This window comes from Capsicum annuum, chromosome 9 (genome assembly GCF_002878395.1).
Source record: "Capsicum annuum cultivar UCD-10X-F1 chromosome 9, UCD10Xv1.1, whole genome shotgun sequence".
In the NCBI taxonomy this organism is placed as follows: Eukaryota; Viridiplantae; Streptophyta; class Magnoliopsida; order Solanales; family Solanaceae; genus Capsicum; species Capsicum annuum.
The window spans coordinates 195,405,147-195,477,235 of record NC_061119.1 but is presented as its reverse complement, the minus strand read 5'-3'; the positions used below and the strand labels follow the sequence as shown (position 1 = coordinate 195,477,235).

The 72,089-nt window shown below is 33.8% G+C and overlaps 1 long non-coding RNA gene across 2 annotated transcripts; it reads right to left on the bottom strand.

The window, feature by feature from the left end:
• Nucleotides 1-18,336: 18,336 nt before the first annotated feature.
• Nucleotides 18,337-28,526, bottom strand: LOC107842280. 2 transcript variants are annotated; one of them, XR_001665684.2, is made up of 4 exons: nt 28,338-28,526; nt 28,101-28,216; nt 27,939-28,006; nt 18,337-18,937 (listed from the first exon to the last, which is right to left on the bottom strand). It is a non-coding gene; the product is annotated as an uncharacterized LOC107842280 (long non-coding RNA). The 2 variants fall into 2 exon arrangements; XR_001665683.2 differs by lacking the exon at nt 18,337-18,937 and having other exon boundaries at nt 27,760-28,006; nt 28,338-28,521.
• Nucleotides 28,527-72,089: the final 43,563 nt, after the last annotated feature.

Below are 72,089 nucleotides of genomic sequence, written 5' to 3'. Positions count from 1 at the left end.
GAGGACCCAAAATCAGTATGATTCTATTTAGGTAATTGTTGATCGGCTGACCAAGTCAGCTCATTTTTTGTCTGTGAGGACCAACTATTTGGAGATGATTATGCCAAGACATACATTGAGGAGATAGTCCGTTTTCATGGAGCACCCGTATCCATCATATCTGACTAAGGTACACAACTCTCTTCATAGTTTTAGAGCTTTTTAGAGGGATTTAGGCAACCAAGTGAACCTAAGTACTGCATTTCACCCTTAGACTGATGGACAAGATAAGCGCACCATTCAGACCCTTGAGGATATGTTGAGGGCTTATGTAATTGACTTCAAAGGTAGCTGGGAAGATCACTTGCCATTGATAGAGTTTTCTTACAATAATAGCTACCATGCCAGTATTAAGATGGCTCCTTTTGAAGCATTGTATGGGAGAAGATGTAGGTCACCAATAGGATGGTATGAAGTGGGTAAGACATAGTTTTTTGGGCCTAATCTTGTTCATCAGGCAATAGAGGATGTGAAAATCATTAGAGAACAGCTTAAGATAGCTCAGAGTCAATAGAAGTCCTATGCCGATGTTAGAAGGAGGGATTTGGAATTTGAGGTTGGTGATTGGGTATTTCTAAAAGTCTCCCCTATGAAGGGAGTCATGCAATTCGGGTAGAAAGGTAAGCTCAGTCCTCACTATATAGGGCTACATATTATTTCAAAAAGGATTGGTGGGGTTACGTACGAGTTAGAGTTGCCTGCAAATCTGGGTTCTGTTCATCCGATATTTCACATATCCATATTGAAGAAATACATTGGAGACCATTTATTAGTGTTTCCTGTAGAAGAGATCAAAGTGATAAACTCCTTGTCTTATGAAGAAGAACCTATAGCAATCTTGGTTGCCAAATTAGAAAATTGAGTAGCAAGGAGATAACTTAGGTTAAAGTGTAGTGGAAAAATCAAAAAGTTGAAGAAGCAACTTGGGAATCAGAAAATGACATGGGAGATATATACCCATACTTATTTGATCCGGTAAATGACGAAATAGAAGGTACAATCTTTGTCTTATTCATTATGGCCTTAGTGTGCTTGAAATCGTGCTTATCTGTATTTCGTGAAATCATTCGGGGATGAATGATCCCAAGGGGTGATAATGTAACACCCCGCAAAAAAATCGTACATGTATTATCTTTTAGTAGCATGCTTATAGAGTAAAACTCGAAAATTTCTCTAACTGTCAAAAGGACTTAGTCTCATTTTTAGCTCTCAATCTTTGATGAATTATTTTGTGACCTTCCCGACTTCTATTTCTTGATTTTATTGTTGATACGTGATGGGGAAATTCAATAGTATGTCTTGGGTGTATTTTAGGAGCATAACACGCTGGTTTGAAATGCCTTTGAAATGCTCTAGCATTCCGGGCGTATTTCAGACCATAATTTTAGAATAAACTTCAAACGATCATAACTTTCTGTATATAATGAACTGGGAGGTCTTCTATATATCAAATGAAATCTCTTTGAGTCTTATTTCCAATGAAACTAATTTCATCCAAATCCAACATCGGAGTAAAAAGGTATACCCAATTTACTTCAGCATATCAGCTTGTCAACTGAAGGACTGCTGGGACTTTCTCTGTTTCCTTAGGGGTATTTTAGTCCTTTCCCCAACCCTTATTCAGCCATAAACACGTGATTAAGCCCCAAATTGACCAAAATATGGTCATTCTGTCTAACTCCCTCAAGAACTAAACACTTAGGTCTCAGCCTAAGAATCAAGATCCCTCAAGATTCAACCATGGGTTTTAGAAATTGATTGAAGATTCGGAATCCCCAAATCGTAGGCTTCAAGAAGCATCTATCAAATTCCTAATTTGAAGTGCGTGGGGTTTATCCTAAAAACTATATGGGCTTGTAAACACTAGATCATGATTTAAAGATTATCAAGCATGAATTTTAAAGGGGGTTTTGGAATCTATGTTTTATTATGCATTACAAATGTTTTTATGATATGGTTGATTTGGCCTTTAGGTCTTTCCCCCTTTAATTGATTTACAAGTATATGTATAGGTATGAAAACTGAGATTGAATATTTTTTGAGAGCACATATTATGAAACCCGTCTCGTATGTTGAATTAAAGACTATAGTTTTGTCAGGAAAAAAAATTGAAATGCAAGCCTTGTGATTTGAAAGTAGTTTTCTCAATTTTATAGTAATTGAAACATGATTTAGAAATAATGAGAGGGTGTGTCTTGATGTTACTATGATGTTCTTGTGTTAAATAGAAATAAATGCTTGTAATTGAGAACTTTGACATGACCACCTTGAATTCTTGAAATATTGACAAAGAGAGTTTCCTTGCATGTGTTTACATGAGTTTTAAAGAATGAGTTTCTTGAAAATAATTGTTGATATGGTAGTCCTAAATTCCATGTTTTGAGAACAGAGATATAATCTGCTACATGGCTTAGAGAATGTGACTTGTAAGTCAATGGTATGACGATACCATATATATGTATGCCATGACAGAGTTAGAGTTTGATTTTAGAGAATCTATGTTTTAAAGAGTTAAAAACTGGGTTGATGTAAGTTAGGTGGTTACCCGAAGAAAGCTTCAGTCAAATGACTCTATGCTAGAAACCGTGATTTGTCGACACAGAAATTTGGTACCCTGCTATGTGATCTTGTGTACCTAGTACGTTGTCATCCTAAATTGGGACTTATGGTTTGGAGCTCTGCTTCATGATCTTGAGCCCAAAAATGATATAATGACTTGATTGGGGTTGTGGCAACCTGCTGTGTGATCTTGTGTGCTCTTCCCTCACTAGTACTCTTATCTTGGCGACAACTGAGATAAGGTACTCAGTGAAAGTTATAAAATTATAAGGTATACCACCTATCTCAGAAGTAAAACAAAGAGTGTTACAGAGTTCAGATAATTTTATAGAGTCTTTTAAAAATACCCATATGATTTTTACCATATGAAATATTTATGAACTGTTTTAAATTGCTCTCATATATGTTGAATATAAATTATTATTTTGGATTTTCTCTGTTTACCAGTTTATCTGTATTGACCCCCTGTCTCTCAAGTTTGGAGGCTTAATCTAAGGGTCCGACTAAGTAGTAAAGTATCCAGAGAGAAGTAATCAGTGCAGTGGTGAGCCTTCTTTATTCCAGAAGGCCTATTATATCAGATTATGTTATTCCTTTTGTTTTGGTATACTGGGGCCTTGTCCCAGTTTTCAGACAGTTGTGATTTGATCATGTAGTAGAGATATCGCAGATTGTTCTAGATATTGTTTAGTTGATTTTGGATTTCATTCCTTATTGTTAAAATGAATTCAAAGTATGACCATATTTTTGTATCTTCTCTTAATATATGATTGTTGTGCATGACTACTAGATAGAGTAGGACGTCCGTGCCTTCATGGTTTGGGATATCCATCACAGCCAGGCCCTAGTTAGGGTCCTGAAACTACGCTGGCTATGTAGTTTTAGAATGCAAAGATTGCTTCTAAGGATCACACTCTCTACTAGCTAACAGGTGAATCCCCATCCTTAGGTTCACTCAGTGCTGAATCCTACTCCCAACTGAAGAAACACCAAACTGATTTAAACTGAACTAAACTGTTACTAATAGTATCTTTTAGCTGATTTGAATGGAGTTTATTAAATTTTGTTGACTGACGGAATACTACTGAGATCGGATAACTAACTGAGATTTCTGAGATTACTGAGTTTTTCTGAGTCATGTAACTGACTGAATTCTAATGATCATGGCTTGAATGGGAATATCATAAAAACTGACACTATCTCTAGGCATACAGCTAAATTGTTGGGCACAAGTACCCCCAGGACTCAATAACATGAAACTGACAAAACTTGACACTTCGTGAACACATAACCAATATCAAAAATTCATAATACAATAAGTTGGGGATTTCATGAAACACATGGTTTTCATAATGTTGTACATGGATGTAATTGCATGTAGACATGTCATACTTTCATCAACCTAATCTCATGAATATTCCATCAAATACTCATAATGCACACAATATCATAGAAGTCAGTCTTGGTCATAAGGGTAAAGCATGCATTTATTATTTGAGTCAAAATTGAGCTATAATACCCAGTTTCTATCCTCCTAGCTATTTTGTCAAACACCCTACATGCACAACTTAGGGCATAGGTGAAGTTATCAAATTACACATCATAAACAACTCAATTCATGGAGTCATCTTGCATGCTAATGTAGTTTCATGAAAACACATAAAGATTCCAACTTGGGAATTATACAACAAGATAAAAATGGTTACAAACAACCCACAATATAAATATCATGTTTTATGATTTGAAAGAGAGTTCTTGGACTTCATTGATAAAAGGAGTCCATAAATCAACATGGAGAGATTCTTGAATTTGAGTATTGAATTTGAATCCTTAATTGAAAATCCTAACCTGTTCTTGAGAGAAACTCTATATCTTGAGTGAAATATGGCTGAATCATGTGTTATTGGGTTTATCTAAGGATGGAAAATTGACCCTTTTGCCCTTAAAAATGCGAACATTTAATGACTAAAAACTGGGTGCCGATGCTACAAGCGACGCGGCGCATTGATGGCTTTGGTTGCGATCCAATACTCGATCCGTCACACCATGATCACGTTAAGCCTTAGAAGTTTTGGCTCTAGCAGCCTGCACAAATATTGACCAACACGATTGGCGACGCGGCGCACCATGATTGCATTGGTCCACTGTTTTGGGACTCCGAACATGATCTAAATATGTTCCAAAAAAACTAAAACTTGTTTGGAAATACCTATTGACCTTCCTAATCATGAACTAATAAAAATACGAACCATTAAAGGACGTTAAGGTGGCGAAATGAGATTGCCAACTTTTGAAGGCCAATAATAGGCTAAGTCTGGGAACCTAGCTAGAATTTTCTAAGTCTGGGACCCCTTGACAAGCTTAAAGAACTAAATTAAGGTTTAGAATTTTACGGAGTCTTACAATGTCTTCTCCTTGAGAACATTCATCCTCGAATAAGACTGACTGAGAGGGAAGAAAAGATAAAATGACGTATATACTGTTCATGAATAGCTGGAACATGATTCCATGACTGACATGACTGGTAAACTAAATGTATCATACTGAATATGCATATCTGATGCATGGTTAACTAATTCATGAATGCATGATTGAATATGCAATGGTAATTGATACCAAGTTTATCATGGAAATTTGAGAATGAAACTGGATAAGTTCAAGGGAGACTATTTTCTTAAATTGAAAATGCTAATGAGCCTGAAATTAATTACTAGATATGCACGATCGGAAACACGTGAATGTAATAGTGTCTGTAACATGATACATGAGTTGGATATCATGATCTAAACTAAGTACCTTGAATATGCGGCTTACGACTGAGGTCAGAGTTTGAGGGTCAACTTATAAGTACCCCCTTACTCTAAACTGGATTCATTACGAGAAGATATAATGGCATGTTTTATGTCATAAGAGTTCAGGGAATTATCATGTATCTCACCCTTGGGACACTAGGTCCCTCGAAGAATACTGATTTTACTGAGATACTGAGGAAAACTAGGGCGATGCACAAGGCACCTATGAACTGAATCATGGCTGGATATCCGGGATCTGAAACTAAGACAAAGTGATTAGACCTTATGCACTACAACTGAAACTACTAAAAAGATTTACGTGGGTGCTGAGCACGAATTCATAAATATATACTAAATTTATCTGATTAATTGAATAACTTATATCTAAATACTGGGCGTGTAAGACTAAACTGTACTTAGTCTGGATAGCTGGACTGAGACTATAGGGTATTATACATAGGAGGTAATGACTGACTGGGTAACATAAGGTAACTGAGCATGAGTGAGGGAAAACTGTATTACCTTAGGAACGCAAGACCAGGCGTCTAATCATGATTGGAAATATTCTGTAAACTAAGGTACTGTAATATTAATAACTGAGTAACTGATGGCCATATGCTATGGTTGGGTAATCTTGAAACTGGACTGAGTTTTTGATCTGACTACTGGACTAGGACTGGAACTGACATTGTAGCTAAGATGGTAATTAAGACTATAACCGTAACTAAGACTATAACTGAGACTGAACGTTGGTTTTCTATAACTGAGGTTAGACTGGTACGGGAGTACTGAATTCTGATGGCTAAGTAACTGATAGCTAAAAGCCATTGTTTTGTAGGACTATCTGAGTCCTTTACTGAATATTAATTACTGAACTAACACTGTAACTGAGTCTTACAGGATGGAACATTAACACTACAGATTCATCGAGGGATCTAAACTGAGGGTATACATGGCGTAATCTGATTTTGACTGAACACTAGGAGTAAAGTCATGAATCGTATGGGCTAAGCATACTGTAAAGCATGACATGAGTGCATGATTCATGAGCTGCACGAACTGGGTTTCGAATTTCTGAATTCATAGAATATGATCCGCAACATTGGATGAACTTGGACTCCTTATATGAGGAACTTAAAACATATACTATTCTATAAAAAGTTCATGGATATAAGCTGTATTCGTGGGACTGAAATGGAAAGCATGCATAAGTATCGTGATGGTTGAAGTACAAAAATCTGCACTGAGATAGGAATGGGTCGGGAATCATCTTCCTTTATGGATTTCCTACACATACTAGTATTACTACTGGAACCTGAAGGCCTGACTTTTAGAGATTTCATAACTGGATAGTTCTTGTGTACCTGTCGAGCTCTGTTAGACTGACTCACTGGGGTGGGGACTGGAAAAAGGTTCTGTTTACATTTGGTCTGACCTTAAAGTTGACTGTTATGCAAAGAGTTACAAAAGAAAAAGGAAGCTCCTGAATTTGAAGAAACATGAACATGTAAATGAGGGATTTCTAACATACCAGTGGCTGCATTAGGAGGACTTTCCTAATCCTGTCAGGACTAAAGTGCATAGAGTCTGTTTGGGCGTTGCCCACTGATAGCGCTGAAATTGGCACCCTACTAATTCGGAGGATCAGACTGAGTTGAAGGACGATCGTGCTTGCTTCTAGGGCCAGGCCTAGGAAAATCTTGGACCTTGCAACCTGTCTCGCTATATTCAAAACACACATCACTACCAGCTCTACATATACCCTTATGATTCTTACCACACTCTTCACAAAGTGGATGAGTAAAAACCCTGCTCTCACTACCCTGGGCCTTAGAGCCTGGTGCCCCATCTCTACGGTCATTTCTAAACTTTGGTACTGGTGCACTAGTTGAAGATGGAACTGGGGCTAAAAACTTCTATATATGCTAAGAACGATTACCACCCTACGACCCGAGCTGACAAAAACTATAACTACCAATTCTGGCCCTCTTATTTTCCCTCTTCTTCTTCTTAAGTTTCTGCTCCTCAATCTATTGAGCATGGACTATAAGCCTAGATATGTCAATATCCTTAATCAACATCGCAGTCCTGCACTCCTTAACCACTCTACCTGATATCCCAGACACAAACTTATTCATTCTAGATCTACTGTCTGCTACTACATAAGGAACGTACCTGGCTAACTGAGTGAACTTGAAGGAGTATTCTTTTACGCTTATGCTACCTTGTCTGAGGTTGATGAAATCTAACACTTTGGCTTCTTTATACTCTAGAGGAAAGAATCTACCTAAGAAAGTTGTAGCAAACTCTTCTCATTCTATGGGCTCCGCATCTGCACCCCTATCTACCTTTTACTACTTAAACCACATATGGGCTACATCTTGTAGATGATAGGTGGATAACTCTGCACTCTTACTAAAAGTCACTCCCATGATATTTGTGACTTTTTGAACCTGGTCGAGGAACTCATGTGGATCCTCTTCAAACTTAGAACCGGGGAATAGGGGAGGATTTAGAACCGGAGAATAGGGGAGGATTCATTTGGGTGAAGTCCCGAATCCTGGTGCAGTAGAATTGGCCATTGGGTTGGCCAGAAAAACTGTTGGCCAGTCATTCTAAGTTGTGACTTAATTAGCTAGAGTAGTGAATGCAGTTCTGAATTCTGCATGAGAGACGTGCTCATCCAAAGGATCTGCCTGGACGGGATGAGGTGCTAACTGATTCCCTGTTCCTCTTTTGTTAGCCCTTTTGGGAGGCATGTTCTTTAAATGGAAGAGAAAAAGGGATTAAACTGAGAGTTTGATTAGAGCTCATGCTCACTTGCACGACATGAATACTAAAAGAAGGGAAATTTTTCCTAAAATATCTCATAGCCTCTTGCAAATAAGTGTGGTACACAACAAACCCATGTATAAGACTCTACTAGATATGGCTTTTTAGACTTTCTAGGACGCATTTGAACCTTAGGATTTGATACCAAGTTTGTAACACCCCAAATATGGTACTCAAAAAGCTACATGGTGCTCATAATCCTGAAAGACCACGAGCTAACCCATGATTGATATTTGTAACTGAGCCCTGAATAATAAAGGTAATATCGTAAATGCAGAAACATGAAATGAAAGGCCTTAAGGTTCAATACTGATACATAACTAAAATATGGTATAACAATACCAAAACAACTGAAATAACTATCTGAATATGCTGTAGTCTGAAAGCCTCTAAAACTAAACTATCTGAATAAAGAGTTGATAGGACAATCCCCCAACTAACCCCATCTGCAGAAATAAACTAAGTACTGAAAGAATGAAATAATCAAATAATAACATCCTCGAATGATGAGGACTCACTACTGACTCTAACTACTGAAACTAGAATACTACTGATACTCCGAAGCGCGTTTTTTGAACCTATGGTATAAAACACCATAGCGCAAATGCGTTAATATGATTGAATGTACTGGTATGCAAGTGAGGTAGGCTGAATGTAGTGGTTCATATGCATGAACAATACTAACTGACTTAATAACATGAACGTGAGAATACATGCATGAATACGTAACTGTATCTGAGATCGTGATAACACTGACTCATGAATTCTGATAACGTGAATTTACTGATATTTAGGTACTACTACTGGGATACTGAAAGACTAAGTCTATTGAGTACTGAGGAACTGATGTCATATTACTGATAAAGGAATGACTATTTCTGACAGTTTTGATTATGAAGAACTGGTCTGATTGACTGTATCTGACAGTCCCAAAATCTGAATACTGGTAATATGAATTTCGTATAATTAATATACTATTAACAGGGTGATTATGTCTAACAGTCCTGATTCTGATGGAACTAGATGAGTTTCGTACTGAGCTTAGCGACTGTATCTGACAGTCCTGAAACTGTAGAACTAAATTGAGTTCTATTACTGAGACTGGTTCCAAAATTGAGATATGGGAGGTAATCATCAAACCGATATGACCCAAAACTAAATTGGTGGGGTCCAACCTGTAACCCAAGCTGGAAGGGTGTCAATACCATGCCACGGGTAAAGACAAGTTATGAGTAAACCCTCTCTGATAGGGAGCTCTTCAGCCGACCTCTTCTAGTAGGAAAAACTCAAATGAGGAGTATAATCCCTAAACTCATAGGGTACATCTCAACCTACGCTGGCTACGTAGTTTTGGAATGTAAGAATTGCTTTTAAGGATCACAGCCTCTACTGGCTAATAGGTGAGTCCCCATCCGTGGGTTTACTCGGTGCTGAATTCTACTCCCAACTAAAGAAACACTGAATTGATTTAAAATGAACTGATTTATTATTGATAGTATCTTTTAGAAGATTTGAACAGAGTTCACTAAATTCCGTTGACAGACGGAATACTACTGAGATTAGATAACTGACTGAGATTTCTGAGATTACTGAGTTTTCCTAAGTCATGTAACTGACTGAATTCTAATGATCATGGCTTGAATGGGAGTATCGTGAAAACTGATACTGGCTCTAGGCACACAGCTAAATTGTCGGGTACAAGTACCCTCAGGACTCGATAGCATGAAACTGACAAGACTTGACACTTCGTGAACAGATAACCAATATCAACAATTCATAATACAATAAGTTGGGGATTTCATGAAACACATGGTTGTCATAATGTTGTACATGGATGGAATTGCATGTAGACATGTCATACTTTCATCAAACTAATCTCATGAACATTCCATCAAATACTCATAATGCACAAAATATCATAGAAGTCAGTCTTGGTCATAAGGGTAAAGCATACATTTATTATTTGAGTCACAATTGAGGTATAAAACCCAATTTCTATCCTCCTAGCCATTTTGTCAAACACCCTACATGCACAACTTAGGGCATAGATGAAATCATCAAATTACACATCATAAACACCTCAATTCATGTATTTCATCTTGCATGTTAATGTAGTTTCATGAAAACACATAAAGATTCCAACTTGGGAATCATACAACAAGATAAAAATGGTTACAAACAATCCACAATATAAATATCATGTTTTATGATTTGAAAGAGGGTTCTTGGACTTCATGGATGAAAGGAGTCCATAAATCAACACTTGACATACCTTAGTTCCTGATTTTACAAAGATTGACGGAGAGATTCTTGAATGTGAGTATTGAATTTGAATCCTTAATTGAAAATCCTAACTTGTTCTTGAGAGAAACTCTATATTTTGAGTGAAATATGGCTGAATCACGTGTTATTGGGTTTATCTAAGGATGGAAAATTGACCCTTTTTCCCTTAAAAATGTGAATATTTAATGACTAAAAACTGGGTGCCGATGCTACAAGCGACGCGGCGCGTTGATGGCTTTGGTTGCGATCCAATACTCGATGCGTCACGCCATGATCGCGTTGAGCCTTAGAAGTTTTGGCTCTGGCAGCCTGCACAAATATTGACCAACACGATTAGCGACGCGGCGCGCCATGATCGCATTGGTCCACTGTTTTGGGACTCCGAACATGATCTAAATATGTTCCAAAAAATCTAAAACTTGTTCAGAAACACCTATTGACCTTCCTGATCATGAATTAATAAAAATACGGACCATTAAAGGACGTTAAGGTGGCGAAATGAGATTACCCACTTTCGAAGGCCAATAATAGGCTAAGTCTGGGAACCTAGCTAGAATTTTCTAAGTCTAGGACCCCTTGACAAGCTTAAAGGACTGAATTAAACTTTAGAATTTTAAGGGGTCTTACAAGTACCTTGTTTGGTTTTCTTACATTTAGAAAAACGAGAAATATAGAGCAAACATAAATTTTATTGTTGTAGTAGTAGTATTGAGACAAAACCTGCAAACCAGATGCCGTTATTTTTTAAATTTGTAAAGTTTTCAGTTTATCCAAACACTGCCTTTTCTGGCATTGCTGTCGTTTTGAGTTTAGACAACTTGTCTCCAATGATGTATAATTTCTTAGTTAATGTCAACCCATAAAGAAATTATTATGGTTGTTCAATTCAAATATTGGGTTGTTCAATTTTACGCAAGGTAACAATTAACTAAATTGGTTCTGGTTTGAGTTCTAGGGTTTGGATATTTATTTTATTTAGCTAGATTTTAGCTAATTTTTGATATTTGAGATTGAATTAGCTAATTTTAGGTATGTAACTTTTACAGTTTTAATTATTTGTTTCTATTTACATTTTTAATTATTTGAACATTGATAATTTTTTTATATGCAGGGTAGGAGCATACCACAGGATAAGCTATTCGAGGAGACTCATCTGAAAAAGAAAAAGAACCCAACTAATGAAGATGTCTGGGTTGAACCTCGTGCAAAAGCTGCCCATGTAAGAATCAAATTTTGAATGTATGAATCTTTTTCTGAAAGTTGATATTATTCAAGTATAAGTACTTTAATATTTTTTTACTTTTAATTTTAACTTTACTTTGAATATAAGAAAAATATACGTAGCTCGTTAGTGAGTATCGTAGTACTCAGCCTCCTGAAAGTCAGGGTGACCCACTACCCCAACATGTAGAGGAGGAGTTATCGGATAAATTTGTGGGTTCTGCAGTTAAAGGCCATTACTACGGATACCACAAAAAATTTTGGCAAGAATATTAGGTGTTCGTCCGGCCCTACATACTCTAACTCTTCAGTTGATTATAGAGAAATCATTGAAAGACTATAAAATATGGTTTCTAAACTCATTGAGGAGCTTGCTGAATGGAGAGAGGGGGCACAGAAAAAGGAGGAGGAAACATCATCACAAATCAGGATGCTGCAGGAGCAGTTCAGCTCTTTCATTCAAACTACAGGGATTATTCCTCTGTGTACTGGTGATGTAATTTAGGCTGCAAAAGGTCTACGCCCCCTGGATGATATCAGCACAGATGAGGATGCGGAAGACGAGGACAAATTCGATGAAGATGAGTTTTAGTTTTTTTACTTTTGTATGTGTTGTACTTTGGATTTATACATTTTGTTGTAGTTTGTACACTTTTGTATGTATTGTTGTAGTTTTTACACTTTTACACTTTTGTTGTACATTTTGAATTTAAAAAAAAATATATTTTTTTCAATTTTAATAAAATAATAATGAATTTTAATAAAATAACAATCGACCACAAGTGGTTGGTTTTTAAAAAGCTATCACTACGTTACTGACCACGCTATTTGATCGGTATTGTCGTTGGAAATTGAGGAAAACCGACTACTTGTGGTCGATTTATGTGGTCGATTTTCCTTTTTTTTTTAGTAGTGATCTTTTGAGCATCCGTCAGTATCTAATTTCTATTTACTTTCAAGAGAAAATTTCCATGTGACCATAGTAGTTTTTAGCGAAGGCATCGCGCACTTCTCAATAATCTGGATCAGCTATAGCCATGGAATAGCAAAACTAATCTGGTTGAATTGTTTGTTGATGACCATATTGGCCTCCTGACAAATATGGAGTAGCAAAACCAAATGATCTCAATTTGGTTTCCTTAACTAGATTCATCTTCATGCAATCAAACCTAGCTAAATACAAACTTCATCACGTAAAGATCTTGATATCTTCACTCGCCATAAGTTCTTGACGTGCTATATTTGTAATCCTGCCTGTCTGTATGCATCTTCATATAGAATGTACTATCATCAAGTAATTCCATAACACTTCGTAACACTATCCATTAACATATGTCTAGTGGATAAGACAATTACCTTCTATATACTCAACAATTTATTGTATCCACCAAAGTGTTTGTAAGGAAAAGGAATGAGAGAGGAAAAAGATTACAAGAGGATAAAGGGAGGCGCTGTGTTAAAGCTTACAATATTGAATGTCCCAGATTTTGGTACTCCGATGAATGTCTGGATTCAGATGGGACATTTGCTATTTTACAATATACTATTTAAAATTAAATGATTTTGTCCATTGCGATAATTTTTAATAAAGTGTAAAAGTTTAAATCACTTTTCAAAAATCTTTCACGTTTTAATAAAATAATATAAACATAAATATATAAACATATATATTTTACCACTTGAAGTTTCAAGTGCTTGATGAATCATCACTTTTGCGTTTATCATATAGTACTTCTTTCCCTTATTGCCACAGGTTAAGAGAAACGCATCAATTTGAACCGTATTTGTGTTACTATTATTATTATTATTATTTATATTTAAAATCTTTTTTATTTTTAAATTTTTATCTTTACAAAATCATTGATTACATACTTATTACGTACTTAAAACTTGTAAAAATCTGGTACTTTTTAAATTTTTCTTATTCTAACGGTTTTGCATTTATTTTTAGATTTTTTAAATCTTCTTAAAATCAAATTTAGTTAATTTAGAATTTTTAAACTAATGAAAAAAAGTATTAATGTTCATTAATTTTGATGATTTCTAATAAGAAAAGGTTTTATCATAAATATATTTAATTAATTTTTAACTCTTAAATTAGAAAAAAAAATAGTGAAATTCTAATGACTTCTAATAAGGAAAGGTCTTACCATAAATATATTTAATTAATTTTTAACTCTTAAATATTAAGAAAAATAGTGAAAAGACGATTTTGTCTAAAGCAAAGACTTTTAATGAGGGCAAAAAGTTCAAATAACATTTCTAAGGTCCTTCACACTTTTAATATATATTATAGATTATAGATATAGATATGTGTGAGGATGGTTTCAAATTCGAACTTCATCCCCACTTTTATTTAGGATACAGGCTCAAGCTGTGGAAATAGCCAGTCGAAGGGACAGCTCAAGTATATCAGGGGACTAAGACAAAAATTAAACGAGACCTTAAATTTTTAAGAAAATTATTTTTGTTAATAAAGTATATATTTAAAATTTTGAGATGCAAAGTTATAACTATTATAGATGATTCTTTTAATAAATTTTTTCGTTAATATAACTGTTGCATTTAATTTTTATGGAGACATACTTTAAATACATTAAAATTATTCTAATAATTATTTTCTTTTATATAAGAAGATTTTTTTTCTAAAAATAATATTTAATAATCTATATCTATAATCTATAATTTATAATCTATCTATATCTATATCTATAATTTATATATAATATATTAAAAGTGTGAAGACCCTTCAAAAAGTGATTTGAACTTTTTACCCTTCATTAAAAGATTCTTCTTTAGACAAAACTGTCTTTGCACTATTTTTTTAAATTTATTATTTAATTATTTTTTATTATATTAACTAGACTTCTTAAAATATATGGGACTCCTAAAATATATGGCAAGAGAATTCATTAATATTCTCCTTTCTACTAGACTGCCTAAAATATATGATAGGAGAATTAATTAATATTTTTCTTTCTGTTCGATTAGAAAAATACTCCCAAAATAGGACTCTATTAACGAAATACTTATATAAATATTGAGATGTACGCTAAACTAGAGAACAAACCGATTTGCCTATTGGCAGAATATGATTGACACTCTTCTAACTTGATTCGATTGCATGTCTAGATTGGTGGATGCATGATTTTCTAATCCTCAACTTCTTCACTATTTTTGTCAGCATAATAAAATTCAACACGTGTGTGTATAAATATATCTTCTTTGTTTTCATTCAAAATCATTCTTTAGGGTCAAAATTTTCACTCAGACAAGAATTAGTTGGATCAAAATCGAAGTTTTGTGATCACTATTATATTTTTTATATATATAATTTACAGGTTGTAGATGAATATCGGGGGCTTTGAAGAATTTCTTGTGTAAAGGTTAGATTTAATTGCATTGTTTTGATATCTTTATTATTTTATTGTTTTATTTTAATTTACATATGCTAAATGAATGTGGGTCGGCTTTGAAATTTTTTTAAGGTAAATGTTAGGTTTAATTGTATTATCGTAATATCTCTATTAATTTGTTAATCTCGATTGGTTTTGAAAAAAATTTTGTGTAAAATTTAAGTTTAATTGTATTATTTTTATATCACTTTTATCGTATTATTTTGTTGTATTTTACAGGTAATAGATAAATGTTGGTCGGCTTTGAGAAATTTTTTATGTAAAGGTTAAGTTTAGTTGTATTATTTTGATATTTCTATTATCGTATTATTTTGTGATTATTAACAGGTGGTAGATGAGTGTCGGACGACTTTGAAAAAAAAATTGTATAAATATTAGATTTAATTGTATTATTTTGATGTCTATATCATTGTATTATTTTGTTGCAATTTACAGGTGGTAGATAAATATTGATCGATTTTTAAACATATTTTTGGTAAATATTAGGTTTAATAATTAAATTCTCCATCTTTACATACTCAAAAGATATTAAATTTAGTTATTATATTGTAATGTTTGAATTAATTAAAGTGAGGTACACACGCAAGGCACGTACATCTAAACTAGTTTTTAATAAAAGGCTATAGTCTATTATTGCTAAAAAAGGAAAAATGAGGCCCCACAAATTTGGGGGTCTTGAGTGGTTGCCTTTTTTTTTTACTAGGTAGAGTCGGCACTGGCCACTCGCAGGCATACAGGGTAAAGCGGCATATAATAGACTCTTGTAGTTTGATCCTTCCTTGAATTAACACATACTGAAAGCTTTAATGCACTGAGCTTTTTTTTTTTTTTCCAAGATGTCGTTCTGTACGTAATGAACTTATACTAATCCATATGCTGACCAATGTACGGTCGGTTGTAAGCAACTCAACATTGTATTGGTTCACCAGTGGCCCAATATTTGGTTCTCTGGCACCTACAATTCATCAGTTTTATAGCTATGCTTTTTCTCGAGAAAAAATGGTTCCAGTACTTGCTACCTATCACTTTTTCCTTCAAGAGTATCAAAACATCCCATGTCCGGTTAGAATTTGAACCATCATTTATATGTGTATATATTTGAATTTAATGATTTCTATTTAGATAATAGTGTGAAGATCAATTTTTTAGTGTGGGAAAATCTCTGTAGATGAATTGAGGTCATAGAAATCTCCTAACTCAATATTGGGTTAAAAACTTTCCTACCGATTGAATTTTTGTATACAATTTTACTAGGGTCAATTTCAAAAGAGCATAGCTCCAAAAATATAAAGAATTTTGTAGCTCAAAACCTACCAAATGAAATATCTTTGAGTCTTCTTTCCAACACCACCAATTGTTCGTCAGTCCAATATCGGAGTAGAAAGTTATGGAAAAATATGATTCTTCGTCATGGAGCAGATAGATTTTGAGATCATTAAGGACACTGAGCAGCAAATAACTTTCAGATTATTTGTTTAGGAATTGGATAGACATTGTATATTAAATCTAGTGTATGCTTAGTGTTCTGAAAAGGAAAGGTAGGCTTTGCATTTTGTATGAACTCCAGCGAATAAGAAGAAATTCTTTTACTTGATGGAATGGAAGAGCTGGACCAGACTATATTTTTTGAAAGACTAAATAGAGTCTTCACTAATCAAGACATGCAAGAATGATTTTCAGATAGAGAAGTTGAACATTTAGCAAGAACTGGATCTAACCATACCCCTTTGCTGATCATTCTGAACCAAAGAAACTGGGATCATAAAAAACCTTTCAAGTTTCTCCAATTCCAGACCAAACGTGAAGCTCTTTTAGACATTATGAGAATAAATTGGCATACTGATGTGGAACTCAACTATTTTTATAAGTTGAAGCATAAACTTAAACATACAAAAAAGGTGCTTTCTAAGTGGAGTAAGAGAACTTTGATGACATCTTTGAACAACTCATCATCAAGGAGGAAGTTGTGAAGCTGAAAGAGCAATTGTTTGAAGAAAATCCATCTACTGAAAATAGATAGTATTGTTCAAAAGGCACAAGCAAAACATAAACAATACTTGCATTATGAAGAGAAGTTTTGGAGACAAAAGGTTGGACTTGCCTGGTTCTGAGATGGAAACAGGAACACTAAGTTTAATCATTTCATAACTTAATGAAGGAAAGGAGAAGCAGGCTAAGAATCAAAAAATTCAAGACTCGGATGGTAATTAGTTGGAGGAGTAAGATCTCATGGCCAAAGAAGTCATGAATTTTCACCAAAATCAATTTCATCAAGAGGTGGAGAATCGGGAATTCACTAGTCTAGATCACATCCTTGATCTAATTAATGAAGCAGAAATTTAAGGAACTCACTAACTTACCAGACATGAAGGAGGTAAAAGAAGTTGTTTTCAATATAAAGGGAGAAAATGCCTGTGGTCCTGATGGTATGTCAAGCATTTTCTACCAATACTGCTGGGAGATTGTTTGACCAGATGTAGTGGAGCTTGTTAAAGATTTTTTTGAAGAAAACACTCTCCCTAAAGTAATCACTCATACTAATCTCATTAATTCTGCTCCTTAAGAAAGCTAGTCTAGTTAGTTTTGTTGATCTTAGATCTATTTAGCCTGAGCAACTTCACCAGTAAAGTACTGTCTAAAGTGGTTCATGATTGATTGGAGAAATTGCTTTCTAAAGTAATTTCTAGAAATCAATCAAGCTTTGTGAAGGAAATACGGATCCTTGAAAATTTCTCCTTACATAGGAAATTGTTACTAATATATGGAAGAAGGGTAAACCAGCTAATATCATTATTAAGCTAGATATGGGCAAAGCTTATGACAAGGTATTTTATTTATTCCTTACCAAAGTATTGGGAAAGATGGGGTTCTCAGAAAGATTTATAGAGATGATATGGAGATTAGTTGCAAATACTTGATACTCTATATTTTTCAATGGGCAAACACGTGAGTTTTTCATCCTACAAGAAGTGTCCAGCAAGGAGACCTCTTTCACCAGCTCTATTTATTGTGTTAGTAGAAGTCCTCTCTAGGGTACTTAATAACCTATTTGAGAAGGACAATTATCAGGGATTTGGTCTTCCTAAATGGAGTGCCAAAATTAACTATTTATCTGATACGATTCTCACCATGAAGACTCAAATCTAAATGCGAAAAAGTAAGGATAGTGGGATAGGATATCAAAGATAAAAAGATAGACACAAATATGATAATAAAAGGGCAATCAAATGGTGTATCAAATCAAAAAACCTCTCTTAAAGATTACCAAAATAGCACCTAACTCTTACGTGACCGCAAAGGGGATTGAATCTCCCTTACAACCTCCATTTCTAATCAAAAATCAACATTTGCTTTTCCAAGCCCTGAAAACACTCCCCGTGAATTCATCATTATAAATCAACAAAAACTAACTAAATAAGCCTCGGTAATAAGTATTTATAGTTTGACTAAATATTACAAGATTAGGTCTCAAAAGTGACCCAAATGCAAGAAAAAGCCCACTAGGGGCTGTTATGACCCACTCTTGAAATGCTAGAGTGGATCAAAAGAGGCGCCAAAGCGCCTTGGGAGCATGACCCTTCCAAGGGGCATTCAAGCCCCGTTTTGCACTCCTTCGACCACGTCAAAGTCCTTTGACCCTCCTTAATGGTAATCTTCATCCATGTGGCATCTTTTAATAGCACTAAGGAGTCATCAAGCACCTTGAGCATCATACGTATCTCATCCAAAGGTCCATAGGAAACTTGGCTTGAATCATTCTTACCTTCTTGAAAAAGATCAACCTCGAATGCAAACCTTGCAAAACCAAAGGAAGGATAAACAAATACAACATTCTCATAATATGAGGGATAAGGTTAGCACAAATAATCATAGAATCATACCAAGGTTGCACACACTTAAGATATAACCAAGGATCCTTCATGGTAAATATTAGAAACTTATTGAAAAATGCACAAAAGAGTTGACTATGGGAATCACCAAGAGGTAAGGAAACCACAAAGGTCATAATGGCATCACTAAATCCAAAAAGGTAAGTCTACCTTCACCTTAGAAGCCATAAAACACAATTGCTTCATCACCTCTTTAAGAGACCACATCAAGAGTGATGCCTCAATTGATTTTAAAGTCCATAAGATCCATATAGCATTGTCCTTCAATGAGTGGACCAATCAACAAGTCCCCTACCTCTACATAAAGCAAATCCAAGACTAGCATGGATATCATTATAAGAAAAGAGGTAGTATAGAAAGGAATCTAAGTGTAAACGCATCATCCAAGGTACTATTATCTACAAGAAGGCCATTTTGCTTAAAAGATATAGCACATAATGTACATAAGGATGAAATTAAAACATTTAAGCATATGTGACTTTTTTCTTTTAAACAATTTCCCTTAAGAAAGGGGTTACCAATTGTAAACAATTCACAAAGAAGGGGATCACAAGCATGGAATCCATCTAAAGTGTTTTCAAAAGGAGACTCTCTCCTTGACCTACAAGTAGTGAAACCTTGGTCAAGATTGAAAACACACAATGTTAAATTCTCTTGGATTTTTTATTTACGTTCCTTCTTTAATGAATACTTATCTATGTTGGAAATGACTCTCATGCACAACTTTGGTCTACCAAGTGGTTGTAAATACCCAAGAAAGACTTTATATCACTAGGAAGGAATCTAACATCATCATCTAAACTTTTCTTGTCAACTAGACCAAGCATCAAGTTGGGTGGGTAGAAATAACCATATTCGAATTTGTCACCGGGGTTAAATGGACAGAGTGGCCATAGACATGGGTTTAGACAACACTTCTTTCCCCCAAACACATCACCCAAATCAAAAGATATACTTTCTACACTAGCAGAAGCATCATCAAAGCAAATAGAGAGTAGAGAAAGGTATCACTAAAGTTAACTTCAACCAATGTGTCTTTATGTATATACTCACTATTAGATTCAATATCATCACCATGAGTACTCTCAACAATAGAGCATACAAGAAGAAACGGTTTCCAAACAACTGATACTTTCTCTTTCAATTGAAGAATCCTCAAGTAGACACATACCACCATTAACATCAAAGGAATCATTACTCGAGTCATCACAAGAATCAAGAAATTCATCCTTATAATTATCAAACAAGGGTGGGATGTCGTACAAAGGATCACACCGCAAGCATTTTCATTGGAACAATCACTAATTAGGTGAGATCTTCACATGGTGTTTATTGACTTGAAAAAGACGTATGACAAGGTCCCTAGGGAGGTTCTTTGGAGATGCTTGGAGGCGAGGGGGGTTCCTATGGCGTACATTAGAGCGATTAAGGATATGTATGAGGGGGCGAAGACTCGAGTAAGGACGGTGGGAGGAGATTCTGAGCACTTTTCGAACTTGACAGGGTTGCATCAGGGATCAGCTCTTAGTCCATTCTTATTTGTCGCGGTGATGGATGTGTTGACGCGGAGTTTACAAGGCGAGGTGCCTTGGTGTATACTTTTTGTGGATGATGTAGTTTTAATTGATGAGTCGCGGCAAGGTGTTAATGATAAGCTAGAGGTTTGGAGACAAACTTTGGAGTCTAAAGGTTTCAGATTGAGTAGGACCAAGACAGAGTATTTGGAGTGCAAGTTTAGTGACTCGAGGCAAGAGGAGAAGGTGGTGGTGAAGTTAGACTCTTAAGCAGTTTGCAAGAGGGATAGTTTTAAGTATCTTGGGTCTACAATCCAGGGAAATGAAGAGATAGATGAGGATGTCTCGCACAGTATTGGGGCAGGTTGGATGAAATAAAGGCGAGCTTTGGGGATTTTATGTGATAAGAAGATGTCTCCCAAGCTTAAAGAAAAATTCTATAGAGTTGCAGTCCGACCGGCTATGTTGTACGGAGCGGAGTATTGGCCAGTTAAAACTTCCCATATCCAAAAATTGAAGGTAAAGGAAATGAGGATGTTGCGTTGGATGTGTGGTCTTACAAGGGCTGACAAGGTTAAGAATGAGATTATTCGGGAGAAGGTGAGAGTTATATCGGTAGAGAAAAAAATACGGGAAGTGAGGTTGAGATGGTTTGATCATGTGATGAGGAGAGGCACGGATGCCCCAGTTCGTAGGTGTGAGAGACTAGCGTTAGATGGTTTCAAGCGGGGTAGGAGTAGACCGAAGAAATACTGGAGAGATGTGATTAGACGTGACATGGATCAGTTACGTCTCACTGAGGACATGACCCTGAATAGGAAGGTTTGGAGGAAAAACACTAGGATAGAGGGATAAGGTGGGTGAATGAATCATAGTCCGTAGTTAGGAGGGTTTTGGTGTCTTTTGTTTGGTATCGTACATTACTTTTGTGGATGTTGTATCTATGTTAGTTTTATCATGTTTCATGCTTTGAATATTTTTGTATATTGTCCTGTGTCTTGAGCCGGGGGTCTATCAAAAACAACTTTTCTACTTCTTTAGAGGTAGTGGTATGGACTGCATACATTCTAACCTCCCCAGGCCCCACTAGGTAGGAATATACTGGGTTTGTTGTTGTTGTAATCACTAATTGGGTTTCTTAAATATTCAAGCAAATCAAAGTTATCATCACCTAATTGATTATTCCTTTTCAAAATCTCACATTCCTTTCTCTTAAGAGTACTCTTATCTTGAAGGAAGAGATTTCCATATTTAGGAGGAATATAGTCACACCATAGTGGGTTGTCATAGAGGCTATAGTCCTTAAGTTGAGCTACACCATCAACATTATTCACACCACTAGGTTCACTAGGAGTGATTTTACTTTCTTCGAACACGATATTGTACTTAAAAGAGAGAATGATAAATCCATGAAGGAGGATTAGAACTTGTAAGTTCATTCTCAATAACACAACTATCAAGTTCCAAAGAATTTTCAAACATATGATTATCCCTATGAGCAAGCCAAACAATAGGATATTCATTAAAGGAGACATGCTCAAAGGGCCACTCGTATTTACTTGACTAACATTTTCAACATCATCACTCACTTGAAGTGCATTAATCACATCACAATCATTCTCAAGTAGTGCACTAGTTTTACCCATAAGTTGGTCAACACAATTTTCACAAGACAATGTACCACCATTCATCATATTGGCTTCAACACTAGGTGGACTCAAATTGATCTTACTAGAAAAGTCAATGAGATCATCAATAGGATCAACTAGTGTTTCCACACTATCAATGGGCACATCATTAACAAGAGGCAAGGAATAATGAGACTCACATATAAATAAGCTACTACTCACACTTAGTGTACGACTAGCCACACAATTATTATTCATATGTACAAAAGTGTAAGAGTTAGCTATTTTACCTTGAAGTTCTTGAGAATATTCTTGTTTGCCTTGGTGTGAAGGACTTTCATAAACCTTGGAAGCATCTAAGATTTCCCTCATTGAATCTTCAAAGGGAATATTCTCTTTTGGTTCTTGTTCTCTTCCACTTGCCATATTGATACCTACACATATGTCCTTGTTAAAAGAAGGACAAACAATGTTAGATCGATTTGGTGGCAATCCCCTCACTTCACTCCTCACAACCTCTCATTTTTCCCCTCTTAGGTTGCCACCTTGCACTCCCTTACTCCTCTCAATCTTTTGTCTCTTAATTTCTTTAGGCTTAAAGTAAGTGGTCACATCTATTTAAGATTTAGGAAGAATGGATAGAAAGAGATGATTTTCCCATTGGTCCTTTACAATCTTAGGTCAATGTAGTACATTTGGAACCTTATGCTATGCAAACCAATTGGCACCCAAGCATAAATGTCCATGTTCCAAGGGGGAGATGTCACACCACACCTCCTCATAGTACCCACATCGTATGAAGAAAACCTTCACTCTCTCGAAAACCCTATACCCATCCAAAAGGTATGGAACTAGTAGAGTTACTTGAGGTATCCCTAGATGGTCAACCATGGGTGGAATAATGTAGTTTCTATAGCACCAATCATCTAGCGTAAGGAGGCATCCTGGAACCCCACAAATGCTTACCTTTCCAGAGTGAACATTTCTTCTTGGATCAACATTATAAAGCTTGGTACACCCCATTCGTACATAGGTACCCCTTATGAGTTCTTTCAAGGCACTCCATGTTTGGCTAAACTTTTTTATGGATTTCCACCGCAATGGTGTCGAATCTTGAATATGTTTAAGGGCACACATAGCTCTTTCGACTTTGCTCATATTATAATCCACGAAGATCCTTTCACACTACCATTCTCAATCAATATATTCTTTGAGACTTGACTCTTTTATAAGATGGGGAGAGTAGGAAGATCTTGACTCCTACTATACCCTTCATATCTACCTTGTTTCCCATTTCTATACGTTTGTACACTAGGATAAGAAGAGTAAGATATAGTAACCCTAGGCTTTGGAGATGCACGCTCTTCTATTCCTATGGAGCAATATGTACTATAGTTAGCATAACCATTCACATCGATTCGACCTTGATAAGAAGTACTACAAGATGAGGAATACGAAACTTCACAATCCTCATGTACATTCTCACCATGATCCTCATAAGATTTGTACATGTACGGGTTATACCTTACACCACCTCTAGGCTCGGAGTGGGAAGTGTAATACTTTCCTTATCTTCCTCATAAAAATCACTACAAGGCTCTGCATCATCTCCATACTCACCATACGAACTAGGGTCATCATCATCTCATAATCTCTTTCAGAGTAGTAGCCCTCATTTTCATCTGTATCTTTACTTTGGCTATATTCATAGACCCCATAATCTCCATCTCTTGTGTAGCCATAACTATCTCCACTATAATCATAGTCTCCTATGTCGTAGTCACAATTGTCCGAGTCTATCAAAGGCATGCTTCCTTATATCACCTTGTACCTAAAAAATGAACAAAAAAAATTAAGAGTAAAGCTCCTCACCAACACTCGTATGAATTTCACCTTTGTGATCTTCACAATTGGAGCGGTGAATGTTGAAAGTTGCTTATACTCCGGTGGACAATAAGGAGTCAATCTCTACTTTGAGGCCGGAGTGGATTCTTGTTTGAATGACTCAAAGAAATAAAAACTATTTACGAACTTGAATCAAAAAGTTGCAACAAAACAAAAACTATAAAAGCTCAAAAGAAATAGAAAGATGAAAAAATTTGAACTCAAAAACTAATCGATCAACTTAGTAGATGAATTACTAGTTAATGATTGGTTTAAGAATAAAAAAAGAGATTAGAAATCAAGAAAATTAAACTAAAGAATCAAACCTTGAGCAATGGAGTAATTAAAGTGTTAAAATGCACTTTGGAAGCTTGAATTTTGCGTTTCGAACTTGATTTGCATTGTGGGGGTCTGATCTGCGTTTAGTGACCTACTCTAGCAGGTGGGGTGCAGGTCCAAGGCAGCCTGGACGCAGGGGCCACTGGTTTGAGGTGCTGCAGCACCTTGGGCCCAGCTCAAGGGAATTTCAAAGGCAGATCATCCGCCCCTCTCTATTGAAACGGTCGAAATGCCCTTCTAATGGTCCTTTGTGTCCTTTTTGTTGGAATATCCTTTGGAATCTATTTAGATGCCCAAGTAAAACACTTTTTCCCTACTTTTCTTTCTTCTTTTTGGATCAAACACTCAAATTTGCTAAAAAATTCAACTTGAAGATAGCAATTTCTTCAAGAACACACCAAGAACATCAATCTTTCTAACTTTTTGTTCGAAGCTTAAAATGAGTTGAAATTTTGAACGTAAGAACTTCTCAACGTTCTAAAATCATTCCAAATGTCATTTTTCCTAAATTCTTCACTAAAAACTTCATATTTTTAATTCACTTCAAACTTCTTCAACCCAAGTTTCCAACAAGGATAAAACATTCAAATAAGCTCCGATTTGACGCAAATTTTGTTTATGGACTCGTATAGTGTTAGAGAACACAATTCTAACACTAGAAACAAATCAAAACACAAAAATCAAAAACTCAAAATTCGACCTAAGATCTAAAATGTGAATAGTATTTTTTTGTGTTTTCGATTTTAACGACTCATTTTTGTTGATTTTCAAGATAACAAACCCAAGATTGACTTCATAGGAACGAAATCAAGCGCGGATTTGATACTAAATGATACGATTCTAACAACAAAGACCCAAATCTAAATGTGAAAAAGTAAATATAGAGGAATAAGATATCAAAGATAGAAAGATAGACACAAATATGATAACAAAAGGGCAATCAAAAGGTGTATCAAACCCAAAAACCTCCCTTAAAGATTACCAAATGGCACCTAACTCTTACGTGATTGCAAAGGGGATAGAATCTCCCTACAACCGATGTTTCTAATCAAACATCAACATTTGCTTTTCCAATCTCTCAAAACACTCCCAATGGAGGTTCATGAATTTATCATTATCAATTAATAAAAACTAACTACATAAGTGTCGCTACCAAGTATTTATAGTTTGACTAAATATTACATAATTAGGGCCCAAAAGTGACCCAAATGCAAGAAAAGGCCCACTAGGGGCTATTTTGACTGCTCTTGAAATGCTAGAGTGGATCAAAAGCGGCTCCAAAGCGCCTTAGGAGCATGACCCTTCCAAGGGGCTTTGGAGCCCAGTTTTGCACTCCTTCGACCACGTCAAAGTCCTTTGATCCTCCTTAATGGTAATATTCATCCAAGATGAGCATCATACGTATCTCATCAAATGGTCTAGAGGCAATTTGCTTGTATTATAATCTTATGCTGATGACACTATAATTTATGCCTCTGAAAATAGGAATTCACTAGAAATGACTATGGATGTTTTGAGAGATTATGAAAATACCTCAAGTCAACTAGTGGACAGAGACAAGAGAGCATTATATATGCACAGAAATACTTCTCCGGTGTTGAGTCAAGAGGTGACTAATTGTTTAGGATTTAACAGGGAATTTCTTTTCCTTTCAAATATCTTAATTGTCCTATTTTTCATACTAAGAAAAAAAGATGTTTTATAATGAGCTGATAAAGAAAATTAAGGACAGGTTACAACATTGTAAAGGAAAGTTGCTTTCTTTTGGAGGAAAAGTTGTTTTAATCAATAATGTTTTACAAAACATGCCTTTATATCTACAGTTAGCCATGGATCCAACCAAATATACCATCACTGAAATTCATAGAGTTTTTGCAATATTATTTTGGAGCAACAAAGAGGAAGAAAGAAGACATTGGTCCAAATGGTGGAACATTTGTTTGCCTAAAGAAGAAGGGGGGTTGGGTTTGAAATCCCCGTTTGATGTTTATAAAGCTTTATTCGATAAAACTTTGGTGGAAATTCAGAGTTACAAGTACATTGCAGTCCACTTTTATGTGGAATAAATATTGCAGACAAATAAATCCAACAATGGTAATACAAGCTTTTGGCATGACAATTGGACCAGGTTGGGGTCATTTGTAAGTCTCCAACCCTCTGATCATCCTAGAGATTTGAATATTGAGGAAGTTAGTGAAATAATGAATAATGGCCAGTGGAATTTTCTATTACTAAACCCAAAACTTCCTATTGAAGTGGTCAATCATGTTAAAACTTTCCAACCTTTAGGAAAGAATACCAACACCAGTGATAAACCTTGGTGGATTTTGTCTAAGAGTGGTGAGTTTACTGTTCAAACACCTTGGGAAAAGGTGCGAAATAGGAGAGAAAAATCTTGGTTCCTCACTAAGATGTGGAAAAAGAGATTTTGCCGTTTAAAAATTTCTTCTGCCTATGGAGGATTTGGAAAGAAAAGATTCTTGTTGATGATATTATAGCTAGATGTTATATTGCCATGGTTTCAAGATATAGGTGTTGTTAACCCAAAACTTGAAACCATAGAACATCTGTTATAAATAGGAGATATGCTATTGCTGCCAGAGTTCATGGTCTTTTTGTGCAAATAAAGCAAATAATTATTAAGTGGTGAAAAACAAAATGTGAATACAAGTTAAAACCCTTGATTAGAGTGGCTCCTGCCTTTATAGTGTGGTACATCTGGAAATGGAGAAACAATTTGGCACATGGAGGCAATATCTATAGCTAAGGTCATCTATGATACTGATCTTAATTGGCACCAATACTCTTTGGTGATGTATCCTTGGCTGTCCGAAATTCCTATTTCTTAGATTCTTATTGTGCAATATTTTGAAGGTCTTTAATCTCATATATCCTGTCAACCTAATTCTCATCTAGAGGTTTCGTTAAATGCAACACAGAAGGTTCCTCAAAAGGGAACTCTGGTCTTGCATCATGGGCCTTTTGCATATATATTTAACATTTATTCATGCTTGTGCTAATAGGATCTCCAATGCAACAAGCCTCCATACTAAAGATAAAGCAATTGAACAGGGCATAGAATTTTGTGTTAGACAAAACTATTTGTCTTCAGTGGCGGAAACTGATTCTTTGGCAATGAAAAGGATCATTGAAGATGATTGGAAGATTCCATGGACTATTAGTATGGAAATGATAAGGATTCAAGAATGGAAGAAAATGGAAGGGATTACTATTACTCATACCAGAGAGGGGAACCAAGTGGAAGATATTTTAGTTAACATTGTTTTCCATTTTGTAGGTTCAATAAACTATACTCATTTTGCAGATCTACCCACTAGAGCAAGAAATTTATTAAACATATATAAGCAAAGAGTTCAAGGCTGCATTTTCAAAAGGTAAAACACACAATGCATACGAATACAAGTCATACAAATCATGCGACTGGAATCTAAAGATAAGAGGCGTTTGACAGGTTGTTACAATAGACAAAACAAGGTTTACAATACGAATGCACTAGAAACAAGATATGTTAGTCATATACCAACTTATTTGACTGAATTTCTATCTCTGAAGTTAGACAGTGGTATTAATTTCCTTGTGAGTTTCAACCTGCATAAACAACGGAGAAAAGTTTAGTTGAATAGACCAATATCGAAAGTATCTCAAAGTTGTGAATCTAGTACAGATTTGGCTGGAACCTTACCTTGAGCTGATAGATTTGACTGTATAAATCTATAGTTTGAAGAAATCTTCATGTTCGGGGTCGGTTACCATAACATTCGGTGAGAGCTTATTGGGATGTCTTGATATGGAACCTACCTAAAAAGGTATAGAACATTAATAGGAAAATACCAGACCAAGGAAAGGTTTTTTTGGCTCTAAGCTAGTTTTGGTTCGCAACTACACAAACTATATTGGTGAGTTGAATCGATAAATTCACCTGGCAGCATCAGATCGACATCTTTGGAATGGAGTTCCCTCAGGCATTGATGAAGAGAAGCTCAATAGGCCATGGAAGTTCGAGGCAACAACTGAACTTTCCTATCCTTTTTTCTTTTGTTTTTTCTTTCTTTTTAGATTAGCTTTTCGGCTTTTGTTCCTTTCTATTTTGGATCAGGTTTCCAGTTGGGCCTGCTCCATTTGCTTGTATAGTTTTGAATTTTCATATATTAAATGAAAAATTACAACAAATGACAAACTTAAAGATCATAAATATTATAAATAACAATACTTTCATAAAATTATATTTTATAATAAAAATAGCATTTTTTGATGAGGTCATTCAATACATGCGTATTTATAACTATCACGGAGTAACTTCTCCTATTTTTACTCTAACACTTATTTTCTATCCTATTTTACTTTATCTTTTTATTTTTTTTAAATTGCGTCTATTCTTCATATTTTAATTTCAATTTCTTTTCTTTTTCTTACATTTTTTATCATAATAGATAAAGATCGTGCTCCACAAAATAAGGTAACTATTAATTTTACAATTATTGTATGTTATTTCTTTCGCAAATTCTGTATATTTAATATTATTTTTGTTCATCATTGTTCTTGCGGTTTTTTAAATATTTTTAATTTTTTTTTATGATTGTGGAGGTTTGCTTTAATGGCAGAACAGTTGAAGAAATTAGTGAGCGTCGAAGAGGTGAGGTTGAAGCATCATAATGATCCAGAGAAGATGGCCGAAATAATAAAACAAAAAGGATTGAAGAAATCTTCATCTCCAAACACCCCAAAATACAGAGATGTGAGAAAAAAATAAAAAAATAGAGAATCAAGCAAAATTTCAAGTCCTGATGTTGAAACTCTTCTGAATATAATTGAAAAGAAGATAAAGACAAAGAATTATTTGTATATATATTTATTAACTAATGGGTACTCATTTGTATATATATACAAATCTAATTGTATATAAATATTTTTAGGGTATGTGCATGTATTTGTATTTTATATATATAAATGCATATTTATTTGTATTTTTATACAGTGTTGGGTTTGTCTTTGAATTGTTCTATGTTATTCTAGAGAATAATAGATGTATTTATTTGTATTTTTTACTATTTAAAATACGTATTATGTATTTTTTGATTGTTTATATGTATATGTATGTAGTTGTCCTTTTTGTTATAGAGATTTACATCCTATATATGTATATATACATATGGGTCAAATATATATTTTTGTAAATACATATGTAGATATATATGTATTTTGGTACTGTAAATACATATGTAGATCTGTATGTCTATGTATTTTGTATATGTTTGAATATGTATATATGATATAGATATTTATTTTTTTTTGTTGTATAGGTTTCACGTGATCATATATTCATGGCAAGAAGCACCAATGAGGCCTGTTAAGAAAATCGGGATAACAGACGACACAGAAATCCTTAAAGTTTGATGTTTTTTTCTATTTTGTATATGATAACATTTAACTGTAGGTTGACAGTGATGTAGTTGAGTAGTTGTTAAGTTTTATATCATACTTCCATATTTCATGTGAAAAGTTAATTGAATTTAATAGTTATGTTATTATATTTTGAAGATTGGTACTCAATCAAATTGAATAGAAGGTCTCCATTTTAGTATTATATTGAATATTTATTCCATTTTTAATAGTTGTATTTATAGTTACATATGTATTAATGGGTGATTATACAATTTTATGTTCAGATCTTACATATATATTACTTAGTTGAATAACTATATATTTGTATTTATATATATTTCAAAAATTAAATAGCAAATACATTTAAGTAACTATACATGTATTTGTACATGTAATTTAATTAGATATGTATTAATAATTGTGGACAAGTTTATATAGTTAAATATGTAAATATAAATTTATTTTTTATAGTTGTGCAATATTTTATCTTTGTATTTATAGGTATTTGTGATTGTATATGTACCCAAATATATAAATGTACTCTTAAATAAATCTAGATAACTTTATTTATATTTTTTCAATCAAAGTTGTATATATTGAAAAAGGTAACTGTAACGTATTTCAATATATGAAATATAATTGTCATTGAAGATTTAATTACATCACAACAAATATTTTGAAATGTATCATTTACGATATTTAATACATGAATGCTTATTGTAATCCCTAAATCCACAAACACTGTATGAATTGATGATTTTCTTTTCGAACATATCTCTTCCTGATTTTTCATGATCTTTCTTTAAAGGTCTGCCAAATATTTTGGGGGCAGTACTACCTTAACAAGTATGTTGTCTAGAATTACCCAATCATCTTTATGTGTTAAAGAATAAATTGAAACATCATATGTTCTTAGTACTATTTTTAGCTTGTACAAATCAGAGCAATATGACCCCTTTATAAAATTCTTGCAATCCAGGACTGCACAATCATATGCACATGTATCTTATTCAATTGAAATGCGTGATAAAAATATATTTTTTTCTTGATGCACACAATAAAATATTTTTTGGTCATGTGTTGTATAGACATACTTTGTGGCTGGTACAACCTACAAATTTTTAAGAAAAACAATTCAAAAAAAAGTTAAATACTATTGAACATATTTTTTTTGTAACTATGTATATGTATTTTCACTTAGAGAACTATACATGTATTTTTCAAAAATAGTTAATTGTATATGTATTTTCACTTAGAGAACTGTATATGTTTATATATTTTTCAAAATAGAGGACTGTAAATGTATTTTTCAACATAGCATCATATAATAGGTTATTTTATATATTTTTTTTCAAAACATAGTTGCATATGCATATTTGTTAATACAAATCTATCTATAAATAATAGGAGAGGCAAAAGTGATAAGTATAAACACTACAAAAATCCTACTTAAAAATTATAAATACATATAGTTATTAAAAAATTAAAAGAATATATAACTAATTTGCACATTAATTACTCCTACATAAATTCCACATTAAAAAGTTAAAAAAAAAAAAAATTCTTAACATGCATATTGTAGACACCTAATTTTGTCCCTCACAAGTCCAATTTTATTCATTTTTTAGCTCACCACCCTCACCCATGTAATTTTTCCTCCATAAAATAACAAAAAATAACAACCCAACTAATTTTATCTTATCCTAACAACCTACCCAATCAAAGGCTTTCACCTCCCTACCCACTCATATTTTTTATCCCGTGGAGAAGAAAACAACAAAAAACATACAGAGCACACACACATATATACACGACACAACAATAATTTCAAGGGAGCTCTCAGATACACCATCACCAACAGAGAAAATATTTTTTGGCTTCCTTTCTTCTTCACCAAGATATCCTCACTCACCAAAAACCATACACCACATCCCAACAAATCACGGATGGAAAAGAGGACTCTATTTTTTGATTTCTTCTTCACGCACAACAACGATAAGATCAGACACGCAAAGAGAGGATAGTGATTGAGAGAGAGAGAGTCATAGAGAGAGAGAGAGAGAACGCAGGGTTTTGGGAGTGGTTTACTGTTAATCATCTTCAGTCAGCTGTCTCCGATAAAAAACGCGTCAGAATCGTCTTCAGTTTTCTCCCTTTCGTAGTTCACCGGAGCTTCGGGGTGATGGGGAGGTGAATTTTAAGCTATTGAGGTCGTCGGAGCTCCGGCAACACTAATACAGTGATTCTAAGCCACCATCGTCAAATCCATCATTAACGACAGATCAACAACTAGTTCCGGCGACCAACACTTCAAAAACAACTCAAGCCGCCTAGAAATCCATCGAAATCACTGAACCAGCCACATCACCAGTCCAGTTTTCTCCAAAATCCAGCAATCTACTTCCTTTTCCGTTACTGCCGGTGCTCACCGAAGCTCCAGTGAGTCACGAAACATCAGAAAAAAATAGGGGAGGGGGTCGTCTTGGTTATTTTGGGATTCGAGTTTAAGCTTCATCAGTGGTTCATTGGTTCCGAGGCTCCCGTGTTGAAATCAGTTCAATTGGTCAAATAAAAGCCCCAATTTAAGGTCCATCTCTTTATCTCATTCTTATCCTTAATTAATTTTTATGGTTGCGCGTGTTGATTGCCATCGTCTCGACTTTTCTCTTCTTTTATACGTGATGTGAATGATGAATGTCGAATGATATTGATTGGGAATCGTTGAAATATTATCGTTGATTTGTTATGTTGGAATATTAGTTGAGAATCAATTTGGGGTGGAATGGATAAATCGCTAAAAAGATGAATAATGATCAATTTTGATTTATTATTGTTTGGTTTAATTTGGTTTAAGTATGAATATTGTTGAACACGGTAATAGCATGATTAGGTCATTAAGTCGATAGGCGAATTCTAGGTTTTGGGGTAGGCAACTCATAAGATTCTAATCATCGAATGTGTAAATATTTGTGTTGGGTGATTTTTCCTATTTTTATCGCATTAAAAATATGCTCATTTGGTCGGGGAATGCCCCGAGGTATTTGTATTGATTTATCCGGGCAATGCCTCGACGTCTCATGTATCCGAAGGATTTTCGTGATGAAGGCCCGAAGCATCGGGTAAAGCATTGGAGCATAGTTTAGAATTAGTGTCGGTTTACTTTTCAATACCCTTTTTTATTTTCGATTGTAATAATTGGACTGAACATTATATTTGAGATTTGTTTTGTTTCGTGTGTTTGATTGATTGTTTTATGTGATTTGTGTGGTTTATACATTTGTAATGTCAAAAATAGCCGATACACTCTACCAAACGACCGTGGTCGAACCACCGGATCAAGGGATGCCTAACACCTTCCCCTTGGTCAACAGAATTCCTTAGTCGGAATCTCTGTTCGCGGATCAGTTTATAGAGTCAAAATCATTTTGAAAAAGGATATCCAAGGGTGACTTGGCACACCCGATTTATGCCAAGTGGCAACTCTGAATAAAAATGTAAATAATCCTTTTTCGAAACAAATTTTTATTTTTTGTCACTTAAATAATAAAAACCCTTTCAAACTTAAAAATTTAATCTTTTTCGATTGAAAAAGGGGGTTTGGTAGCTCTGGCGACTCTGCTGGGGATCTTTTCAGAATTCGGTCTTATTTTTGGAGTCGTATCGGCTTTGTTTGGCATTATGGGTGTATAAACATTGTTTGTGTTATTGTTATCACTATTGTGCGTTTTCGTGCTCTTTGTGTACAGTATTTATCCTATATGTTACTGCTTTTACATCTGGCATCATGTGTCTACCCCCAGACCTTCTTTCTGCAACAAGTCCATGGTACACGTGTTGTACACGACCTCTAGTTGAGTCACCCTTATTTTAGGGGGGGAGCCATCGGTGTTATGGAGTAGGTGGAAAGCAAAGCAGCCACTATCGATCATATGCTCCCCCGAACAGCCTTATTAGTGAACCACAACGTAGGTCAGCCTTTAGGTCATGCTTATGTGCATCATACTCAGACCTAGCGGGACCCACATGACCCTTTGTAGGAGACTCACCTCTAAAGCATCCCTACATGCTAACTATTGCATCTTTAAGGGTAACGTGGTCATTTGACTGATTTAGAAAAAAAAAAATTGTTAGGAGTAAGCTGCGTAGGCAAAAAATGAAAAAGAAAAAAAAAGGAAAAAAAGAATTAAAAAAAATAGAAAAAGTGAGTCGAAAAGAATGAATCCAAAAGAGTTTCGTAGTTTTTAGAGTTTTTTATAGCTTTTATTTTTCACAATTCTAAATTCAAAAGGACCTTTTTACCTTTCGCACTCATTTCTCAAAAAAACATCAAAAAGATTTTCCTTTGTCTCGTTTAGCATGCATTCATAATTCGAAAATTTCAAAATGATTTTTCATTCATAGGATGTGTTTATAAAAGAAAAATGCAAAAAAAAAAAAGATGTTAGAAATTTTTTACATTTCGTATAATGAAAATACCAAAAAGATTTTTCTTTCACAGTTGTTGATGTCATTTTTCTGTGAAGTATCAAAAATGAAAACTCAAAAGATTTTATTAATATGGTTCATTGTTTGTCTTTGGTCGTATCTCTTAAGTCAGGGTCTAGCCTATTATTTAATCATTAATTGTCCAATCTGGACGAACAACGCACCCCTGATTCTCCTCTTTTGGGATGTGAGATACGTAGGTAGCCTATTGTTGGATTGGGGATCTTTTAAAAAAGATTTTTTTTTCACTCTTCATTTAGAGTAGGTGTTTCATACATGTATTGAAAAGAAAAATACAAAACAAAAAGATTTTTCTCAATATTTGTAGGTTTCATTTTTGGTTGATCTTATTTCAAAAATTCAAAGTGATTTTCTTCACTCTTCATTTAGAGTAAGCGTTTCATATACATCTTTAAAAGAAAACTACAAAAAGATTTTTCTTTAATAGGTTCAAATTCCATTTTCATATGAAAGTTAAAACTGAAAACCCAAAAAATTTTCTTTGGTAATCATATATTTCACTTTGTATGGGGATGTTAAAGCTGAAAAATTCAAAAACATTTTCGTCAATTCTTTTGACAAATTGTTATTTTCTTTTCTTCTTAAAGTTTTGAGGAAAAAAAAAAAGAAAAAGAGTTCAATTGGCCATTTTGGCATGACTTCACGAACTACGCACACCTGATTCTCCCCTTTCGGGAATGAGATACGTAGGCGCCCTTCTAGGGTTCGATGATTTTTTTTCAAAAAAAGAAAACAAAAGAGGTTTTGAAAAATCGTTGAACTCTAACGCATTTGCTATCTCTTGTCCAGTTAGTTTAAGGTGGTTGATTTGTGGCATTTTAGTTGTTCCTCCATATTGCTCCAAGTCACAGAGGAAGTTATGGCCAACAAGGATACCGAGTTAGTTGTCACTAATCAGATAGGGAGTTCGGGGAATGAGAATGTAGGAGATAATGAAGAGATTCGAAAATTAAGGCGGCAAATAATAGAAATGCATCAAGCTTGGGCTAATGGGTTGCCACCTCCTCCAGTGCCCACTGATAATCTGGAATATCTTTCTAGCTTGCCTCCCGTGTCATATGCACAATTTCCCATTTTTGTTGATATGCCACAACATGTATCAGGATCGACTCCGGGGCAACAATATCCAATCACTTCCAATGTTCATTTCCTCACTCCCTAATCCAAGACTACCACATACTCGGCTCCAGTTGTTGTTCATGTTTTTGTGGCGCTACCCCCACCTCCTACTTTTGATGTTCATCCACAAGGTATGTCTCCTTACTCTACAAGAGAGCCTGCATTGAATATTTTTAGTGATCATCATTATGCTCTCGAGCCTACATTTAAGTCGACTGGTCCTTACTATTTCCCTCAACTGCCTGAATTTCCTCCTAACACTGAGAAGCCTGTTATGACAGAAGAATAAAAGGAAATAGCCAGAAAATTGAGAAGTTTGGAACTGACTATGAAAAACTTGCAAGGACTTGGGGTACAAAAGTGTCTCATATAAAGATCTGTGCATATTTCCTGGTGTACATCTTCCTCTTGGTTTTAAAATGCTGAAGTTTGAGAAGTATGATGGACATGGCGATCCTATAGCACATTTGAGATGCTATTGCAACCAGTTAAGGGGCGTTGGAGGGAAGGAAGAATTACTCATGGCATATTTCAGTGAGAGTCCTTCAGGTCTAGCTTCAGAATGGTTTGTTGACCAAGACATTGGCAAATGGATTAGTTGGGATGACCTAGCTAACAAATTTGTGCAACAATTTCAATACAATGTGGAGTTGATCCCTGACGAAAAATCCCTAACTAGTATAACAAAGAAGAATACTTAGAGTTTCAGGGAGTATGCGATCAGATGACGCGAACAAGCTGCTTGAGTAAAACCGCTAATGAAAGAAAGAAAAATAATGGAGGTGTTTATTCAAGCGCAGGATGAAACATATTATCAACATTTGTTACCTGCATTAGGCAAGTCGTTCATTGAGGTCCTTACAATGAGGGAGATGATAAAAGAGGGAATTAAGACTGGTCGCATTGTGAGTTTTGCAACATTGAAAGCGACTACTCAAGTAATTCAAAAGGGTTCAGGAAGTGTTGGGAAGAAAAAGAATAAGGAAGATGTATTTGCAATTATAGTTGGACAACAAGAAAGGTCAAGAAGACCACGTCGTCGTCGATTTCAGGCTCAAGCTCAAGTTTATGCCCAGGCTCCACATAGTCACTCCCAAAATCCATTATACTCTATTCCTCCACATCCATATCCAGTGTATAATACACAACCACATGTTCAACCCTCATCTTACCCTCAATGGCATACCCCAACGCCCCAGAGTCATCCTCTAACTCCACAAACATACCAAAACCCTTCTAAGCCAGATTTTCTATCCAAGATAAACAATGAAATGAGGCAGAAGTCGAGAGATAGCGTCATACCAATTGGAGAGTCATATGCCAGTTTATTTCAGAGATTGGTACAGGAAGAAATGATCACTCTTCTCCTTGGGCACACCCTTAATCGGCATTCAAGAAATTTTGATCCTAACGCACGATGTGCATATCATTCTGAGGTTCAGGGTCATAGTATTGAAGATTGTTGAGATTTGAAAAGAGAAATTGAAAATATGATCATGATGGATCAATTATGGTGCAGAACATTGACATTCAGGGAAGCTCTAGTCATGCTGATATGTAAACCAGCGACTAAGTTGTCAGGCTGAGCAATTGAGAATTCACCCATCTCCCTATTAGGAAGAGGTCTGGTAGTTTATTTTATCTTCTTTTCTATTTTTTGAATTATTTCAGGGTTGTAGTTTGGGATCTGTCTTGTTTTGTCCCTTTGTCGTTTATGTTCAAATCCCTCTATCTTTCATTTTTATAAAATGGAGTGTCCCCTTTTTCTTTTTGTTTTAAATATGTGTTGTTTTTTTTTTTTTTACATAGTACATTTTATGTTGACTCTAGTGATATGATATGCTAGTGAAATTTACAGCAAGATCTTAACATCCAATTTAATAATGAACATTGAATCATAGGGTTAAAGTTAGAAAAAAAGAGCATCTGAGGAAATAGATAGCGTGCTGGGGCATTTGGTGATCAAGTTGAAACCTTCTTTGAAAATTAAGGCTATTATTTTGAAAATCGCGAGAATAACTTGGTCATCAATTGGAATACATATCTCAATTAGGTCAAGTAGTGAATGTGTGATCCTATGTCAAAAGGAACAGGAAGAAAATCAACTCCACGAAGTCATGAGTCATTCAATGTGAGGAATGTGCAACAAAAGTAGAGTTGTATGCCATATAAAATTAGAAGAAATAGTGATGCACAGAATCAGTCAAAGTTAATGCTGTAAAAGATGTCAAAAGATATTCATCTTTCACTTTAATATTGCATGATATGTACTTGCATTTTCAAAGATTGATATGACGAAGGCATTTCATTCTGGTATCCAAATATCGTGTCATCCTTTGTTTACCCCATTTGAGCTTTAGTCTTATTTTCATTCATACACCTCTTTTGGTATCAATATAGTCAGCATAGCTCGAAAGAAAAGTGTCGAGCAAAACAATAGTCAGAAAAGTTCAAAAAAAAAAAAAGAATAGAAGAGAGAAAAAATGTGTCCAAAAAAAGAAAAAGAGAAAAAAAAGAGTGTCAAGAAAAATAGAGTTGGAAAAATCCCCAAAAGAAAAGAAAAAGAATCAGAATCAAGCAAAATAACAAGCTTCCAGAACTACGCATGACTTGATTCTCCTCTATCGGGGATGAGATACGTAGGCTACCCTACTCAGGGCTCGGTCCAACCAAATAAAAAATTTAGTGTCTCCTAGTAAAAAGAAACTGGGGCACGAGTTAATCCTCATTATTTGAGTCGATTCCAAAAGTTGTAAGTTCTACCCCACTTCAAGTGTCGTTTAGGCCCCATGCCATCCTTTCTTTCTAACCTTATCCAAAAGCCAAGTTACAATCAAAGAAAGACCTTCAGATCAATCTTTGAGGATGTTAAGGCTGAGAATGCAAGGGATATGATGATGCATTTGGGAACTATTTGTCTTCCTCAGCATAGGGAATCAAGAGAGAAATAAAAATAAGAGAGTCTTATTGGTGAAAACCCTTACGGGCACCATAAGGTGATGGTAAGTTGATAGAAATAAAAATGAGAGAGTCTTATTGGTGAAAACCCTCACGGGCACCATAAGGCGATGTGAGCCGAGATAAAATGAAAGAAGCTTGTTGGTGAAAACCCTTCAAGGCGCCACTAGCCGAATGGGGTCTTAAATGCAATTGACCTAAGAAAGTAACTCAGTTTCAAGGACATTAACTCAACAACAATGGGTAGAAAGTTTGGATGAAAAGATCAAGCTGCTTAATCCAAAATGCATGGCATAATCATTAGTGTTGACTGTCATTTTTAGATGAATTTTTCGTTTCTTTGTTTTAAAAGGGGACATTTATTATCTTTTCTTTCTTCTCTTTATTTTAATTTTATCTTTCTTGAGTCAGTTATCAAAACAAAAATTGTCATTCTTTTTTTCGTTTCTTGTTTTTGAGTCAAGTCCGTGTCAAAACAAGTGAGAAAAGATTTCAAAACTGGCTACCAGCTTCTTTAATTGCACAAAGCAAGACAAAAGCTAGCACATGAAAGAGACATGATTGTGAGCCCAAAAAGGGCATTCAGAAAATTTTATCAACAGAGAAGTCGGGGAACTCATGGAAATACCAAGGTTTGAAGGGTTTATTTGAGAAATACGACAAAGCAGAAATACTGTGTTTATTTCAGAGTCACTCTTAATAAGCTGAGTTTGAGTCAATGATATAGCAAGTCAATGACATATGCTAATGGTTAGAAGCAAAGCTAAATGTGACGGGGGCAGGAGCAATTGCCTCAAAAGCTAAAGCCACAAACTAGCCACCATATTTTTAAACTCATAAGTCTTCTTTGTATGTAATAGGAATATATGTTGCATTCAGATCAAGGATTTCAGAGCCTAAACATCAAAGGCCATAATTTCTCACGTCAACAAATGCAAGAGGCAAGGTTGCTGCACAAGTTTGGTAATCAACACCATAGTAAAACTCATAATTCAAGATCTATAGGAGACGCACTTCCTTGTTTTGATAATTCAAACAACATTGATAAGGAAACACACTTCCTTGATTGGGTAGTTTGAATTTTGCTTCTTAGGTAATGCACTTCCTAACTTAAGTCTTGATTCCTAGAAGACGTACCTTTTAGTACAGTCATCCCCTTTGATTCCTATAAGACGTACCTTTTAGTCGAGTCTTCCCTTTGATTCCTATAAGACTTACCTTTTAGTCGAGTCATTCCTATTGATTCCTATAAGACGTATCTTTTAGTCGAGTCATCCCCTTTGATTCCTATAAGACGTACCTTTTAGTCGAGTCATCTCCTTTGATTCCTATAAGACATACCTTTTAGTCGAGCCATTCCCTTTGGCCCCTAGAAGACGTACCTTTTAGTCGAGTCATTTCCCCTTTGATTCCTATAAGACGTACCTTTTAGTCGAGTCATTCCTATTGATTCCTATAAGACGTACCTTTTAGTCGAGTCATCCCCTTTGATTCCTATAAGACGTACCTTTTAGTCGAGTCATCCCCTTTGATTCCTATAAGACATACCTTTTAATCGAGCCATTCCCTTTGATTCCTATAAGACATACCTTTTAGTCGAGCCATTCCTTTTCCCCCTAGAAGACGTACCTTTTAGTCGAGTCATTTCCTTTGATTCCTATAAGACGTACCTTTTAGTCGAGTCATCCTCGTTGATTCCTATAAGATGTACCTTTTAGTCGATTCATCCCCTTTGACCCCTAGAAGATGTATCTTTTAGTCGAGTCATTTCCCTTGATTCCTATAAGACGTACCTTTTAGTCGAGTCATCCCCTTTGATTCTTATAAGACGTACCTTTTAGTCGACTCATCCCCTTTGACCCCTAGAAGATGTACCTTTTAGTCGAATCATTTCCCTTGATTCTTAGAAGATGTACCTTTTAGTCGAATCATTCCCTTTGATTCCTATAAGACGTACCTTTTAGTCAAGTCATCCCCCTGGATTCCTATAAGACATACCTTTTAGTCGAGTCATCCCCCTTGATTCCTAAAAGACGTACCTTTTAGTCGAGTCATTCCAATTAACTCATAAAAAATGCATTTCTTTATTTGAGATAATTTTCTTTTCAGTTTTGATGTGATTTCAGGAGCATGTCCGAAGCACAGGGCGAATAAATGGAAAACCAAGCAACAAGGTGAAGAAATTGAAAGTTAAACAAGTTGATAAAATAGCAAGTCAGGAGCCCGCCTGCCGAACAGGGTGAATTTTTTTTTTTGAAAGCATAACAACAAGTTGATGAAATAGCAAGTCAGGAACCCGCCTACAGAACAGGGTGAAGAAATTGAAAGCATAGAAACAAGTTGATAAAATAGCAAGTCAGGAACCCGCCTGGAGAATAGGGTGTAGAAATTGAAAAAAATAGGAACAATTTGATGAAATAGCAAGTCAGGAATCCGCTTGGAGAACAGGGTGTGGAAATTGAAAGGCAAGCAACAAGTTAAAGAAATAGCAAGTTAGGAGCCCGCTTGAAGAATAGGGTAATGAAACTCAGGTCAAGAGTCCAAAAGAAGCTGTATAGATAAGATTTTTGTAATTTCATTTATGCTTTAACTTGTAATTTTCATTTATTAATGTAATGACATAGCCGTGGACCGGAACCTCGATGGAACCTCACTCGACTCTCCAACTCGGTATAGTCCATCTCTTTCCGATCCTTTGAGATACCTGTCACTCGATTCCCTCATAACTTGGGTAGGTAGGATGTCCTAAGTCAAGATCCAGTTGTCCTTCTTTCTTTTGTTTCTTCCTTTAAATAATGGTCGGGATAAAATTCTGTTTTGTGGTCTACTTCTTTGTCTGAAAACACTTCATGTTTACATTCAAAGGGGGCATGCTGTAGACACCTAATTTTGTCCCTCCCAAGTCTAATGTTATCCATTTTTTAGCTCTCCACCCTCACCCATGTAATTTTCTCTCCACAAAATGACAAAAAATAACAACCCAACTAGTTTTATCTTATCCTAACAACCTACCCAATCAAAGGCTTCCACCTCCCTACCCACTCATATTTTTTATCCCTTGGTGAAGAAAACAATGAAAAACATACAGAGCACACACACACATATGTACATGACACAACAATAATTTTAGGAGAGCTCTCAGATACACTATCACCAACAGAGAAAATATTTTTGGCTTCCTTTCTTCTTCACCAAGACACCCTCACTCACCAAAAACCATACAACACATCACAACAAATCACGGACGGAAAAGAGGACTCTATTTTTTGGTTTCTTCTTCACGCACAACAACGATAAGATCAGACACGCGAAGAAAGGGTAGTGATTGCGAGAGAGAGAGAGTCATAGAGAGAGAGAGAGAACGCAGGGTTTCGGGAGTGGTTTACTATTCTGGCGATAGACTCGTCGGAATCATCTTCAGTTAGCCGTCTCTGATAAAAAACACATCAGAATCGTCTTCAATTTTCTTCCTTTCGTAGTTCACCGGAGCTTCGGGGTGATGGGGAGGTGAATTGTAAGCTGTTAAGGTCGCCGGAGCTCTGGCAACACGAATACAATAATTTCGAGCCACCGTCGTCAAATCCATCGTTAACGACAGATCAACGACCAGTTTCGGCGACCAACACTTCAAAAATAGCTCAAGCCTCCTAGAAATCCACCGAAATCACTGAACCAGCCGCACCGCCAGTCCAGTTTTATCCAAAATCCGACAATCTACTTCCTTTCCTATTACTGTCGGTGCTCACTGGAGCTCCAGTGAGTCGCGAAACATCAGAAGAAAATAGGGGAGGGGGTCGTCCTTGGTATTTTGGGATTCGAGTTTGAGCTTCATTAGTGGTTCATTAGTTTCGAGGCTCCCGTGTTGAAATCAGTTCAATTGGTCAAATAAAAGCCCCAATTTAAGGTCCATCTCTTTATCTCATTCTTATCCTTAATTAATTTGTATAGTTGCGTTTGTTGATTGCCATCGTCTCGACTTTTCTCTTATTTTATACGTGATGTGAATGATGAATGTCGAATGATATTGATTGAGAATTGTTGAAATATTATCGTTGATTTGTTATGTTGGAATATTAGTTGAGAATCAATTTGGGGTGGAATGGATAAATTGCTAAAAGGATGAATAATGATCAATTTTGATTTATTGTTGTTTGGTTTAATTTGGTTTAAGTATGAATATTGTTGAACACGGTAGTAGCATGATTAGGTCGTTAAGTCGATAGGCAAATTCTAGGTTTTGGGGGTAGGCAACTCATAAGATTCTAATCATCGAATGTGTAAATATTTGTGTTGAGTGATTTTTCCTATTTTTATCGCATTAAAAATGTACTCATTTGGTCGGGGAATGCCCCGAGGTATTTGTATTGATTTATCCGGGAAATGCCTCAACGTCTCATATACCTGAAGGATGTTCGTGATGAAGGCCTGAAGCATCGGGTAAAGCATTGGAGCATAGTTTAGAATTAGTGTAGGTTTACTTTTCAGTACCCTTTTTTATTTTCGGTTGTAATAATTGGACTGAACATTATATTTGAGATTTGTTTTGTTTCGTGTGTTTGATTGATTGTTTTATGTGATTTGTGTGGTTTATACATTTGTAATGTCAAAAATAGTCGATACACTCCACCAAGCGACCGTGGTCGAACCACGGGATCAAGGGATGCCTAACACCTTCCCCTCGGTCAACAGAATTCCTTAGTCGAACGCGGATCAGTTTATAGAGTCAAAATCATTTTGAAAAAGGATATCCAAGGGTGACTTGGCACACCTGATTTATGCCAAGTGGCGACTCTGAATAAAAATGTAAATAATCCTTTTTCGAAATAAATTTTCATTTTTTGTCACTTAAATAATAAAAACCCTTTCAAACTTAAAAATTTAATCTTTTTCGGTTGAAAAAGGGGGTGTGACACACATTAATAATATATTTTTAAAAATCTTATCAATTTATTATTTTTAAAAATTCTAAATTAATTACAATTTGAAAAAATAATGAAAAAATTAGTCAAAAAAATTACTAATTAAAAAAGGAAAACCCTACAAAATAAAAAACTGACCAACTTCCATTTAAATTTCTATTTTAGATTTATATAAAAAAAGAAGAAAAAATAATTGTATATTTCAAATCATCCCCATAAAATCACATATTTTTACTCCTTTTTTTAATATCAACTGCTACTTTTAATCGAAACTATTTGAATGAAAGTTAAGAGAAGAACATTTAAAACTAATTAAAAATAATCCTATATTAAATTTTAGAAAATTTTTAATTAAACTAAAACTAAATTAAAAATAATTCACAAGAAACTGTAGATTCACAAATATTAAACGGATGACAGATAAATATGTAAAAAAAACAGTCAATTGGTAAATCATATTTTTTTACTCCTTTCATATCAACTACTATTTTTAATTGCAACTATTTGAATTAAAGTAAAGAAAATGAATATTGGAACCTAATTAAAAGAATTCTACACTAATATGAATAATCCATAATTTAGATTAAGTGAAATAGTCAGCAACCATAAATCATGGCACGTTGAGCACTCTTTTTTTGGGGAAGTTACCAATTTCTATATGTTAAATATTTAAAGTAAAAATAAACTAAACTTTAAAATATAAATTATTAATTCATCAATTTTCATGTATTAAATAATTATAGTACAAAATAAATTAAAATTAAATATAACGCATTTAAACGACTACTCCTTTTTGCCAAAGAATTGCAGACTATTTACATTAATTTCTTAAATTTTAAAATCTATTTTAGTTATATTTTTGAATTCCAATCAGTTATAACTTCTCAACTTTATCCAAAACCTAACACTTTTAGGTGTCTTCTCTTTTCTTTTTCTCTCCCCCTCTTTCTGTTCTTTATTCTCAGAATTTCAGTAATGATTATATTCTTGCAAAAAATAACTTTATTTGATTCAAGATATATATGAAGGTGAAAGATATTGAAGATACCACTTTTGTTCTTTTGATGAATTTGTTGAAATATTAATTGATTATACGAAAAAAGACCAAAAAGGTATAGCATTTATTTTGATATAAAAAATAAGTTTTTGATGTTGTAATTTATATTTTCTCTTTCATTACTTGTTTAAGTTCATTGCACACGTTAATATTGTTTATAATTCTTTTTTATATTGAAAAGACTATGATTTTCTTTCCTTATTTTCTGTTTGTGGTGCAATTTTACAAAATTTAAAGTTATCAAATATGAATTTTGAGGTCAGTGATGAAGCCTCAATAATTAAGGTTTATCAGTTAGTTAAAAAATAATCTTTCTAGATCATTTAATATCTATGCGTTACTTTTATGCACTATTCTCTTTTTCTGTCAATTTTTACTAATCAATTTTATTTTGTTAATTTAAACATGCATGACTTATAGCTCAATTTATTGAGTTACTCTTTCTCAGGAATCTAAGAAATGATGTGGTTAAGATGATGGTTTGAAAAGGAAGTGAAAAATCAGAAATATTTGCATGAATGTAAGATTACTCGATGTTTGTTGAGTCATGTTGATTATATATATATATACTAGTTATCGAAGGCCCTTGCAATCACGGGCCCAATATATATTATTTTTTATCTTAATTTATGTAACATAAATAAAATTCAATAATTAATTATTTTTTAAATATATTTTATGATTTTTTGAACTGTTAGCAATTGTAATCTATAATACTTTTTCGACATTGTAATTTACTATTTTAAGTAGTTTGCTGTTGCAATTTATAATTTCTTCTTGTTCAAACTTTTGTTATATTGATATTCAATTTATATTTTAAAAGTAATTGAATTTTTTAATTATTGTGACTTATAATTTTTTTTTTCCTATTTCAATTTAAGCGACACTGATATAATTTCGAGAGTCAATCAAATATCACGATTGAAGTAGCAAAATGACACGTCTTGAATGACTCATAATAATTAATTAGAAGTGATATACCAAAATTGCTATAAAAAATACGTGTGAAATTTCTTTAAGTGGATCTCATATAAGATGTCAAATTAATTTAATACATCAAAACTTAATTTATCATTTTATGTTTATTGTACTTTTTTTAATTAAATATTATTAATTTTTTAATACTTAGATGACTTATAAAATTACTTAGGGGTGATATGATAAAATTACGGTTGAAGCACATGAAGCAGACATGTCACAAATATTTGCTTTATTTATTTTTAAAAAAAAATTATTAATTTTTTAATACGTAAATGTCATATAATAATTAATTAGTGTTAATATAGTAAGATATAGTAAAATCACAATTGAAACAGCTATAGCAGATATGTCATAAATATCTATTTTACCTTTTTTTAAAAAAAATTAAATTTTATCAATTTTTTAATACATAAATATCATATAATAATTAATTAGGAGTAATATAGTAAAATTATAGAAAAAATAGGCAGCTAAAAGCATGTATGTCGACTGTTGGTCGTTTAATTGATGAGATGGGATAGATTAGGATATTTGAGATAGTTGATTCAATTATTTAGTACCGCTAGTAATGAGTCAAATAAATTAAATAATCCGTAAATTAATATTTATAACCAAATCAATGATACAATATGTTGAGTATTTTTTATGTCAAATTTTTTCACCTAAATTATGTAGAATTATTCACTTAAATTAACAATAATTAATGGAGTTAATGAGTTTTTAAACTTTGGAGGATAACATCAATATATAATGTCTACTAAGAAAAGATTTAAACAAATTGAATTGAAAGACAAATACATTTCAGAAGATAAAAACAAATATTGCACAAAAGTATGTAACTTTTAAATGTTAAAAATACGCCTACTAGATTGACACGAAGAAGATGATCTAAAGTTATCCATTAGAAAACTAAATTTTCACCAAAATAAATTTATTTTTTTAAAATCAAAATGACATATAAGTTTTAAATTTGAAGGTTACTTACAAATATCACTTTTCACATAAAATAAGGAAATCAAGTGTAGCTTTTCCACATTCAAAATAGTAGTAGAAATTCATTTCGAAAGTATTTCGAGAGTAAAAACCAATTTCAATGACTAAAAGACAATTTGTAATCCAAACAAACTGTTCAAATGTACAATTGCTAGATTAAATTTATATTTTATTAAACTCAAATATGTTTTAAAATAAGTTTAGTTCTTTATTAGTAAATTTTTTATATTTATTTCCTTTTTGGTTCATTTAAAATTTTAATGTATTCTCAAACGATAAAGTTATTGATATTTAATGTCATTTCTATCTATATATAATAGGAGAGACAAAAGTGACAAGTGTCAACACTACAAAAATTTTATTTAAAAATAATAATTAAATATAATTATTAAAAAATAAAAATAATATATAACTAATTTGCACATTAATAACTCCTATATAAATTCCACATTAAAAAGTAAAAAATGGGAGCTCTGGGTGCCCTGGGTGGGCTGGTTTGAGTAGGTGGGACTCCCAAAGTAACATCAACCTTTGGAGTCTGAGGTCTGTTTCAGGTCCTCATTTCATGAGTGCACGAACCTCATAAGTCTGGGCATTATTGTTAGTGTGACGGGGAGGCATGGTTGTTTCCTGAAATATAAGAGATCATTGTAGAGGACAAATTAGACTCTAAAGCATGAACTAAATCACAAAGAGGTGAAACATTCCTAAACACCTAGTAGCCTCCTGCTTATAAGTGTGCACACTACACACTCAGAAACAAGACTCTACCCAACACGATTTTGCAGACACCCTGGGAGTGAACCGTGCTCTGATAACAAGTTTGTCACAACCCGAACTAGGTCCTGGCCATGACGGACATCCCGAACCATGAAGGCTCGGACGTCCTACTCTATCTGGTAGTCATGCACAACAATTATATAATAAGAGAAGATGCGAAAATACAATCTGATACAGAACACATGGTCATACTTTGAATGCAGTTTAATAATAAGGAATGAAATCTGAAATCAACTAAACAACATCTAGAACAATCTGCGAAATCTCTACTACATGATCAAATGACAACTGTCTGAAAACTAGGACAAGGCCCCCAGTAGACCAAAATAAAAGGAATAACATAATTGATATAATAGGCCTTCTGGAACAAAGAAGGCTCACCACTGCACTAATCACTTCTCTCTGGATACTCTACTGTTTAGCCGGACCCCTAGATTGAGCCTTCGAACCTGGAAGGTAGGGGGGTCAATACAGATGTACTGGTACGCAGAGAAAATCCAAAATAATAATTTATATTCAACATATATGAGAGAAATTTAAAATAATTCATAAATATGTCATATGGTAAAAATCACATGGGCATTTTTAAAAGACTCTGTAAAATCATCTGAACTCTGTAACACTCTTTGTTTTACTTCTGCGCTAGGTGGTATACCTTACAATTTCACAGCTTTCACCGACTACCTTATCTCGGTTGCCGCCAAGATAGGAGTACTAGTGAGGAAAGAGGACACAAGATCACACAGTAGGGTGCCATAACCCCAATCAAGTCATTATATCGTGGTTGGGCTCAAGATCACGAAAAAGAGCTCCAAACCATAAGTCCCGATTTGGGATGACAACGTACTAGGAACACAAGATCACATAGCAGGGTACCAAGTTTTCATATCGGCAAATCACGATTTCCAGCATAGAGTCATTTGACTCAAGCATTCTTTGGGTAACCACCTAACTCACATCAACCCAGTTTTTAACTCTTTAAAACATAGATTCTCTGAAATCAAAATCTTAACTCTTTCATGGCATACATTTATATGGTATCATTATACCATTGACTTGCAAGTCACATTCTTTGAACCATTTAGCAGATTATGTCTTTGTTCTCAAAACATAGAATTTAGGACCACCATACCAACAATTCTTTTCAAGAAACTCATTCTTTAAAACTCATGTAAACATATGCAAGGAAACTCTCTTTGTCAATATTTCAAGAATTCAAGGTGATCATGTCAAAGTTCTCAATTACACGTATTTCTTTCTCTTTAACACAAGAACATCATAGTAACATCAAGACCCACCCTCTCATTATTTCTAAATCAGGTTTCAATTACTATGACATTGATAAAACTACTTTCAAATCACAAGGCACGCATTTCAACTTTTTTTTTCCCGATAAAATCATAATTTTTAATTCAACATACGAAAGGGGTTTCATAATATGTGCTCTCAAACAATCTTCAATCTCAGTTTTCATACATATACATATACTTGTAAATCAATTCAGGGGGGAAAGACCTAAAGGCCAAATCAACAATATCATAAAAACATTTATAATGCATAATTAAAACATAGATATCAAAAACCCCTTTAAAATTCATGCTTGATAATCTTTAAATCATGATTTAGTGTTTTCAAGCCCTTGTAGTTTTTAGGATCAACCCCATGTACCTCAAATTAGGAATTTGATAGATGCTTCTTGAAGCCTACGGTTTGGGAATTCCGAATCTTCAATCAATTTTTAAAACCCACGATAGAATCTTGAGGGATCTTGATTCTTAGGTTGAGACCTAAGTGTTTAGTTCTTGAGGGATTTGGAGAGAATGACCATATTTTGGTTAATTAGAGGCTTAATCACGTGTTTATGGCTGAATAAGGGTAGGAAAAGGACTAAAATACCCCTAAGTAAACAAAGAAAGTCGCGGCAGTCCCTCAGTTGATAGGATGATATGCTGAAGTAAATTAGGCATAAAATTTTATTTCGTTATTAGATTTGGATCTAATTAGTTTCATTAGAAAGAAGACTCAAAGAGCTTTTATTTGATATATAGCAGCCATCCCAGTTCATTATATACAGAAAGTTATGATCATTCGATGTTGACCCTGAAATTGTGGTCTGAAATACGCCCGAAATGCTGGAGCATTTCAAAGGCATTTCAAACCAGTGTGTTATGACCCTAAAATGCACCCAAGATGTACTATTGACTTGCTCCATCACATATCAATAAGAAAATCAATAAATGGAGGTCGGTAAGGTCGCGAAATAATTCATCAAAGATTGGGAGCTAAAAATGAGGCTAAGTCCCTTTGACACTTAGAGAAATTTTTGAGTTTTACTCGATAAGCATGCTACTAAAAGCTAATAAATGTACAATTTTCTTGCGGGGTGTTACACATAGGTTAAGATGTATTCTACGAGTTTAGGGATTATGCACCTCATTTGAGTTTTTCCTACTAGAAGGGGTTGACGGAAGAGCTCCCTATCAGAGAGGGTTTACTTACAGCTTGTCTTTACCCGTGGCAAGGTACTAATACCCTTCCAGCTGGGTTTACAGGTTGGACCCCAACAGTTCAGTTTTGGGGTATGTCGGTTAGATGATTACCTACCACAGTCTCAGTTTTGGATCCAGTCTCAGTAATAAAACTCAGCTCAGTTCTACAGTTTCAAGACTGTCGGATAAAGTTGCTCAGCTCAGTATGAAACTCAGCTAGTTCTATCAGAATTAGGAATGTCAGACACAGTCACCCAGTTAATAGTATATTAATTATTTAAAATTTATGTTACCAATATTCAGATTTCAGGACTGTTAGATACAGTCAACAGACCAGTTTTTTATAATCAGAACTATCAGAAACAGTCATTTCTTTATCAGTAATATGACATCAGTTCCTCCGTAGTCAATAGAGTTAGTCTTTCAGTATCCCAGTATTAGTACCCAGATATCAGTAAATCTACATTATTAGAATTCATGAGTCAATTTTATCATGATCTCAGATACAGTTACGTATTTCTGCATATATTCTCATGTTCATATTATTAGTTAGTTAGTATTGTTCATGCATATGAACCATTGCATTCAGCCTACCTCACTTGCATACTAGTACATTCAATCGTACTGATGCATTTGCGCTATGGTGTTTTATACCATAGGTTCAGAAACACGCGCTCTAGAGTATCAGTAGCATTCCAGTTTCAGCTATCAGAGTCAGCAATGAGTCCTCATCATTTGAGGATGTTATTATTTGATTATTTCATTCTTTTAGTACTTAGTTTATTTCAGCAGATGAGGTTAGTTGGGGGATTGTCCCATCAACTCTTTATTCAGATAGTTTAGTTTTAGAGGCTTTCAGACTACAACATGTTCAGACAGTTATTTCAGTTGTTTTGGTATTGTTATACCATATTTTTAGTTATGTATCAGTATTGAACCTTATGGCCTTTCAGTTTATGTTTCTGCATTTACGATATTACCTTTATTATTCAGGGCTCAGTTACAGATATCAGTCATGGGTTAGCTCGTGGTCCTTCAGAATTATGAGCACCGTGTAGCATTCTAGGTACCAGATTTGGGGTGTTATAGTACTAACTTCAATTACCTCAAATTCTAATAATAAGTTTAAAGTTAGAGCACTTAAGGAGAAAACAACAGAGGAAGAAGTTAAATCTAATGAAGGTAATTCGGTCTACAGAATATTCACAAAATCACAAAATCACGTTACTTAAAGGTAATTACAAGTAAATCTACTTACGACAATTAAATGGGTGACTGAGACAGTGGTTGTTGTTGCCGTCGGTGACTGAGATGGTGGCTGAGATGACGATTGTGGCTGATATGGTGAGCTATCATCGATGTTGGGTGTGTTGTTGTTGTACGTCATTGTGATCTGAGGGTAAGGGTGGGTGTAATACCCCGGGAAATTTTTTGTTGAAATTTTATGCGTAAACGTGTTAGGTTCTATCTTCTAGAATGAATTATAAATTTTTTTGTGTAGAATGTCTTAGATTATGATCCACCATTGTGTAGAGTATCGAATAACCTTTCCAACTATATGTGGATCATCCAAAACGGACACCCGAGCGACGAGTTATGAATATTCCGATCGAACCGTGAATAGTAGTGAACAGTAAAACGTGCAGGAAAAAGTACTGAGGCCTGACATATTTTTGATCCAACTTTAAACAATCATAACTCCTTGTACATAATGATCTAGGTGATCTAATATATATCAACGAAAAGCTCTGCGAGTCCTCTTTCCAATGAAATTAGTTTCATCCAATTTTTCTATTGGACCAAAAAGTTATGGTCGATCTACTTCAGCCTATCAAAAATGAATTTTTGGGTCAACTTCAAATGATCATAACTCCTCGTACACAATGATCTGGGTGAGATACTATATATCAATGGAAAGATATGAGAGTCCTCTTTCTAATGAAATTGGTTTCATCCAATTTAGATATCAGAGTAAAATGTTATGGTTGATCTACTTCAGACTATCAAAATAGTCCACCAAAGGACAGATTCGAGAATCATTTTATTTTTAGGGGTGTTTTGGTTATTCCCCCTCACCCAAAATCCATCCAAACCCTATATTAAATCCTATTAGAAGAATTATATGTTATATTTCATCAAATTCCCTCAAAAAGAAAACCCTAAGCTCCTACATCCAACTTCAAGAACCTCTAAATTTCACCATTAATTCTACAAATTTATTCAAGATTCTAAGTTCCTAGCTCAAGAACTCCAAGAACCATTATTCAAAGGCACGATTAAAATCTCAAAAACGAGTATCGATCTAAAGTTCATCATTCAAGGTATGTGGGATTTTTCAACAAGAACTCTCTTTCGTTCTTATGCCTAAAAGTAATTTTCTTTACAAAGGCATGGTTTTTATTTGATTTTTACGAATTTGAAGCATGAACCCATATCTTATGATGATTATTATGAAATCTTGATGTTTATGATTTTGAAAGATGAATTTACATGTGTGGAGATATAAAGCATGAATCTTGAACGATATTTATCATGATTTTGATATTTGGATCGTGAATCCCCATTGGAAATTGTGTGTTATAAGCACGTTGATGTTGAATATTTGAGATGTTTTGAATGATTTGACCTTTCGGTCTTAATGGAGTTGTGTTGAACTCGAGTGTGAAAGAAATCCACAATGTGATTGATTTTGATAGATAGGAAGTATGATGGCTCCCGATGTATATTTATGTATTTCTATTTTGTTGTGGATTTTCTTTGAAATGATCTGAGCTAAGTCTGGGAGAAATATTTAGCACTGAGTGGGAGGTATAAAGAGACCTTACTTCCCTAGAACTACGTGCCCCTGTAGGAGTGAGCCTGAGGCTGATTTATATAGTGATCACTAGTTTGTGTGGATTCGATATCGATAGTCCTACTCCGATGGCAAGGATATGACGGCTCTCCCCAACGTGGGTTGTACATTGGACTCCATGTAGCTCACATGGTTTATGTCGGTTATAGGATCTCCAGTGTGTGTGTTTCCTTGTGTCTATGGTGAATGGTGAAGTGATTTGAAAGTGGAATTGTGAAAGTTATTCTTTCGAAAGATTTAAATGATATTTACATTATGAGAATTGATATTCTTGATGAATTGAAAGTGATTGACAAATTATATGATGACTCACACGTGTTATTATACTTATTTCATCTTCTCATGATTATGATGATTTTCTTCGGGCTATGTGAGTCTTTCATATATCCTGCATATTTCTTATAAATATTTATAATGATGATGTTTATAAAACTGCATACACCCCCATATACTCAATTCCTTTCTATGGTACCGACCCACATCTTCGGATGTGGGCTGCATTTTCCCAGAATGTAGGTTCAAGTGCTCAGTTCCAGGTTCGACAATGATTCTTCGGGCACACTGTTCTACATCCTCTGTCGTGGTGAGTCCTCATGTTCTGAGGACGTGATGTCTGATGTTGGTTTCACGGAATCGTTTACATTTGATAACTGAGTATGAGTCAGTTGGGGCATGTCTCAATGGCTCACTGGTTTTATTGATTTTCTTAAAGGCTTGTCAGACTAGTATAGATGTTGGGAGTTGACTAATAAGTCATATTTTGTTATCTTTTTGAAATTCTTTTATTCTTGGATGATGATTACTCTGTTAATATTTGAGGGTTATTTATGGAAACCCCGTTGATTCGTGTTGAACTGAATAAAAATGGCTCAAAGGGTTAGCTTGGGGCTACTCGTAGCCTCAAGCACCATGTGACGCTCCGGGACCCGTTTTCTGGGGCATTACAGTGGGTATTCTAATTAGGGTAATTAGAAAGGAATTTTGAAATTGGGTCGGGTGAGATAGGATCAATAATGGGTGTTATATTATGTATTATGGGTTGGGTTGGGTTATTTAAAAATATATTTTTTAAAATATTATGAAAACCGGCCACATGTGGTCAGTTTTAAAAAATAATTACTCAAATCGACCACATGTGGTCGGTTTTCTGAGAATATTTTTGAAAATCGATCACGTGTGGTCGGTTTTCGTAATATTTTTAAAAAATATTTTTGAAATTAAACTTTAACAAATTACAATTATTAAATTACAAAAATAAGTTATTAAATTAAAATTATTTTTTTACAAATTATAATGTTAATAAATTCTATAATATTTATAACAACATTCAATTAACAACAACAACAACAATAAATCCAGTGTATTCCCACAGCATGGAGTCTGGGGAGGGTAAGATGTATGCAGTCCATACCGCTACTTCTGAAGAAATAGAGAGGTTGTTTCCGATATACACAATTCGTACATTTATATAAATACACAGTACATACACTGTGCATGGGACTGGGACAACATCCAATTAATTTAATACAAGTCGTATATATATAAATCAGATAAGTAGTTATTTTATCATCACAGTAACACGAGTAGTATATTTCCTTAATCGTAGAATAATATCAATGAATGTTTCAAATTATGATAAATTTTTGGTTAATTAGATTTTAAATACAATATTATATATATATATATATATATATATATATATATACCTCGTAATACTACTCTTACGTTATTACAACTTCAACAACATACGCATGTCTACATTGACCCAAAATAGTATATCTACTTCCTCAATAGTTTGATATATATCAACGTATCATTCAAAATATTTTGATATATAGATTCAGTTATCTAGCTTTCGATTACCACACGAGATATACATATATATACATATATTCAATTGTTTATCAGCTTTCACATACGTACTATAAACATCACATACAAGATTTTACTACCCCATATAATAATATACAACATATTTCACAAATACTCAGATGAATTATAGATTACATTATCTTATGTCATTAATATACCTTCACTGTATAATATTTATATACTATATACATATATATATACATACATATATATATATATATACAAACATATATATATATATATATATATACATACACACATATATACACTCTATTGACTATATCAAGTTCCAAATATGTACTATATATATCACATACGTACGCAAGTATATTATCCGATAATATAATGTGGTGTGTTTCTTGTATATACTCAGATGAGTGATTGATTAATTATATTTGATTATCTTAATATACAAGGTTTTGACTTCGTCGTTCATCAATCTTGATTATATATACATATGTTATTCAATTAATATATATATATATATATATATGTATATATTAATTATATATATATATGTATATATATATATATATACATATGTATATATGTATATACATATATGTAACGCCCCGAATCTGGCACCCGGAATGCTACATAGTGCTCATGACCCTGAAGGACCACAAGCTAACCCATGACTGATATCTGTACCTAAATACTGCACAATATACTGTATAAATGCAGAAATAAAGGTTGTACGGCCTTAAGGTTCAAAGATCTGACACATAATATCTATTAAAATATAACATCTGGGTGGGGTATGTAATACCCAAAACAACTGAAATAAATGTTTAAACATGCTAGTCTGAAAGCCTCTAAACTATCTAAATAAGGAGTTGATGGGACATGTCCCCAACTAACTCCAACTACTGAAATAAATTAATTAATGAGATAATAAAGTAATGGTCATGTCCTCGAAGGATGAGGACTCACTGTTAACTTTGACTGCTGAGACTGAAATGCTACTGATGCTCTGGAGCTCGCGCTTCTGAATCTATGGTATAAAATACCATAGCGTAAATGCGTCAGTATGTTTGAATATACTAGTATGCATGTGAGGTAGGCTGAATGCAAAAGGGTTCACATGCATGAACTATACTAACTGACTGCATAACATGAATGTGAGAATACATGCATGACTACATAATAACTATAACTGAGTTCGTGATAACATGATTACTGAGTTCGAGTATTGATAACATGAGATACTGATATCTGTATAACTGAAATAACTGATACCAAGCGACTGTATCTAACAGTCCAGGTTCTAATGAAACTAGCTGAGTTCCATACTGTTCTGAGTTGACTGTATCTGACAGGCCTGAATCCTGTAAAACAATCTGAGTTCTGTTACTCAAACTGAATAACTATATCTGACATTCCTGATTTTGTACTAAAACTGTAGGAAGTAGTCATCTAACTGACATGCCCCAAATAATGCAATATAGCTAAGTTGGGGTCCAATCTATAACCCCAATTGGAAAGGTGTCAATACTACACCACTGGTAAGGACAATCTGTGAGTAACCCTCATATAATAGGTGACTCTAGTGAGAATGGTGGGAACCCTCATATAATAGGTTAAGCCACCTCATCTACCCTCATACAACAGACTATGGTGTCTCAACCTACGCTGGCTACATAGTTCTGGGACGCAAGGATTGCTTCTAAGAATCACACCCTCATATAACAGGTGGGTTCCCATCCTTGGGTTCGCTCAGTGCTAATTTCTACTCCCATATGGATAGACACTAAACATGATTAACTGAACTGACTGGACTGAGTTAACTGAGTTTCGTTGACTGACGGAATACTACTGAGATTACTGAGTTTTCCTGAGTCATGAGACTGACTGAATTCTTTGGATCATGGCTTGACTGAGAGTATCTTGAAAAAATTACACTAATTCTAGTCACACAGCTAAATTTTCTGATACAAGTACCCCCAGGACTCGATGGGAAGAAACTGACAAAGCCTGACTTTCTTGAATACATGACCACATCAACAATCCATAATATAATAAGTTGGAGAATTCATGAAGTACAAGTTCTAAAGCACCACAATGGACACACATATATCCATAACTCATTGACTAAGACATTTCATCAAACACTTGACATGCATGAACTTGTACATGAATGGGAATTTCATATTATTATACTAGTATGGCACTTTTCCTTCTCATAGGCATTTAACCGAACACATGGGGAGCATGTTTTCGTTATACAATCATGAACATATCTAATAATCATGGATACATCAATTAGCGTGTAAATTTAAGGGTTTATCATGATTATTATACAAATCACCATATCCTAGGGTCAATCATTAGAATATGTAATTTCAAACATGAATCAAAACCCCAAAACATCATGAACATGAATTTCAATTCAATTTAAATCATGAACAATCATAAATACATAAATCTTGGATTTTGAAAAGAGATTCTTGAGCTTCATGGGTGAAAGGGGCCCATGAATCAATACATGACATACCTGGGTGAATGATTTCTTGAAGATTGATGGAGGAAAACTTGAATTCTTGACTTGGAATTAAACACCTAATTTGAGAGAAAACCCTAATTTGATGTTGTTCTTAGGGATTATCTTTGAGAGAAAATCCTAATTTGATGTTGTAGATGGATAATGAACTTATAAGCATTGATCTGATATAATTAGAGGTTAAAACGGGTGGAAAAGGCCCAAATACCCTTTTAAAATTGACTTTAAAATAACTGAACGAACTATGAGATGGTGGGTGCGATGGTCCATCGCTGGGTTGACGGTCCGTTGATCCTGACCGTTGTACCTGGGCAGAATAGAGGTTCACTACCTCTGCTGCGACGGCTTGGGTAATGATCCGTCGCTAGCTTGATGGTCCATTGGCCTGAGCCATCGCCATTAAGAAAAAGGTGGTCTCGTTGCCTCTGCTGCGATGTCTTAGGCGATGGTCCGTTGCTAGCTCGACGGTCCATTGGATCTCACCATCGCACCTGGGCAATTTTGACTGCTTTCTGTAAAACGGCCATAACTTTCTACCCCGATATCGGATTTGGACGAATTTGATATCGTTGGAAAGATAATTCAATTTCTCACATGATTAAAAATGAAAATCTTAAAAATTCCATGTGTACAAAAATGTATTCATCTTTCAAAGTAAGTTTCTAACATACTTGGGCCAATTTCAAGCTAAGTAGAAGTACGGGTATTACAATATACATATACATATGTATACATATGTGTATACATATATCTATCTATCTCTCTCTCTCTCTCTATATATATATATATAAAGATATTTATATGTAACAAACCGAATCTGGTACCCAAAACGCTACACGGTGCTCATGACCTTGAAGGACCACGAATTAACCCATGACTAATATTTGTACCTGTATACTGCATAATATACTGTATAATGTAGAAACATGAACTGAAAGGCCATAAGGTTCAACACTGAGATATAATATCTGATAAAAATATAACATTCGGGTGGGGTATGAAATACCCAAAATAACTGAAATAAACTAACTGAAAATACTGTAGTCTGAAAAGCCTCTAAATCATGACTGAACTGTCTGGATAAGGATTTGATGGGACATGTCCCCAACTAACTCCATCTAATAAATAAATTAATGAGTTAATAACGTAATGATCATGTCCTCGAAAGATGAGAACTCACTGCTAACTCTGACTGCTGAAACTGGAATCTATTGATGCTCTGGAGCTCGTGTCTTTGAACCTATGATATAAGACACCATAGCGCAAATGCGTCAGTACTTTGAATGTACTGGTATGCATGTGAGGTTGGATAAATGCATGGGGTTCATATGCGTGAACAATACTGACTAACTGACTAATATGAACGTGAGAATACATGCATGAATACATAGTAACTATAACTGAGATCGTGATAACATGAATTTACTGATAACTAACATGACTGGTAACTGAGTTCTGATGACTGATATAACTGATAACATGAGTGACTGTATCTGATAGTCCTGAATCTGATAGAACTAGCTGAGTTCTGTACAGTTCAGAATTGCCTGTAAAAATTCTTAACATGCACATTAATAATATATTTTTGAAAATCTTATCAATTTAGTATTTTTAAAAAATCTAAACTAATTACAATTTTAAAAATAATGAAAAAGATAGTCAAAATAATTACTAATTAAAAAAGGCAAACCCTACAAAATCAAAAACTGACCAACTTCCTTTTAAATTTCTATTTAGATTTTAAATAAAAAATGAAAAATAAAAAATAACTGTATAATTCAAATCATTCCCATCTAGAGATGAATATCTAAACCTAATTAAAAATAAAAAATTACTATTTTAGATTTTAGAAATATGTTAATTAAATTAAAACTAAATTAAAAATAATTCACAAGAAACTGTAGATTCACAAAAGTTAAACGAATGACAGATAAATATGTAAACAAACAGTCACATAGTAAATCATTTTTATTTTACTTTTTTTATATCAACTACTACTTTTAATTGCAACTATTTGAATTAAAGTTTAGAAGAAGAATATTGTATTTGGTGTAAAGATATATACATATATCTACATCATACTGTTATACTTATGTAAATATAACTATGTATGTAAATATATAATTATACATATATTCAATTCGGTTAGCATATAAAAATGTTTTTTGTTTTATGATATGTAGTTGTATACAATTAACTTATGGATGAGGCTTTAAATATATTTGATAATTTTCTTGTTATCATTTGTATTTTTGTGGTTGATCATTTGTGTTTTTTTGGGTTAAATAGGATAGTAGTTTTGTCATCACAGATCTTCCTAAGAAGTCTCCGCATGTTTCGTGTTATGTGGAGATGAAGATATTTGATATTTTAAAACAAAAGCTACTCGGTGTTCAACTTAGAAGATTTATGGGGACATGCTTTGGTCAATACGCCACTATGTCAGAATCATGGGTTCAATCCTAATTGTTTAGGTGCGCTATATCCTTTGAGTTGAAAACTAGTTTATATCCATTTTATAATTTTTTTTCTTGATCATTTGTATTTTTTTTAATTGATCATTTGTGTTTTTTTTGATTTAACAGGATAGTAGTTTTGTCATCATAGATCTTCCTAAGAAGTCCCTACATGTTGCGTGTTATGTAGATTCTTCATTGTTGCATATGTGGAGTATCTTAGTCATGAAAAAGGTATACCACCTGGATATTTGATGCAGAAGCTTTTCGTACCCATTATGCTGCTCTTCTATGGAAGCATGGGACTCAGAAGAATGAGATTCACGCAGTTAGTGACGATAAGAGTCTAGTTAAGTCAGTGAGGCCTCAATTTGAGTGTGAGAGTAGTGACATGATAATTATCCCTTAGACAGTACATATGTTCCTCCATTTTATTGGTTTTAGTTGAAAATACAAACTGATCTTCAGTTTTTTTTTATTTAATTCTAATATCAAATATGATATTTCATTTTGTTGGAAATTGTCCAGAGACATATTTTTTTCAATGCTAAACTAATCTTTGTTATAAGTGTGTTGTCTAAAGAATACTAATAGTACACATAATAATGTGTATGTATTAGGTAATTGAATATGTCTCATAGATGAGTCATGTAATACGTATTTACAATAGTCTTTACCGTTTTAGCAATTGAAATCTCTATTGACTAATTAGTGTTTGTTTATAATTATACATTTATTACGATTTTTTTTATATAAACCTTTGTATATCTATAGGTTAATAAAACAAGTCATGATGGTATATTACCAATCTTTTCAATTGTTATCTATCTATAGGTTAATACCATATTTTTAAATGCACAAATTCAATCTGTTAAGTTGTGACTGACATTTATTTTGATACATATAATATCTTGTAGAATATGGTATACATACATAAATATACATATATACATATGATAGATTAAATGAGCGTTAAAACCAACTACATATTACATTAAACCGCATATATGACTAACAACCGCATTACTGCTATTTTATTTATACATTTGGAGTTATTCAAATAAAAGTTAAGCATAAACAAATTAAAATATATACAGTTATATAAATATATTTATATATATATATACATATCAACTGACATTCCCACATATATACATACATATATATCAATTGACATTTTTTGGTATACGTTAATTTAACTGAAAATACATATATTCACATAAATGTTTTACTCATATTATTAAACAATTACGTTTTATATAATTTAATTTGAAACTTATACAATCTGAAAATTGTATAGGTATAAATATATGTATATACACATTTTAAGTAAATAAAAATAAATATCCATAAAATATGTTAAATATCAGGATAGTTAGAACTGACAAATTATTACATTAGGTTGCATATTGACATAGTTATAATGCAAAGTGAAATATATATGCAAACTTATAGTCAATATATAGCATAAAAACAAAGTATATAGCGTGAAAACTTACAATTTTAATTTAATATGCAAACAAGTATATAACAAAATGCGTCATGTTATTGATCATTATTCGAACTACAATCAGTCTTAAGTCATAACAAAATTCTGTATGTGTTTCGCCGTATGCACTCTTTTATGGTTGGATAACTTCTGCTTCACAATGCCGCCAATCAATGCACTACTAACATATTTCTGCTCATACACCCGATCCTTTCAAGGAAAAGTATGCTCCTGACAAAATCGACGAGTCTTAAAGAAGTCAATCTTTTTATTTCTAGATGTCATTAGCAACTAATCACATCCCTTCGATTTACACACCAAATTATACCTGCGATGTAAAAGTTATCTATTAGCAATTTATACAAAAAAAATTTGTATTTTAAAAAACTTCAAAACAAATTGCTAATGTATACAATTTTGTTTATCAAATTCTATATGAATAGAAACATATAATAACAAATTTATGTATTTAGTTAGCTAATGTATACAATTTTGTTTATCAAATTCTATATGAATAGAAACATATAATAACAAATTTATGTATTTAGTTAGACAATAATATGAATAAACTTAATAAACTTATTCATATTATATATACATAAATACATAAATACATTTTTATCATAAGACAAAATCATGTACTGAATAAAAATACAAATGCTTTAATACGATAAATACAATTACCTGACTGCATTTGATTGTATCATATTGAATTCTTTTACTGCTAAATTCAAATTTCAATGCTTTTAAATTCAACTCAATACAAAGTTGCTTACCAATCAATTGAATCAAACCATCGTATTTTTCTGTTTCTTCAATTGCAATCGAGTCCAACTCGTACCGTTCATACTCATTATAACAGTTTCATACACCTGAATGCTTCAGAACAATTGGTAATTGCCCCATCTTTTTTTAAAAAATTCTGTAAATAAATATAGTATGCAAATTGTCAGTAACTATGAATTCAAAATAAACTAACAATTATAAGGTTTCAAAAATTATAAAAATTCGTGTGTTAGACCACAAATTGAAATTGCAATATAGATTGTGTATACATTAACGAAAAATAATGAATCAAAATATATTAAAATTTATATAATTTAGTTGAAAATAACAAATACACAAATATAAGCTCAAATACACAATTTTGATTTTCAAAAAAATCATCTTTCAAGAATTTTTAAATGAAATTGAACTGAGAAAATACCTGTTAAAGTTATTGTTGAATAACTCCTCTTACTTCTCTCAAATCTTCCCAAAATAAATGTTTTTAGCTTCAATACAACCATTTTTACAGATAATGAGCTTTAATGCTCATTAATGGATGATCAATTTGTGGAAAGTTGGAGTAATTTAAGGTAATTTACTGCTTTCAAGTTTCCTTTTTTATCTCTTATTTCAGTTAGGTTATGTTTCTTCTGATTTGTATAATTCTTATATATATATACAAATAACTATTAATTACTTTTGCCTATGATTTGTAATTATTGAAACTTTCACTAGGAAGTTAGTTATAGGTCTTATACTTTGCCTATATGAGAATTTTTACCTAATTAATTTCCATTATCCACCGCCTAGCCCAGTAATCCCATTTCCCAAGCCCACCGTCATTAGTCATTACTTACCCTAGACTTAGGTTTATTCTCATCTCACAATTCACATTTCATTTCTGATTTCACTGCGCCTCTCACTCTCTCACTCTCTCTGTCTCTCAAACCGAAAATGTCAGTACACCCAAAAGTCGATATTCAAGATTTTAAGGCTTCAAGCTCAACATTTGATGAAAACTCAAGAGATTAGAGAAGGCCAAAGACGATTTAATGCTCAATCTTACTTTAAAGACTTATCATCTAAAATTTTTTTGCTTCATCTTCAATTCTGTCAAATTTCTAACCCATAATATATGCTTATACAAAGTTTGGCTTGATCCACACAAAGGCGGCCTATATATTTAGACCTAAACCTAAACGAATAATAATTTATTGGTTAATTCATATCTAAGAAAAGCAGACTCTGCATGTCTTTAAGATTAAGTCAAAATAAATATTGATAAGTTAACAATTATGGGTTACAACCTTATAGTTAAAAAAATATGACCACTGACTCATATTGTTTTTAACTTATTCATTGAATATATTTGAACAACAAGTAGTAACGGATAATTTTATAATAAATTCCCAAAGATAGTAAGCCAATTAGACAGAACAAAATTTCTTAATCGTCGTTGTTATTGGGTTTGCGGTGAAATATGTAGACTGAAATGCCCAATCAACGGGTTACCCCTAGTATAAGAATTGAGTAGTAATTAGTATTATTACTGTGTTTGAAATTTGAACTTAATTTTTAAATTGTGTGCCTGTTACTTTAAATTTTTTCTACTATATTTGTGCTAGACCAATAGACACTACTCACTAGACAATTTTAAATTTGTGAATTGTGACATTTGTTTGAATGTTTTGTTACTTTATTTGTGGCTTTGTGCATGGAAAGAGCAGTAAGTACTAAGGCCTAAGCAGTAGGCAATGAGCACTAAGCACTAAGCAACAGCCTGGCAGTTCGAAGTAGCTTACTTACTAGCTTTGGACTTCAAATTATATATGTTCAATGTTAACGGTTAACCCAATAACCGAACCGATAACAATAAAAAATCAATAAACCAATATCTTAATGGTTCTTTAACGGTTTAGCATATATAAAAACCAATAATGAATAAGTAAAATTGATAATTTTTAAAATCGAACCGAACTGACCGATATGCAGCCCTAGATGATATCTGCACTTACAAAATATATGAGATATTTCATGTTTCATTTACTTATAAATGTTATTTTTAATGTCAGAATATGTAGAGAACCCAAAAGGGCCAAATCACAATTCAATATATAATTAGTATTTTTTTATTGCACCTATACTTGGCAATATAAGTTCTAATTAATAGAAAATATTTATTTTTTAATCAAATATAAGCGTATACTTTAGTTCGAAGACTTTAACTTTGATAAGTTAGTTTTACGTATTTTATATATAAAATTAATAAATTATTATAATTAGTTTATTGCGCATCAGCCGGTATGAATGCAAGTACAAATAATATGAGATGCCAGAAGAGTGTATAGTTAATTGTATGATGCATTTATATTTAATAATATAACACCAGTTATGAATTCTTCATAATTTTCTTCATATGTTCATCTCCTAGAGTACTTAATTCGAATAGGAATGCTTCTCATTGCCAATCTCCAGTACATAAAAACTTTACCAAAGAATACAAATTAATAAAGACAGTATATTAAATTAGTTATAAATATATACAACTATATTGAGAATATACAAATAGAATCATACCGACAAAACTGTAGTCAAAATATACAAAGTAACTCTAATTATACAAATGCAGAAATAATATAATTACATTCTCAAAGCCATAATTGGACATAAAATATACAAATACACTTATAACATACAAATAAACTAATAATATATAATTATAATTTACATATACAAATTGAACTCTAAATATACAAATACAATCAAAATATATAAATAAAACTAAAAAAAAAAATACTATTTCACTCCTCATAATATATAAATACACTCACCGCCTATACAATTACAGTCTGAATATAAAACTGATACTATTCATTTAGTACGTTGAAAAATTGAGTTTGATCAAAGAATAACTCTCTCACTTTGATCAACATTGAGTTCGATCAAATATTCAAAATATAATTTCAGATGAAAAATGATTTGTTGAAAAAATGATCAAATATAAAAAACGATTTCACACAACATGATTTGGAATTTTGAATAACATGATCGTCATGATTAAGTCGTCTTAATTTGCTGAAATTCATATATGAAATTAATTTTATGATTCAATACATGTAACAATACTGATGCTTTATTTTAAAATTTTAAAAATCATAAAGATAATAATTTTCAGTTGACTTTAGTTTGATTTGGAAAAGACATCTATTGATTTAAATAAGAGTAATTTATAAAAAAGGAATCTACTGCCTTAAATAAGAGAAATTTATGAGAAAGAAATCTACTACTTTAAATACATGGGGTAATTATTTCTTATTTAACTCAACCGATTTGAGTAAAAAGAAGGGTAGTAAATCTTATTATATATGTATTTTAATAGCAAAAATGTCTAAAATATAAGTTGTTATTTCAGGTAATTATGAAATCGTTGCCATGCTTCTAATTATGGGGTTATGTTTGCTACTTATGAAATTTTTTCTATAATAAAAGAGGCTCATGGGTCTCACCAAAAATTTGTTTTAAAAAAACATAGTATGTTTTTCAAGTAAAAGAGAAAAAAAAATCCTTTTAGATGAAAAATAAAACTAGTTGTTGACTAGCTTAAAGTAAGATAAAAATGTGTAATTTATGTTTAGTTTTTCAAGTCTCCGGTTTTTCTAACCCCATTTTTTCTCTGATTTTACTCTCTCTCTCTCTTCTTCCTTATCCTTTCTCTATTTATTTGAGATATTCAATTCAATTAAAAGATAGAAAATTTTCATAAATCTCAATAGTGTAGTCCGTAAATTACATACTAATTTTCATTATTATCGCGATACATAGCTAAGACTCACGATACATCACCATCTGATAAGTATCGATACATAAATCTTAAGTATCACAGAGGAACACATCTTTCTTATGTATCTGTAATCTAATATTCCATTTTTCGGCACAATATTTTTGTAAATTTTCAAGAAAATACATCTTTCTTATGTATCTGTAATCTAATATTTAGTAAGGTACATAGTGTTTGTACATTTAGTGAAAGATCACGTGATGTATCTTTTTGTTCTTTTCTACTAGATACATGATTCTTATGTATCTGTGAACTCTCTTAACAGATACATCCTTCTTATGTAGCTTCATTACCATCATCATCTTCAACCTCCATAGACGAATCTCCAAACTTCAGAATTTCTCATGGCTAGAACTGTCTTGTTCACCGCCTTTCATGTAATACCTCATATTCTTCATGGTCTCTGGATAGCTTATGACTCATCCTTCAAGTTGTACAGATTCATAAGAGTCATATATTGTAGTCGTATCCAAGACAGTGTTTTGGTTGACATTCTATTCTAGGTAAAAGTTGACCCTAGGAGTCGTCAAGTAAGGTACGAGTCGTACATGGTAAGTCGTACCCACATCAGTGTGAGGTGAGGTGGATTTTGTCAGGGGTACGAGAGGGTGAATACTAGTCGTTAAGAGGGGTACGAGTTGTATGGACCCAAGTCGTAAGGACATCAGTGTAGACTCCTTGATATTTTATCCAAGATACGAGTCATGTATACTAGTCGTATGCTGAGATACGAGTTTTAAGTTCCAATAATATGATGTCCAGTGTATACCATTCTAATTCTACTCAGTTTACGAGTTAGAGACCCAGTCGTATCCCATCATAGAGTCATATGATTGACTCGTAATGACTGGGAACATGATTTCCTGAACATTTTTCAAGGGGCCTTTGTGTCTTTTCCCATTCCCTTAAAAGCCAAAACCATGTCTTTTTGGCTTCACAAAGGGTGGTATAAAAGACCCCAAGGACCCAATTCACATCATAATCTCCAATTTCATCAGAAACAAGTTAAAAGAGCGGTCTCTCCTTCTTTCTCAAGTAGTTAGGTTTTTCTTAAGAGCAAGAACAACTTCAAAGATTTTTCCCAAAGATTATACTTAAGGTATGTGGGGTATTCATCAGTGGGTTCCTTTCACCCATTAAGTCCTAAAAATTCTCTTTTTGGTTTGAGTATGTACTTTACTCTTTACTATGATTTAATTCTATAAAAATCATGATATTTCCCATGTTTCATTATGGAGTTTACATTCAAGTCATGTTATTAATTTTCCATGTAAATTATGATTCTATATGAATTAAATTCCAAACTTCCATGTCATATTTGGCAAATACCATGTCAAGTTGTCAACTTCATGTAATATATCATGTAAACATGATATCCCCTTAAGTTTAGCCTATCCCTCTGTTGAAATTCATAAGATTATTAGTTATTTAAATGCAGGATGCTTTGGTTTTCCCCTAATTATGACTTTGTACCAGAGTTTTTAGATGATTTTATCATATTTAAAGTGTCATTTAGTGCTGGCGGGTTATGAACACCCGATACCTATGTGCTTACTCATGTTTTGGATTTTCAAATGATACGTCAGTTAAACCATGACTCTCATCATCATACTCAGTTATTATGATCATGTTGATCACTATCAGTTCTGATGTTCAGTGGAACTTAAGTTAGTACCAGTGTCAATTTATTGGGAGTAGGATTTAGCACCGAGCAACCCAAGGGATAAGGGCTCACCTGCTAGTAGAGGGTGTGACCCTTAGTATCAATCTCAGAGTTTCCAAACTACGTAGCCAACATAGGTTTGAGAGTCTTCCAGCCAGTTGAGGGTTTACATATATCTCATAGGAGCACCTGCCATTAGAGGGTGACTCCCTAGTCCTTTGGGACACCGGTTTAGTGAATCTATGCAGCTAGTGTTAGTACCCATGGCATGGTACTAACACCCTTTAAACTGGGGTTACAGGTTGGACCCCGATTAGCTTAGATTGGGGCATATCGTACATGATATCTTTCATAGTTTTAGTCTATTCAATCATACATAGTATAGTTCAATTTTACATTATCAGTGTACAGTTACCAGTAAAGTAGTATTTCAGACATCAGCTAATCAGTATTCAGTAAATACGAAATCATCCATACAGTTATCAGTCATTTAGTTAATAATATTAGTTTAGTTAATGCTTGTGTTCAGTCATGCATTCATGGTTTTGTGTTCAGGCATTCATGTTCAGTACTTGCCTGATCCTAAATAGTCCCTACCCCTTATACCAGTACATTCAAAGTACTGACCGCATACTTTTTTTTGTGCTATATTGTCTTAACATAGGTTCAGACGCACAGTTTCCCGACTGCTCTTAGCCTGTCTAACACACATCTCAGCAGCAGTAGTGGTGAGTCCTTATCTATCAAGGATGTAGTATTTTTGTTTATTTACAGTACTTTTATTCAGTCATTTAGTTAGAGTAACCCAACCCGAGGCCTTGTTATAATGGGCGTCCCAGGTCCAACCGAGACCAGAGATCACCGTCGTTACCTAACCCAACCTACAACCGCCTGACCTGAGTTGGCTGAATTTCAAACATATAACAAGATAACATTATTATTTATGTTAAAAATCTGGGATAGGATCACGACCATGACCGATCCAACCGAGTCCAATCGTCAGACCTACCTTACCGACCGAACCAACCATTACTAAAATCAAAGGCCATAAACCAGGCCATGACCACATGGATTCCAAGATATAATATAATTAATCCAAAAAGAGAATATGATAGAATAGTGAAAAATTATGTCCAATAATGTCAGTTTCAATACCAATACCAATATTAAGGTTGACACCCATATCGATCTCGCCCATACCAATGCATAGCAGTATCACAAAACCTCTAACCAAAAGAGTAATAAAATCTAATTGGGACATGCCCCCAACTATAGCCAAAACCAAAATCCAAAAGAAATCCAAAGTATGAAATAACATCTATGAAATAGAGCCTTCCAGAAAGATGGAAGCTCACCACTTCAATCCAACAGCTGTCCCTAAGTAAATCACTATGTAGGAGGAGTAGAACTACTGATTCCTTCATAACGTGGGTATACAGCTGCCCGAAGATGGGTTAACGGGTGAACACTAGCATCATCTCAGGATAAGTACAAAATAATGCCATTTATAAAATCAAGTAAAATCATCTATAATGCACACAACCATATATATATATAACCATTCAGGGATAAGGAATCAGGTTTAGCATGCATTTAAAACCTTTACCTGGGTAGTGTAGATTTGCCGTCCTAAACCATCCATGGGTTATATGGGTTCATCTCCCCCTCTGAAAGGGCCCTTGTACGTGTTGTCGCATAACCAGGGAAGGGACACTGGGATGAATAGTACATCCCCCAATGTAAAGTGTGACATCATCTACACGATCACCAAGGACCAAACCTCACATCAGCAAATATGAGTTTCTAGTATTGGTCCCCCCCCAAGACCTCCACCTTTCACAAATTTGCTACACCTCCACTTTTAAGCCCAATTAAAACCATTTTCCAAGTAACCAAATCATTATCGATTTATTAACCAAGGCCATTAATAGTGGTATCGTCATGCCGACTAATTTTTGAAAGAATTATCCATAGCCAAACATTTTTGTGATCAAGGGATTCCCATATACCCATTGATTATATAATCCAGTTTACTTGGGGGATTCCTATGTACCCCACAAGTTTATTAAGCCAAACCATTCCTTTAAATCATTCCAAAACCATTTAATCATTTAGGGTTCCATTACCATGTTTAAACCATGCATAAGTTCCATGGAAAATCCAATTGTATAGTGAAAAAATTGTTATAGGCATTTTATCAAACACATTGGGGGCACAATATTTCCAAAACCAAAATCCGTTACCGGTTAACCATTCCAAAGCAATAAAATAATCCAAAACAACCACAAAAGCATATAAAAGCATAATTAAAGCATAGGAAAACCATAACCAAGCATTTATAAATAAAACCCCTAAATCATATTTGAAAACCCAAACCATACAACATTCAAACCATGCAAACATTGTACAAAATTATGCCTTTAATTTGAAATAACAATGAGGGGAGAGAACATGCCTTAATTAACAAGGGTAGATGGAGAGAAACCACCAACAAGATCCCCAAATTAGTACTCTAGTTGAAACCCTAGCCTCATTTTCCCAAGAACTTTAGAGAGGATTTAAGAGTGTTTACAAAGTGTTTAAGAATAAAATAATAGGGAAAATAACCTCCCAAATGCAATATAAGTCATGGGACCTTATTAGGATAAGTGAGAAAATATCCATGTTACCCTTACTTAAACTCTCCAAAAATCCCATCACAGGTGTACAACTAGCCCCTACGAGTCGTACCCTCCCTATACTGGACCCAACACTGTCAAAGATATGATTTCCTCAACAATGTTGTTTCCAAGTGTATGATTCGTACCCATGATCTGTACCCCTGATAGAAAGAAATTCCAAGGGAATTGAACATTGTTCCCTATACGAGTTCATGGTATGACTCGTACCCTGGCTTACAACTCCAGGTAAGACACTTGTACTCAGATATAAGTTAAGTTACCAAGTTTAAGATTAAGTAAAAGAACTTAATGATTCGTATCCATTGATATGGCTCATAAAACCCAAGTTATATCTATTCCAGTGACCAAATCCATTGAACCAACCAACACTGGTTATCATACGACTAGACCATACCATCCATACCCCAACATATGACTCATACCCAAGAGTCATATTAGGTCCAGAGACTAGAATTCCAGGAAATTTTATAAGGTCCAGAAACTAGAGTGTTTGATAGATTTAGTTGGGGGCTTGTCCCTTAAACTCCTCATGTTTTAGAGGCTTTCAGATTGTTCAGACTAAATGTTTAGATAGTCAATTTATTTTCAATCTATTTAGTTGTTTCGAACATATTGAACTATATTTCAGTACTTCAGCTAACAGTATCTTATCAGTTTATTCTCCGTACATGTTATTTTATTATCAGTTTGTTTAGTGCTCACAGCAAGTACTAAACCATGGGTTAGCTTGGGCTCACTTGTGTCCTTATGTACCTTTGTTGAGACCAGGGGGTAGCCTCGGGTCATGAAAAAACTTGGTATCATAGCCTAATTTTTTAAAAGTCTCCCAGGGAGTCTAAAAGCTGCGTCGAGTAGAGTCTTGTGCATGGGTATGAAGCGTGCCACACTTATGGATAATAGGATACGAGATAGTTTTAGGAAAGTTTACCTTCTTGCAGTATTCATATCGTGCGAAGGAACATGAGCTCTATTGAAATTTCCTTTTCTAACTCATCTTTCATTTTATTTATAGATAATGCCTCCCGATAGAACCAACATAAGACGGAACAGGGATCTGCTTGCACCACTTGTTCTGGATGATCCCCTGAATGACCATGTCTCTTAAGTTGAGTTCAGAGCTACTTTCATGGCTTTATCCCATTCTGTAACTGCTTAGAATAATCAACAGACTATTAAATCAGCTAATCCAGTGGAAAATACAACTACAGCCAGGATTCAAGATTTCACTAGGATGAATCCTCCTTTATTTTATCGGTCCAAGTATGAGGAGGATCCTCAGGAGTTTCTAGATATGGTGTAAAAAGTAACAGACATTATGGGTGTCACATCAAGTGAGAGTAAAGAATAGTCTACATATTAGTTACAAAATATAACTCTTGACTAGTTTAAGTAGTGTAAGAAAGATAGGGGTGTTAAGGAAGATCCTATAGAGTAGGAGGAGTTTGCCATATCTTTCTTAGATAGGTTCTTTCCACTCTAGTTAAGGGAAGCTAAGGTTTAGGAGTTCATAAATTTAAAGATGGGTAGTATGAGCGTGAAGGAGTACTCGCTCAAGTTCACCTAGTTGGTGAGGTATGCTCCTACTATGATGGTTGATAATAGGTATAAAATGACTAAGTTCGTATCTAGGGTAGCCTATAGTTGTAATTCCTATAGGCATTTTGACAAACACTTGAGAAACATGGGTATTTCACATATCAATAAACATGTAGTACTATCATGAATTTTACATCCAACTTGCACTTCAAGAATTTAACATGAAGTTTACAAAGTTCAATTCACAATTAACTAGTTTGCAGGAAACTTGGGACAAATCATGGAGTTAGATCACCATTAACATCATAATCATGAATACATTCAAGATCCAACAAGAAATCCATGAAATCAATTAACTTGAATTTTAAAAAGTTTCTTAGACTCCAAGGATGGAAGGATACCTTTGGATGAACACTTCACATACCTTAGTGCCTAAATTCTGAAAGATTGGTGGTGGTTTCTTGAGTTCTTGATTTGAAATTAATCCCCTCTAGGATTTCTGTTCTTGAGAAATTTGAGAATAATGAATGAATTTAGCCTCTAAAGGGGCTTAATATCGTGTTTTGGGGGCTGATAAATGTGGAAAAAAGACCCTATTACCCCTGAGGATGTGAATTTTTAATGACTTAAAACTGAATTGTTGATGCACAGACCAACGCACCGCATCATTGGAATAAATGCAATAGCCAACGTGCTGCATTGAGTCTGCATTAGTTCACTAGAAATTTCCACTAGGAGCCAAGGAAAATATTGATCAATGTGATGGTCGCCGCGTTGTGCCTAGATCACGTCGATACACTATTTTGGATTCCCAAACGTGATTCAAATGA